Raw genomic sequence first — 72,089 nt, forward strand, 5'->3', positions numbered from 1 at the left:
ATTATTCGAAATAATTATTGTTTTATATATGTTTTAAATAACATAAATTTAAATCCTCGAATTATTATTCTGTATAATTTTATAAAATATAATTTTTATTTCTTATAATTTTTATTGCATATAATTATTAATTAATATAATGCTTATTTTACAAACTTTTAACATATTAATTTGTATGTCACGGAATTTATGTTTCGCAGAATATTGACTAATTATAAATACCTTATCCAATAATTTTCATTTCATATAATTTTGATATACTGTAACCTAATTTTTCATGGTAGTTTCCCAACCTTGTCAATAAGTGAAGATCGATAAAATAGAATTTCTTCTTTAAAAAAACCTCGCAATATTTTTTTTGCGTATACATGTTTCAATGAAAGGAATGATTTAATTGAAAAGACTTAATAATTCATGTACTGCTAATATATTTTGGGAAATTGTTCCGTTTACCATTTCTTATATTATTTACTTATTAAAAGCACACATTATTCTTATTTATGCGATCGCACTTTTCCAATTTTTATTTATTATGAGGGTAAGACTCCGTCAGAAAAAATACAATTTGCATGGGGTCTTCTGATAGAGCTGTAATTTGGTGAAATTGTAGTATTGGACAATAGAAATTAGTGTACCAAAGATTTTTTGAAAATTTTCAAAATTGTTAAAGTTACGCCATTTTGAATTTTTTGGTTATTATTTTTTTAAATTTGAATATTTCCGAAAGTTTTCGATGAAATTTAATAAAATTTGAATAGCTTATTCTTGAAATCACGTTTCTTCGGACTATCACATAAAAAAAAAATTTTTTTGCCAAAAAAAAAGTCAAAAAAAATTTTTTGAATCGTTTTTGCGAGAAGGGGACCGATTTTGAGTTTTCTGATACATTATTAAAATATTCCTTATAATTTCACCTTTCATTTAAAAAAAGAAAATCGATGGAGACTTGAATAGTTTTCGAGATATTACAATTTTAGTGAGAGCGCGACCACTTTTCAGTGTCCGGGACGCGGACGCCTCTCACTTTGGGATTTTACACTTTAATATTCAAAATTGTCTAGAGCCTACAAATTTTATCGGATTATGATGTTGTTGGTCTTAAATTAAAGGGGATAAAATTTCTAAGAGTTTCCTTGAAACCGCTGATTGATTTTTTTATTGTTTATATTTTTTTTGTTACTCAAACTTAACAATTTATGCCATACTGAATTTTCTGGTTATTATTTTTGAAGTCTTAATATTTCCGAAAGTTTTCAATGAAATTTAATAAAATTTGTATAGCTTATTCTGGAAATCATGTTTCTTCTGACTGTCACATAAAAAAAATTTCTTTTGACCAGAAAAAGTCAAAGAAAATTTTTTTGAATTTTTTTTGCGCGAGCGGACCAATTTGTTAATTTTCTGGTAAATTAATAAAATTTTCTATACAATTTCATTTTTCATTCAAGTAAAGAACAGTATGGAGACTTCAATAGTTTTCGAGATATAGCAATTTGTCTGAAACATTGCAGTATTTTTGCGCCTGTGCCGTATAGTGTCACGCGCACGGAACGTTTCACTATAGCTCATTACAGCTGATCTCGTGTTAACTTATTTACGGATATCTCTTGATGCTCAAAGCATAAACAAAAAATATCAATCGGCCCTTTTCAGGGCCACCAAATGCCATTTGTATGAAATATCCATGGACTTTCCGACTTTTTTGTCATTAAGAAAACCTACAATAGTTCTGGTCCAAAAACATAATTTTGAAATAAATTTGAAATATAATTGTTAATAACAATGATAATTATTAACTTTAAAATTATTTTTTAACAAAATAGACATAAATTACATAAATAAACATAAATTTGTCTGCAAAAAGAAACAATTTTCTTTAAGAAGGACCAAAATTATCTATTTGTTAATTAACATTGTTTTTCAACTCTTTAAATGAATTATATTATGCATTATTATTTGTCGGGTGATCATACTAGACTAATTTAACCCCTTCGCAGTCGAGACCAAAATCTCATAAGTGGGCTCAAAATGTCGACAACTTTTTAGAAAACTGAAATTTGCGCAAATCAGTGAACTATAGTATTAGAGGTCGCTGATTACGAATCCGAATTCAGATTTTGAAAATTCAAAATGTCGGATCCAATATGGCGGGCGACATTTTCAAAAATTCATCGAATTCACTTGAAACTCGTTACTCGGGGGTTTTCGGGGTCGCTGATTACGAATCCGAACACAGATTTAGAAAATTCAAAATGGCGGATCCAAAATGGCGGACGACATTTTTAAAAATTCATCGAATTCACTTGAAACTCGATAATCAGGGGTTTTCGGGGTCGCTGATTACGAATCTAAACTCAGATTTCAAAAATTCAAAATGGCAGATCCAATATGGCGGATGACATTTTCAAAATTTTCAAAATTCATCGGATTCACTTGAAACTCGATACTCGGGTGTATCAATTTGGCAGTTCCAATATGGCGGTCGCTATTTTAAAAAATTTATCATATTCACTGAAAATTTGTGACTTGGAGTTTATTGATGTCTTAGATTAACCCCTTCGCAGTCCAGTTAAAAATCGATTGTGGGCCAAAAACGGTCCAAGAAAAAAAGTTTCTCAAAAAATTTGATTCCATCATATATAAGGTTTTTTGGGTCGCTGAATTCGAATTTGACGTCAGTTTTTTAAAATTTAAAATGGCGGATCCAAAATGGCGGACTCAAAATGTCAAATACCGGAATTTAAAAATTTATTAGATTTGTTTGAAACTTGTTTCTGGGGGGTCAGAATAAACCCAGAACGTCAGGTTTCGGAGATATTCTAACCTAAAAGTGCAAAAAACCCTTTTTTTTACATATTTCAAGTCATGTAACATCACGAGATAATTTTTTCTCGAAAAAGTGAATATTGCATCTAAAAGTGCTACTTTCCCCCTTCCAAATACATTTAAAAAATTTTAAAAATCTTTATTTGTCTCTGAGTAATCGTTCATTCAATTTTCTGAGTTTGTCGAATTCTTCAAAAAACAAATTTTTAGCAAATACAACCATTTTTAAGAAAATCTTCCGCCATATTGGGTCCACCATTTTGAATTTTGAAAATCTGACATCGAATTCATGGTCAACGACTCTAAAAACCCCCGAGTAACAAATTTTATGAAAATACAATCAATTTAAAAAAAAGTCGTCCGCCATTTTGAATTTTGTAAATCTGTCATCGAATTCGTATTGAGTTATACCGAAGAGCAGCAAAACTATTTCAAATTTATATGTTTGTACTTTATCGAAGTTTTGTCTGCTTTTACTAAGTTTTTGAAGAATTCGACAAACTCAGAAAATTGAATGAACGATTACTCAGAGACAAATTAAGATTTTTAAAATTTTTTAAATGGATTTGGAAGGGGGAAAGTAGCACTTTTAGATGCAATATTGACTTTTTCGAGAAAAAATTATCTCGTGATGTTACATGACTTGAAATATGTCTAAAAAACGGGTTTTTTGCACTTTTAGGTTAGAATATCTCCGAAACCTGACGTGCTGGGTTTATTCTGAGGCCGGATTCGGATTCAGCGCCTCAAAAACCTTCCGAAAAGTATTATCTGATTCTTGGAAAGTAAAATGAATCATATTTTGTTGGCCTGTGTTATGAATCTGATGTCAGATTTTCAAAATTCAAAATGGCGGATCCAATATGTCGGTCGAGAATATAAAAAGTCCAATGAATTTGTTTAAAACTTGTTACTCGGGGGTTTTCGGGGTCGCTGATTACGAATCCGATGTCAGATTTTGGAATCAGAAAAGTTGGACCTAAAATTCGATGAAATTACATAAATCTTGAAATTGTCCGCCATATTGGATTCACAATTTTAAATTTTGTAAATCTGACATCATATTTGTAATCAGCGACCCCGAAAACCCCCGGATAACAAGTTACATGCGAATTTGATAAATTTTTAAATCTTCGTAGTAGCCATTTTAGGTCCGCCATTTTAAATTTTGAAAATTTGACTTTAAATTCGGATTCAGCGACCCCAAAAACCTTAGTATACACTTCGCTATTCAAATGAATCCGATAAATTTTTGAAAATGTCCGCCATATTAGATCAGCCATTTTGAATTTTCAAAATCTGTATTCGGATTCCTAATCGGCGACTCAGAAAACCCCCGACTAACGAGTTTCAAGTAAATTCGATGAATTTGTGAAAATGTTGTCCACCATATTGGATCCGCCATTTTTAATTTTTGAAATCTGAGCCCAGATTCGTAATCAGCGACCCCGAAAACCCCCGAGTAACGAGTTTCGAGTGAATTCGATGAATTTGTGAAAATGTCGTCCGCCATATTGGATCCGCCATTTTGAATTTTTGAAATCTGAGTTCAGATTCGTAATCATCGACCTCGAAATCCCCCGAGTAACGAGTTTCAAGTGAATTCGATAAATTTTTGAAAATGTCGTCCGCCATATTGGATCCGCCATTTTGAATTTTCAAAATCTGAGTTGGATTCGTAACCTGCGACCCCGAAAACCCCCGAGTATCAATTTGTAAACAAATATGTGTGCTTTTGTACCCAAAAATCTGCTTGCGTCTAAACACGTCATCGACAGTTTGAGCCCACTTGCACCATAACGTGTATACACGTCATCGACTGTCAAGGGGTTAAAATGATTTGGATCATGTGCAATGGAAAAATAAAAACTAATCATGATATATTATTAATTTACCTGAAAATTGAAAAAATCGGTCCGCTCGCGCAAAAAAATTCAAAAAAATTTTTTTTTGACCTTTTTTGGTCAAAAGAAATTTTTTTTATGTGACAGTCAAAAGAAGCATGATTTCAAGAATAAGCTATACAAATTTTATTAAATTTCATTGAAAACTTTCGGAAATATTAAGACTTAAAAAAATAATAACAACCAGAAAATTCAGTATGGTATAAATTGTTAAGTTTGAGTAACAAGAAAAAAATAAATGATAAAAAATTCAATCCGATAAAATTTGTAGGCTCTAGACAATTTTGAACATTAAAGTGTAAAATCCCACAGTACGAGGCGTCCGCGTCCCGGGCACTGAAACGTGGTCGCGCTCTCACTAAAATTGTAATATCTCGAAAACTATTCAAGTCTCCATCGATTTTCTTTTTTTAAATGAAAGGTGAAATTATAAGGAATATTTTAATAATGTATCAGAAAACTCAAAAATCGGTCCCCTTCTCGCAAAAACGATTCAAAAAATTTTTTTTGACTTTTTTTTTGGCAAAAAAATTTTTTTTTATGTGATAGTCCGAAGAAACGTGATTTCAAGAATAAGCTATTCAAATTTTATTAAATTTCATCGAAAACTTTCGGAAATATTCAAATTTAAAAAAATAATAACCAAAAAATTCAAAATGGCGTAACTTTAACAATTTTGAAAATTTTCAAAAAATCTTTGGTACACTAATTTCTATTGTCCAATACTACAATTTCACCAAATTACAGCTCTATCAGAAGACCCCATGCAAATTGTATTTTTTCTGACGGAGTCTTACCCTCATAATAAATAAAAATTGGAAAAGTGCGATCGCATAAATAAGAATAATGTGTGCTTTTAATAAGTAAATAATATAAGAAATGGTAAACGGAACAATTTCCCAAAATATATTAGCAGTACATGAATTATTAAGTCTTTTCAATTAAATCATTCCTTTCATTGAAACGTGTATACGCAAAAAAAATATTGCGAGGTTTTTTTAAAGAAGAAATTCTATTTTATCGATCTTCACTTATTGACAAGGTTGGGAAACTACCATGAAAAATTAGGTTACAGTATATCAAAATTATATGAAATGAAAATTATTGGATAAGGTATTTATAATTAGTCAATATTCTGCGAAACATAAATTCCGTGACATACAAATTAATATGTTAAAAGTTTGTAAAATAAGCATTATATTAATTAATAATTATATGCAATAAAAATTATAAGAAATAAAAATTATATTTTATAAAATTATACAGAATAATAATTCAAGGATTTAAATTTATGTTATTTAAAACATATATAAAACAATAATTATTTCGAATAATAATTAGATTTCTTAAAAATTATAACAACTAAATATTATATTTTTAACAATTATATTACTTTCCATTTCACAACTTAAAAATTATGTTAATTTATAATTAGATTCCATAGAAATTATAGAAAATAATTATTATACTTAAAAAATTTATTATACATGCAATTTCATAGTGTGTAATTTATAGTCATTTATATTTATCATGCCTATTAAATCTATAAAATAAGAATTCGACTAAAGTAAATTATAATAAATATCAATTCTTAATATTAGAATAATATTAATATCAAATTATAGACACCTACCTTTTAAGTAAATGATAATTATGAAGAACAAAATTTGGAAATATGACAATTATAAGTATAATAATTTGGCTGAAATCATGCGCCCCAAATACATTGTAGTCACTTTTAAAACGTTTAAAACATTTTATTATTCTAACTTCCATCTTAGAAACTAATGCATTTTAAGATGCTTTTGACAACTTTTTGGAAACAACTTAAAAGTGACTACCAAAGTATCTTAAAATAAGATGCCTTCTTTTTACAGTGCGAGGGGGTAATTACTGGTTAAAATGGTGTACACTCTAATACACTAAATTTTCCTACTATTACGCGTATTATTTAGTATTATAGGGTATTACTGATTATTACAGAATATTACCTCTATATTATGTGGTATTACACTGACGTAATAATGCTCTATTACACTCTATTACGGTGACTATTACGGGAGGAGCGTACACGCTAATACACAAGTAAATACCCCCTCGGGGAGGTGTGTAACTCCGTTACACACCCAGTGAGGAATTCCCTTCCCGGTTTCAATATTTTTTAAACAACTTTTGTTTTACTTAATGCAAAATAAAATCAGTTTCTTTACCTTTCGACGGTTCCCTTCTCAACACATTTCTATAAAAACATTAAGTTTAAACACCATTATTCTTTAATTTGATACCGGTCACTGTGTAGAGGGTAGTGACGGGCTCAAAGGCGAGGCGAAGTAGTTCGCTGAGAAAGTAAAGTATACAGAGGGAAAGCGTTTATCCGGCGAGAAGGCCTCGGGGGAGACGCCGACGGGGATGAAAAGGTTGTCAGGCGAGTACTGGTTTGGTGCCGGGGCAGTTGCCAGACGTGAAGGGGTCGACAACGGGGCTCGACCATTATTCGGGTTGAGGCCGAAAAGTTCTTTGAAACGTTTCTCTTGTTCCTTGCTGGTCAGCGGTACCGGTGCTACGTCCCAGGGTAAGACGAGAGGTGGCCTGGAGAGAGGCTCGGAGGAGTTCGGACGCGGTCCACTAGCAGGACGAGCAACGGCAGCGGTGGTAGACGGGGCCGGCGTGTATTTCGGCGTCGGTAGCGTCAGTGCGCCACGAAGTTCTTCCCGTTCTAGTCTACAGCGGGGATCCCTTGTCAGAGGATGCCCACAGACCAACTCCACAAAGTGACAGGACGATGGTACTAGTGGCTCGGGGCGATCGGGGTCGTACGCCAGGTACGCGTGGAGGGCGGCGTTGTGTTCACGGGCGGCCCGTCGTTGGGTTCGCGCTCGGGCGGCCTTTCCGGGGCGGCGTCGCTTGACGCACGTTAATGTCACCGGCATAAGCGGCAGCAGTAGACAGAGCCGATCGGTGACAACGACCTCGAACCTAAGCAGGGTTCTGAGGATCGAATACCCGTTCAACCCCAGGTGTCGAGTATTCGAACCTAAACAAGGTTCAGAGCGCTGTCCCCTGGAGCCGGTTGTCACTGTTGAACCAAAATATTTCTTACGAGAGTTAACTAATCCTTAAAAGGACAAGTTAACTCGTTGTATTTACTCTTACGTAACTTTGCCCTGAAAAGGGTAGGTTTTGTATAGATTTTGTCCTGAGAAGGACAGGTGGTGGAAGTACTCTTGCACAAGGCGAGAGAGTGATGAGACTATATTTACTAAAGAAATTATTTATTAGCCCGATAGAGGACCTGGTCCTTTGATTGTTCCAGTGGCAGGCGGCGATGGCGAGGTAAGTAGAGAGAGAGAGAGCTTCTCGGCAGCGTGGTCCGTCCTGGTTCCAAAGAGAGCTCTCGATGTCGTCTTCCTTCGGGAGTCGGTGGGCGAGTGGGCTTGCTCCAGCAAACCCGTACAGCGGTGGATGGCGAAGCGACTTGGTTTCCTTGGAGTAGCGGCGTGACAGTGGAGACGACCTGTCTCCTTCAAGTTTCATCGAGTTCTCTCTGAGTCATTTTTTTTTTTTTTGTTGCATTTGAAGAAATATTTATTGTTCATAAAATTTACAGATTTTTGCTTTACAAAGAAAGTTTTTATAAGTTTTATAAGATACTTTTGAATACACAGTTCGCTTGGAACTTTAACTTCATTAGATATATACTCTTATTTCTTGTAGTTGTTTTATTTTTTGGATCAGTGATGATCATTAGATATAAAATTTGTTTAAGTAAAAAATTGTAATTAAAAAACTTATTAGAAGTTTAGCCTTAACCTAGAACTTAGCATAATAAAGATATGTTCCTAGCACTAAATAACACTCAAAACTATAACAACAGTATTTATCTACATTCCAGCAGTATTTGATACGGCAACAACAGTATTTATCTACATTCCAGCAGTATTTGATACGGCATTCGATGCTTGTTTTTAAATGGCATATCGTCGGATGACTTATACACTATAAATTCCTCGATTAACTCACTTAGAGCATCGCAATTTTCTATTTGAGTGGTATAAAATTTTTTCGTAGCATTATAAATATACTCTTTAATGGGTTCAACATTACAAATAGTATGAATTTGACTATTCTTATCTTTAGGTGTAGCTTTACATATCATTCTTAAGCATTTATTTTGTATTATTTGTAGTGTGTTTATGTTTGTATCACAGGTACTAGACCAAATGGCCAGAGCATATAACATTACAGGCCTAACTATCATTTTATATAGTATGACTTTACTCTGAAAGCTAAGTGAACTACGTTTGCCAATTAGGCAGTTTATCACATTTATTATGCCATAGGCTTTCTTTTTAATACTGTCAATTTGCTCTCTGTAAAGGAGCTTTTTGTCCAGGATAACACCCAGAAATTTCGCCCGAGTCCCCGGAATAATTATATGCTCGTCGAATACAAATTCTGGTATACTTTCTTTCCTGTTTTTATGACTAAAGAAAACCAATTCTGTCTTGTTTATATTTACTTTTAGCTTCCATTTATCAAAGAACTCGAGCAAAACCCCTGCGTATTTCTGGAGTTTCGTCACAGCCAAACTTAATTTAAATGAGGAGACATACGCCGCTGTATCGTCGGCGAATAATGACAATTTCACTTCCTCACTTCGAGGTATATCATTCATATAAATTATGTAAAGCACCGGGCCTAAAATTGAGCCTTGTGGGACTCCTGCTTCAATGTGTTTTTCATTTGAATCTACTTTATTCGCAGTTACAACAAAAGATCTGTTTTTTAAATAATTTTGTATTGTTTTAATAATATAAAGAGGAAAATTGTATTGATGTAATTTAAATATTAATCCTTTATGCCACACTGTATCGAACGCTTTTTCAATGTCAAGTAGCATTAGTGCTGTTGATTTGTTAATATTAAAATTTTTACTAATATGATTTGTTACCCTAAAGAGCTGCTGCACAGTATTCCTTTTGTCACGGAAACCAAATTGTTGTGGAATTAGTATTTTATTTGCAAATTCGAAATTTTTTATTCTATTAAGTATTAATATTTCAAATATCTTACTCAAAGTAGGTAAAAGACTAATTGGCCTATAACTCTGAGGGAAAAGTTTATCTTTTCCCGGCTTGTGAAAAGGCAAGATTCTTGCCTTTTTCCAAGCAGATGAAAAATATGAGTTCGTCATACATGCATTAAATATGTAGGTAAGCTGTACAACAGCTCTCTTTGGCAAGTGTTTAAGAATTATGTTCTGAATGCTATCGAGACCCGGTGCTTTTTTAGGTTTGGTTTTAGTTATGGCTTTTTTAATTTCCCTAGGGGAAGTTAACAATATATCATGTTTACCTATTTGTTTAACTCTAATTTCGTAGTATTTTCTGTTGATGAGTTTTTCGGTGGCAAAATCGCTCATGTCTTCAGTCAGTCTATGCACATTCTCAAAATTTTTAGCTAATGCTTCTACCCTCTCTTCATTGCTCATAGCTAAACCGTTAGTGCCATGAAGAATAGGTATTAAATTTTCAGTTTTCTTTGTGAGGCATTTTGCCATTTGCCACAGAGAATTATCTTTAACGTCTAATGATTTTAGTTTTTCATTCCATTTTTCATTATTATAGATATTAAGTTTTCTTTTGATAATATTAGTTAATTTATTTTTAATTTTCTTTACTTCGGTGTTTCTTGTTAATTGATAAATTTTTCTGAGTTTATTTCTATTTGCGATTAATAATTTAATTTCATCAGAAATAAAAGTGATTTTATGTTTAGTTTTTATTTTGTGAATAGACGTTGACATTGCGTTCTGTATAATACCTACAAACTCATCAACAGCGTCGTCAATAGTTACATTACTGTGTAGTGTGTTTTTGAGTTTCAAGTTAATGTTTACACTTTTTTGGAATTTTTTCCAGTTTGCTTTCTTATAGTTTAAAAATGTTTGTTCTTCGTTTGATATATTATTACATTTATCAAGAATGATAAGAACAGGCAGGTGGTCTGAGTCCAGTTCGTCTAACGTGTTTGGTGTAATGTTAAAGTTACAGTTTTTACTAATTCCTATATCCACAGTGCTTGGCGCTGCATCGTTATAGGGATAGAGTGTAAAATTCTCTGGGAAATGAATATTGTAAAGTTTTTTACTAACGAAATCAAACAGAATTTTTCCATTACTATTATTTCTGCGACAGTTCCAAAGAGTATTTTTGGCATTAAAATCGCCATAAAGGAGTACTTTATTACCCTTATTAAAAATTATCTCTAAGTCTTTAACATCAATTTTACCCTTTGGTGTTTTATAACCAGAGACGATTACACTGCCATCACCGAGCTTAATACCGATTACTTCAATGGTTTGAGTTTGAATATTAATTTCATGAAAAGTTACAGTGTTTTTGACAAAAATCATTATTCCCCCACCTGTTCCCAAATCATTCCTATCTTTTCTTATACATGTATAACCAGGGATTTTAACTTTATGTTTAATGTTTATTTTAGTTTCATTTAAAAGCATGATATCTATACTATGTGCAAAGATGAAATCTTTCAATTCTAAAATTTTATTATTTAATCCATTAATATTAAAATGACATAATTTAAGTATATCTATATTTTTATTAGCCATTGCAAATGTCCATAAAAACTTGTAATCTGGAGAGATCATTTTTGCAATCTACTAATCTTTTGTTAAGCTCTTTTACTAATCGTAACATTCTACTTACATCACAGAGTTTATTTAGTTTGCTGATTTCTGACATGAGAGATTAATAGTCATCGAAGATGTTTTCCTCGTTGGTCTTCTGCTTCGTTGGTATTGTCCACGCTGATTTATGTTGTTGAATTTGGTCTGGATCATTTTGGTGTCCAGTCCTCAATGGTGGGAATTCTCGATGATTCAGCACTTGTTGATACTGCCGTTTGTTGTTCATTCGACTTATGAGTTGTGGCTGGAGATTGTTATTTCTTTTTGTTTTAATTTTTTCAAGGTGCTTTAGATACACTGGGCATTTGGAGTAGTTCGCTGGATGTTGACCCCCACAGTTGGTACACTTTGGTGGTTGTTCAATTTTTTTATCACAATCTTTTGTTAAATGTGTTTTGTCGCATTAGACACATCTTGCCCCGTTTTTACAGAACTTAGTTCCATGTCCGAAGTTTTGGCAATTGTGGCACTGCGTCACTTTTCTTGAATTTTTATATTTTTCCCACTTCACTTTAACTCGGCAGACATATTTGATGGCCCACACTGTTTTTACATCCACTTCTTTTTTAAAGGTAATCATATAAATTGGATTATTGTCTGGTTCAGGATCTGTTTTCCTTTTTATTAGGATAGATATTTTTTCACACGGAACTCCTTTATCCAGTAGATCCTCCATGATTTCCGTAGTTGGTAGGAGTGGAAGTCTCTTTGCCACGACATGTTTGGGGCGACTATGTTTTGGGGCATACGTAAAAAAGGGCATTTTTTCCTCTCGTAGTAGTTTGGCTAATTCTCCAAAATCGTCTAAGGAGGTTGTAAAAACTCGGAGTTCCTTTGGATTGTAGTCAATTCTAGTTGTTTTGTCCTTGCACGCATTTAGTATGGTTTTAATACACTTACTATAATCATTTATTTTACCAGTTATAACTATTGGAGGAAGTCTCTTTGGTTTAGGTGCTTCCGTTTTATCGTCTGTGCAGTTCTCCTCATCTAAACTGCTATTCATATCTTCCATTTCAAGAACGCCAAATCTATTTGAAGTGGAGATCTCATCTGTCAATTTCCGTTTCTTTGTAGTTACTTCGTCAATTTTCGGGCTAAGCCCCATTTTTACACCTAGCGCGCGCCACACGCCTTCGCCTTCGCGCGCTTGCGCAGTATGGTGGAGCGAGAGTTAGTCGAACGGGAGCAGCGGAATGTATAAGACGTGCCGAGTTTCCCTTTCTCTACATTTTTCCATGCCATGAGAACAACTTTGCACCATTGCCCGATACATAGCTAATTTAATTACTAAGAAAATAATAATAATACTAAGATTATTATTAATAATAATAATAATAGAAATAGTAATAGTAAAAAACAATATTATAATATAATTAGTAACATTATATTAACAATAATAAAATAATATTAATATTAATTGATAATAATATTATTATTACTAATAAAAGCAATAATAATATTAAGAACAAATACCAATAATAATCTTACTCGTGATATTAAGAATAGTAAAAGTCACTTCATTAATCCTTTGAAGACCAAATATTTTCTTAAAAAATCGCGATTTTTCATTTTTAAGCAAACTTTTCAGGGAAAGTTATTGAAGTTTTTTACTTAAAGACCAGTGTTTGTGATACGAAATTTTCCAGACTATGTGAAAATTATTGTTTCAATATTCAGTTTCGAAAATTAAGAAATTTATGCCCGAGTTAATAAAAAAATGTTCATGTTGCCTGAAAGCAACACTGGTCCTTAAAGGGTTAATTAATAACATTTAAATTAATACTATAAAGGATAATAAAAATACTAAGAATAATACAATAATAAAAAAAACTAGTTGATCAAACAAAACAAATTAAAAAGAAATCGAAGATGAAAGTAAAATGTTGCTAGGTAAAAACTAAAATTGAACGCTTCGCGTTGGTCTTGCAGGCAACGCGGAAACCGGCTGACGTCACGGGTTTTTCTACACCGTGCGCCAGACGCTCTTGTGTTTTTCCCAAGGCGTTGTCGCCGCTCGGGACAATAGGAGCTTAGACCTCTCTAAATGTTTCATTCTTTAGTTTGGGACTGTTTGTTTTGATCACTTTACCTTTACAGGTAATGTTTGCAAACACAAACATCCCAAACTTAAAGAAGGTGAACGTAACAAATTGCTTTAAAACTAAAAAAATTTGAAAAAGTGAGGAAATTTTAAGTAAAAGAAATCAAATTATCAACACTGTTAACTAAAAAGGATCAAATTGCAACGAGTTGATGTCAAAAATCCACTTTTTGATCCACTCAAATCAGAATTTGTTCTCAATTTTTGGATCATTTTGATCCAATTAGGGATCATTTTGACATTTTTAGGAAAAGAGTTAAAACATTTTTTGTTCCACTAGTAGGTTATTGACAAAATTAGATAAACGTAATTAAAATGAATTATTTAATGACTTTTTTACTTATTTGTTAATGTTACATTATTTTTACATATAAAGTGTAATTCCTTCAAAGGTGTGCATCCGTGTAATTATTTTTTATTTATAAGACTGAAAATTAATTTTATGATTTGAAATAATTTACTACATATTTGTAAGTTTGCGTCAATACTAAATTTTTGTTGATTCCTTTGTTTTTGTTGTAATGCTGCATATTCTATTTTCTAATTTATTTAAAAATTGTATGTATTGCTTCCTCGTGCAGCATGCTTTGTAGTCCTTTAATTTAAAATTTTTTTAAAAATGATTAAAACAAATTTTCTTCTATATAGGATGTGGTATATAAGACAAATGTCCGGATGTTAACACGATAAGTCGAAGAAGTTTTAACGAATTCGGGTAAAAATAACAGAAAGATTTTTAAAAATTCTCAGAAATTTTTTTTTACTTTTACCAAAAAATTTTTTATTTTCAATATTGAAGTTACTATATAGGTAATAAAATCTTATTCTTTGCATCAAATTTTCTTCTATATAGGATGTGGTATATAAGACAAATGTCCGGATGTTAACACGATAAATCGAAGAAGTTTTAACGAATTCGGGTAAAAATAACAGAAAGATTTTTAAAAACCTCAGAATTTTTTTTTTTACTTTTACCAACTAAAATTAAATTTTTTGTTCTTATATGAATTGGTAGTTCATTAAGCATAAGGAAAATAGGCCAAATAGAATACGAAGAACTAGCAAATAAAGGTGCTCCGTCGGTATTGAAAGTAACAGTAGCATAACTACGTTTGTCAGTTTCACGTAAATTACTAACAAAACCGCGATATAATTTTCCATCATAGATATCGCGTATATAACCTTTTTCATATAGTCGGTCGTTCATAACATAACTGTAATAACTACTGTTACATTCAATCAATTTAAAAATATGAGAAGAAGCATTTATTGTAACGAAAAAGTCTTTGTTCTTATAGTCTTTTCTGTTTATCTTTCTTTTGCATATTTTACACTTAACAAATTTTGTTTTTCGTTGAAATTTACCGATATATGAATTACAATTTATGCACGTTGCATGGAGTTCCGCACGATTTTTTGGATAGAATAATTTGTCTATCAAATATTTTGTATTTGGCAAGATGTTACAGGAAAACATGCAGTTTATTAATTTAAATAAGTTGGTAATTTGTATTAAAGATAAGGCGTGTACTATTTAATATTTTAGAAGCATTAATATTATTTCACCGGGAGTAATTTGTAGTGGTACATTTATGGAAGTTTTCATTTCGTCATTGTCCACCATATCTTCAATGGATTTAAATCAATTTTTAAATGAAAATTCTTTATTTTCAGAAGCTTCTAAGTCTTCATCGTTATCTGTTGATTCCACAAAAAAATTGTCTTCTATTTCATCCTAAAATATAATAAAGTTTTATAATAAAGTTATATTTTTATAGGAAAATGTAAAATAAATAAGGAGACTCAACTTTACAAGGAAAATGATTCCACATTAATATTTTTAATATAACTTAAAATAGTGATCACATAGCACAACATATTGCTATAGTTAGGTTTACATTTAATATATATACTAAAGTGGCTTCACAGTGTAATTTCTTTTACAATTGACTGTTTAAAACTGTCTACATTAGGTATGTTCTCGTTGCCTGCACTTCTTACACTTTAACACCTAACCTGCACTATGCTGTTCTCTTTACCGGATGTGACGTAATTTTAACATACATTTCGCTACACTTTCTGAACCTACTCTTGAGGTGGTGTAAAAGTTACACTTAGTGCAGGCAACGAAAACGTACCTAGTGCAAGTAACGAAAACATACCTATTAAGGCCTTTTTCCAATAGGTTCCCAAAACTCTGCGTTGCGCCGGTTGCTATGGCAACATATGCTAAAATCAACGCAACGCAGTCATTCGCAGACAAACGCAGAGTTTTGGGAACCTATTGGAGAAAGGCCTTTAATAGTCGATACGTTCATACGATTAAGTAACATCGAAACATCGTTTTCCCCTGTTTGAAATGATCATATTACCCCTATATCATATATGCCTTACTTCCGGTTTGGACAACTTTTTGAAAAGTGGTGTGTCTTCTATAAGAATTTTTTAAGTCTATGGCGTATCTCAATCATCATACGCCATAGATTTAAAACATTCTTATAGAAGGCACACCACTTTTAGAGACGCATGCATATCCCCTAATCGCCAAGTCGTCGAATGATCAAATAGTCGAATGCCAAGTAATCGAATGGACAAAAAGTCGAATGCTAAAAACATCGAATGGACAAAACGTCGAATGCTAAAAATATCGAATTGTCAATACGTCGAATGTTCAAAACGTCGAATGTTTAAAACGTCGAATGCTAAAAACGTCGAATCGTCAATACGACGAATGTTCAAAACGTCGAATTATCAATTCGTCGAATGTTAAAAACATCGAATTGTCAATACGTCGAATGTTCAAAACGTCGAATGATAAAAACGTCGAATGCTAAAAACATCCAATCGTCATGTAGTCGAATGCTAAAAATATCGAATCTTCAGTTAATCGAATGCTAAAAACATCGAATTCTCAATTCGTCGAATGTTCAAAACGTCGAATGTTTAAAACTTCGAATGCTAAAAACGTCGAATGTTCAAAACGTCGAATGCTCAAAACGTCGAATCGTCATTTAGTCGAATTATAAAACCATCGAATAGTCCATTCGTCGAATGCTCAAATAGTCGAAACGCCATCTGTTCGAATTATCAAGTAGTAGAATGGTAAAGTTGTCGAATGTTCAAAACGTCGAATCGTCATTTAGTCGAATGCTAAAAACATCGAATCTTCATTTAATCGAATGGTAAAAACATCGAATTCTCAATTCGTCGAATGTTCAAAACGTCGAATTATCAATTCATCGAATGTTAAAAACATCGAAACGTCAACATGTCGAATGTTCAAAACGTCGAATTATCAATTTGTCGAATGCTCAAAAAATCGAATTGTCAATACGTCGAATGCTTAAATCATCGAATTTTCCATTCGTCGAATGTTCAAAACGTCGAATGATCAAAACGTCGAATGCTAAAAACATCGAATTCTCAAATCGTCGAATGCTCAAATAGTCGAAACGCCATCTGTTCGAAATGTCAAGTAGTAGAATGGTAAAGTAGTCGAATGGTAAAGTAGTCGAAATGCCATCTGTTCGAATTGCCAAGTAGTAGAATGGTAAAGTAGTCGAATGTTCAAAACGTCGAATGCTCAGAACATCGAACTGTTAATTTGTCGAATGATAAAAACGTCGAATGCTAAAATCATCGAATCGTCAAAAGTTCGAAAAAGTTCTTTGTTTTAAGTTAATGTCTACTGAAGACAAAGAACTTTTTCGAACTTTTGACGATTCGATGATTTTAGCATTCGACGTTTTTATCATTCGACGTTTTGAGCATTCGACGAATTAACACTTCGATGTTCTGAGCATTCGACGTTTTTATCATTCGACGTTTTGATAATTCGACTACTTTACCATTCTACTACTTGCTAATTGGAACAGATGGCGTTTCGACTACTTTACCATTCGACTACTTTACCATTCTACTACTTGACATTTCGAACAGATGGCGTTTCGACTATTTGAGCATTCGACGATTTGAGAATTCGATGTTTTTAGCATTCGACGTTTTGATCATTCGACGTTTTGAATATTCGACGAATGGAAAATTCGATGATTTAAGCATTCGACGTATTGACAATTCGATTTTTTGAGCATTCGACGTATTGACAATTCGATTTTTTGAGCATTCGACAAATTGATAATTCGACGTTTTAAACATTCGACATGTTGACGATTCGATGTTTTTAACATTCGATGAATTGATAATTCGACGTTTTGAACATTCGACGAATTGAGAATTCGATGTTTTTAGCATTCGATTAAATGAAGATTCGATGTTTTTAGCATTCGACTAAATGACGATTCGACGTTTTGAACATTCCACAACTTTACCATTCTACTACTTGATAATTCGAACAGATGGCGTTTCGACTATTTGAGCATTCGACGAATGGACTATTTGATGGTTTTACCATTCGACTACATGACGATTCGACGTTTTGAGCATTCGACGTTTTGAACATTCGACGTTTTTAGTATTCGACGTTTTAAACATTCGACGTTTTGAACATTCGACGAATTGAGAATTCGATGTTTTTAGCATTCGATTATCTGAAGATTCGATATTTTTAGCATTCGACTACATGACGATTCGATGTTTTTAGCATTCGACGTTTTTATCATTCGACGTTTTGAACATTCGACGTATTGACAATTCGATGTTTTTAACATTCGACGAATTGATAATTCGACGTTTTGAACATTCGTCGTATTGACGATTCGATGTTTTTAACATTCGACGAATTGATAATTCGACGTTTTGAACATTCGACGTATTGACAATTCGATGTTTTTAGCATTCGACTAAATGCCGATTCGATGTTTTTAGCATTCGACTTTTTGTCCATTCGATTACTTGGCATTCGACTGTTTAATCATTCGACGACTTGGCGATTAGGGGATATGCATGCGTCTCCACTTTTAAAAAAGTTCTCCAAACCGGAAGGAAGGCATATATGATATTGGGTGTACATTTTGAAACACAAAGTTTTTCAGTGTAAACCTACACAAGTGTTACCCGGTAAAAAATGTATTCAGAATAGAGAAAAAGTATTGGTGGTGAAGTGCGGTGAATACATTTTGCTTACCGTGAATACATTTCTCTTAAAACTTAAAACTTTCAATTTTAAGATTTTTAAGCAAAGTTGAGAATGTTTATCAAGAGCGTGAGAGATGAGAAGTGCAAAAATGACGATTGCGAGAAGAAAATACGAAATTTTGAAAAAAAAAGGAAAAATTAAATGTAATTTACTTCAAAAAGTTTTAAACACAATGTATTTTTTGGGGAGGGGGGTAAAATACGTATTTTACCTATGTAAAATACCAAGTATTTTACGTCAAAAACCTCAAGTTACGCGTAACTTTATATCCCTGGTTGTAGGCACAGAAAAGCATATATGATAATTGATCAATACTTTAGAATTTGCTTGTCAAATTTAATTTCTCATTTTTTCTCAAAATTTCGTATTTCCTTATCGCATAAATATTCTCAACTTTGCTTAGAAATCTTAAAATCGAAAGTTTTAAAATAAATGTATTCACGGTAAGCAAAATGTATTCACCGTAACCCACCAATACGGTTTTGACGCGAAAACGCATTCAACGTACGCCACCATACCAATAATTTTTCTCTATTCTGAATACTTTTTTTACTGGGTAGTGACCGACATGGCTGAAACTTGGCACATGGTTAGAATTTTGTAAATTTGACCTCAAATTCATACAGGGTTGCCACAAAATATCGACTTTAAAATTCCATGACTTTTCCAGGTTTTCCAGACCATTTTTTAAAAAATTCCAGACCCAAAAATAAAATTGTTTTGGTATGTATTTAGCTAATTACGACAAAAAATATAAAATCCTTCAAGTAAATTGTTAATAAAATAAGTTATTAATTTTTAATTTTATTAATAACAAAAATTTAAGTTAAAATTTGTGAGATTATTTAAGATACGCTCCGAAGAAAGGTGAGGAGCAAATCTTAGGAGCAAATCTCTTTAAATTTAAAAATTTAGTTTAGTTCATAATTTTTCACAATTAAACAAGTATTTTAAACATTTTAATAACATTTTATGAAACTGAAGTTCTTTGCATCAAGAATTAATTAATGAATAGTTCTTTCAATTTTAATGCTTCCTCCACGAGGAAGACATTTTTTTGCTGACCGTAAAGAGGAAGCAAAATGAACATCTGGATTTACAACTTGTTATTATTAGGTATTAATTATTGTTATTAGGTATATTCTTTATGTATTGTTTATTACATTTTTTTCATGTAATTATTATATATGCGTAACAATTCAAATTGTTTTTGTCCATTATTACTATATTAATAGTAAATTTTTGCTCTTTCATTGATAAAGATATTAAGAAAAATTCCAAAAAATATATTGCAATATTTAAAAGAAAAACATTTTAATTAAAAAAAAATTCCGACTAAAGAATTTCTTAAAATTTTTATTTAATGAAGTATTTCAATCAATTAAACTGAATGTTTCATGTTCTAAAGAAGGAAAGATACCGACTAACAAGTCTATATCTAGAAATAACTGTCTGTTGGTAATATTGTTAAATTTATCTACTGTCTTTGGAACTGATATTTTACTGAAAATTTTACCGTCTTCCGATAATTAACAAACTTTGATGTAAAAAATTGAGTAGGTATTAACAAAAATTAGTTATATTATAGGTTAAATTATTTTAAAAAATATTTTTTTGATACTTTTTTAATAATTATTCTCATGTTTTGAAATTGAACATTGCACAAAGGATTAAAAAAAATTTTACTTTTATAAATTTTAAATTAGGGTCAAAATTTTTTTTTGTATAAGTCATATTATACTATCATAGCCCTGGCGATTTTGTTGAACGCTAGTGGTACGTTATAACGTACCACTAGCGTACTGTTATGCGTACCATGACTTTTTTCTCAAAATTAGGAATAAAACAATCAAAAATATAGAAATAAATGAATAAATTTAATAGAATGACAATCAATGAATTAATTTACAGTGTTTAATTGAGATAGAAGCGGTGATTATTATTAAAAAAAATTGATTAAGCCAAAGTACTTTTCTGTGCATTTATAGTGTCTTTTAAATAGCATATTTAGTGAATAATGAAAAGAAAAAATTAGGAAAACTTACATAATTTGACAAAAGTAATCATTACAGCATTTATTTATTACATATTTACGGCAAATTAATGTTTACTTATTGAATAATTAATGTTTAAAGTTTTAGATGTCATGTCAATTCTACCGTGAGATGTATGCGTGTGTGTGTGTAAAGCGATGATAATATACTACTTGATATATCGCCGCGCATTTGTCACGACAGATGGCGGGACTGACATTCGTCCTCCCTGTTTTATCACATAATCACATTCAAAATAAGAAATAGGAAAACCAACTTTTCAAGATGAATTTTAGTTACATAAATCAATTTTAGAAGTTGTATTATTGTATTGAACTTAATTAAGTACATAAAAAAGCAGAAAATTAACAGAAATTTGGCCAATACTTATTCAAGATATTCTTAAAAAAGCGTCATTTTTTAATGTTTTACAAAAATTTAAATAACTTCTGAAATAATAAATTATGTTTTATTTCTTATATTAATTTTTTCTCCATTTTTTGTTTAACTGAACCAACAAATAGAAAATTTGATTGTAAAAATAGGAGGAGTTTGTTTATTATTTTTATTAGTCTAAATCATCCATTTTTTCTTTGGGGGTTGGAATTGTATGTTTTATTTTTCAAAAATTATTTATTTCCTCCATTTTGTTTAAGTGAACCAACGAACAAAAAAATTTCTGTCTTTTAAATAGGAAGAGTTTGAATCATATTTTTTATTGGCTAATAGCAGTCTATTTTTGTGTGAGGGGTTGAGGCTAAATTTTATATTTTTAAAGCGTAATATTTTCTTCATTTGGTTCTATTGAACCGGCGAATAAAAAATAATTTATAGCAACAATTCAATTATTTTAATAAATAATAAAATTCTTCCCACGAATTCAATTATTTTAGAAAATTTGAATAAAATTCTTTGCAACTATTCATTTACACAAGTAATAAAATTCATAGTATTATTTCAATTATTTTCAATACAATTTTACAAGAATTACTCAAAAAAATTTAATTATTCTTAAAAACTAAATTTCAATTCCTCGAAAAGATCAATTACATTGAAAAATTTTTTTTTTTTAATTCTTTGAAAGAATTCAATTACATATTTTAAAAATATTAGAATTTTTCACAGGAATTCAAAAATTCAATTGTTTTCAGGCATTTTAATAAAATTCTTTGAAAAATTCAATTATTTTTATATAATTAACAACATTCATCACAAGAATGCAATTACTTTTAAAAGTAATACATTTTTTCTTGGAAATTCTATTATATAAAAATTTTTTAATAAAATTAATCGCGAGAATTTAATTATTTCATTCATTTATTTATTTGGATATATAAACTGGTGATAATTTTCATAAATAATAAAATAATAATAGACTGACGTTTAATTATATAATTGGCAGTATTTAATTGAGATGAAAGCAATGATTATTATTAAAAAATGAAATCATAAACAAGTTAATGCAATCTTTTCTAAACTCGATAATAAGAGTTACATAAAGTTATATAAAGTTCTTTATATATATTAATATATTATAATCAATTTTTATTGTGGATATTGGGAGAACATTGAGGTATAATGGGAAAGAGATTTTTTTACAAAAACAGGGTGTCTATTACAAAATTCCCGGGTTTTTCCCGGCTTTGTCATAATTTTTCCTGATTTTTTTTTCTCATTAACTTCAAATCTATTTAATTACGAACATAAATTAAATTTTATGAATACAGGGTGGCCGCAAAATTTTATTTTCAAAATTCCCTGACTTTTCCCTGATTTTTCCCTGACTAATTTTTGATTTTCCTTGACTAACAAATTTTTGAATTATTTAATATTCTACATTAAAATGTCCGTAAGAAGGTTCAAACATATAAAAAATTTGACGGCACCATTATAATGAGCTATTTATATTTATAATTATAAAAACGTCTAAATAAAAAACTGAATTGACATTTAAGAATCAAAGTTTTTTAATTTGTGGTTTTTTTCGATCGAAATTCCCTGACTTTTAAAGAATTTTTAAAAATTCCCTGACTTTTCCCTGATTTTTCCCTGACTAACAAAATTCCCTGACTTTTCCCTGACTTTTCCCTGATTTCCAGTTTTTCCCTGACTTGCGGCCACCCTGGAATAACTAAATTCTTTGGACGAGTTTCTTTAAATTTTATGAGAATAATGTCTATTTAATAATTTTAATTGAAAATTTGGAAAATAATTGAATTAAACAAAGAATTTTTTAATTTTTAAAAAAATAATCTTGTCTGTTTATAATTATAATCGAAAATATGATTTTTTAATTTTATTAAAATTATATTGATAATAATTAAAATTTTGAAAATAATTTTACTATTTATAAAAATAATTGAATCCTATCAAAGAATGCTGTTATTTATGAAAATAATTTAATTCTTGCGAAGAAATTTAAAAAAAAATTTACAATAATAAAGCAGTAGTAATTAATTATTTATTTAATAAGTTATAAAAATTTAATTTGCTCAAGAAATAAATAATATCATTTATTTGAACATTCAAAACATTTAAAATTGTAAAAATTTAAGAGAAGTTTAATAATTATAATTATTGAAGAATAATATAATAATATAATTTTTAGAAGAAAAAATTAATTTAAAACTTTAAGAGGGACTTTATAATTTAAAAATAAAATTATTTACAAAATTTTCAATTATTTGTCTATAAAAATTCAATAATCTTGAAACAATAGAAGTGAAAAATTCCAAAAATCTTATTTTCAGAACTTTCAAAAAAACTTTGCAAAAATTCAATTTTATTAAAAAAATTTAAATGTGTATCTTTTTTTAAATTACCTAATAAAAATTTTAATTATTAATCTTCGCCGAAAAAAACAGGAATACATTAGAATGTGACTCTTTATATAAAATTCAATTATTTATCAATTATTAAATTAAAATACTTTGAAAATTCTATTTGCTTAAAAGTTTCTAATGAAAGTCTTTAACAAATTTAATTATTTTCAGTTGAATTTCACAAAATTTCTATTACCTACACTATCGGTCAAAATTGAGAGACCACCCATTTTCAGGCGAATGAAAAACGTTTTAAAACATAAAATTTATTGAAACAAAAATTTTTTTCTGTTCCTTTTTTGAAAGATGATAAAATTTTGAAAAAAACAAAATATTTCAAAAGTAGTTTGGCCAATAATTTGAATAACTTTTAAAATAATGAACGCTCTTTTTAATGGTCTTAGGCCGTCAAACTTAGACCAAAAACAATCAAAAAATTTGAAACATTCTTATTAACAGAAAAATAATTTTTAAAATTCAAACGTATTTTTTTTTAATTAAATTTTCTTAAAAAATCTACACCATATGGTTTTTTTACATATTTTCTAGAATATTTTTTAAATAAAAAGCGTTTTTTAAAAAAGAAATTAAAATAAATAAAACTTTTTTTAATTTGGTGAAAAAATTCCCGGTTTGACATAAAATTCCTGGTTTATTCCTAGTTTTTCCCGGTCAAATAAAATTTCCGGCTGGTAGACACCCTGAAAAAACATAATGAAATTTGTAAAATGAAGAACTTAAAAATATTAAAGACATCTTATGACAGGTTAACGGTTTGGTGAATATTAAATAAAAATTTATATTATTTTAATCTTTAACATCTAAATAATATTACTCTAGTTGTAATTTTAAAGGTACAATATCATGTGTGCAAAACATTAAAATCAGCCTGCTAATTTAGCAATTCTGTTATTCAGAATCCTGCTTCTGGTGTGAATAAATAAAGTTATCGACACTTCAAAACAATGTAGTTTTCATTTTTTAACCAACTAAATCGTTTAAAAGTTTTACTATCAAAAGAAACAATATATACAACACTAATAATATAAAGGGAAATAATTATTAACATAAAAGAGTTTTTATACATTTTAATAATGTTAATTATAGATATTACTTTTGATGTTTTATCTCACCTGAAGCATTGCTCGTTTTAATCTGTTTCCCAAGAATTTGATAAGCAAACAGCAACATTTCCTTTATCAGTTTCTATTATGAATCCTGGCATTAAAACATTTTGATATGGAGAAAATACCTTCTGATTAGTGGGTGTTACATTGCGCATATAATGCAAGGAATATGCTTCTCCTCTATCTCTAAACTGATTTCCAATAAATCCTGCAATAATTTGATTTTGAAATCTGTACATCAAAATTTTCTCAATTATTATAAAATCGACATTATGACAGTAAGCGATATAATTGCAAGTTTGTTTCACTCGAGCAGTTCCTAATTCATATTCTACTCCATGTACAATTGCTTTCTTGTAGAAAATTAATTCGGTATTTTCCTCCACTGGCATATTTGCATCGTTCAAAAGCTGAATTTCTTCTTCTTCTGGGTGGCGCATTTCAGAATTACCTTTTCCTAGAAAATAATGACCATCTGGCATATCTGGATTTATTTCTCTTGTCTTTGTATCCAAAAGAGTTTCTAATTCTTCTCTTGCAACAGGACTAATTTCATATTCTTCAGCTGCTGATAAAACAAATTTCCTCATAAAAAATCTGGTTATTATTTGTTCTGCTCTATGGTACGGGCTAGTAATGCAATCAACAAATTTTTTATTCATAGATTCGAAATGAAAAGTTGAAAATGACCAGGCAGGCCCATAATTGTTGACACACCTCGGAAGATGCCTTAGAAGATGAATATTGTACCTCATGTTAACTATTCCATAAAATCTTTCAAAATCAATAATAAATGTCGACAATAAACGCGCTGCCAAATTTAAATCATCATCCGTGATTGAAGCACTATTTAAAATAAAAATGGCTTTGGCAAGAAGAGCTAGATGTTTAAAATACTGTTGTGGTAAAATTCCTTCTAAACATGGTACTCCCAAGTACAATAAAAAATTTCGCCACTCTGAGGCTTTCCAATTCTTATAAGTCGATAATTCTCGTGGTGTTCTGGCGAGTCTTGAAGGTGTCCTTATTGCTTCCATTCGGCTATCAATTAATGCTTTATTATCATTCTTACCAATATACCATGGTTTCCCAACGTCGTTCATAAATAGTATAAACATATGCCTGATAACTCCAAGATAGGTATTATGAACGATATCAACAACTGTACCTTCTACAAGGTCGAATTCAGGAATGTTGGCTAAAGCTGACCAGCCTTTAACTCCGTTTACAACTTGTTTAGTTTCAACAGCAGTTATTGCTGCTTCAATTATTGACTGATGTGTTCGCAATTCAGCAGGTTCAGCCGTAAAAACCATACGTCCTAAAACAGATTGTCCTCGAATAATGCAAAATATATAACCAAAATAGCCGTTGTACTGCTTCATTTCTAATACATCAGCACGTGCAACTGAGTCCGCCGTGAATATTATGACACGAAATCTGCTTGTAATTTCATTTCCGTCAGGAGAAGTCCATGTTATTCCATCGTCGAATAATTGTTGTATTTCTCTAATAATTGATTGCAGTAAAATTGGCGTAACCGGCTTCTCTTTTCCAATCTACAAGCCTGCAAGGAGTGTATTTTTTTTCTAGCGTGTGGCGAGAACTCGTGAAGTTGCAGAAGAACTGGGTACATTTGAGCATTAGATGATTTGGCTACTTTTGCCCCATCAATCCACAATGTAAGGGTAAAATTATTAGGATCTGATAAAAAGTTACCAGCTTCACACATTTCTTCATATTTGATTCCATTAAAAATATCCTCAATTGCATTATGGTTAATTTTTCTTCTTATTTCCTTATAACGTAATGCGTTGAGTAGTTTTGGAGAATTAAAAATTTCTTTTAACTGGGGAGTCAGAAGTACTTGTACAAAAGTTGCAACATGAGTATCATGAACATTAGGACCGCAAGCACCGCAAGAACATGCTCTTTGAACTTTTTTCCCGTTCCCAATTAATTCGTTGCATTTTTCACAATACAATTGGAAAATCAAGTTTGAATCATTCCGCCCAAGGATTTTCCAAAGTGCTTTTTTTGTGGTTGGTATATTTATATGCATATATGATTTTTTAAACAACTTTAATAGTGACAAAAGTTGTTTGTAAGTACCTTTATATCGGACTGATTGTGCTAAGGCTATTAATAAAAGATCTATTGACATAAAATGTCTGGAAGAACGTAATGGAACTCGCATACCTAGCAAATTACCAAACCCTTGAAACATTGGGCGATCTGGTCTTGCATTTTCTTCATCTGCATCTTCTCCTGGAATTTCCTCCTCTCCTTCTGACGACTCATCTTCTGACGACTCCTCATCTCGAATATATTCGTCATTATCTAATTCTTGCTGTATAAGGTCATTTAGACGCTGCTCTTCTGCTTCTACATTATGGTAATTTATATCCTGATGAATTATTTCTTCGTTACCTATTCCTTGCTGAATTATTTCTTCATTGTTTATTTCCTGCTGAATTATTTCTTCATTGTCGATTTCCTGCTGAATTATTTCTTCATTGTCTATTTCCTGCTGAATTATTTCTTCATTGTCTATTTCTTGTTGTAAAAATACGTTTTCTTGAACTTCTTGAACTTCCATGCCCTCTTCGTTGTTATCCTCTTCAACCGCATCATTTTCCAGTTCTTCTACAACATCTCTTCTTTCTAAATCACCTTCATCCGCTTCCAAGTCACTACTTTCATTTTCATTTAAATCTCTGAGCTCATCTAAAAAACTTCTTCTTGAAATCGGTTCTTCATCCATTTTTATTGATTTGCTATTCCTAAAAATAAAAAGATATTAATTACATTAATATTAACAAAGCTAACAGTTAAGTTGAAGATAAGGACAGTTGTTGCAAAATAATGTTACATACCGCACGCTAATGTGCCAATAAATTCTTTCATATTTAAATATAAATTGTTATAAACCAAAAAAAGTTTTTAAATATTTTCAATAACTTTAAATTTATGCATTTTCTAAAAAAAAATATTTCCTCTCTAAATATTCTGCAAATATTATTGAAAAAATTGTTCGTTTACTAAAAAAAATAGTTATTTTAAATAACCTAGGATTCATTTTATTGTCTTTGCAACTTGTGAAGATAACAGGGTTGCCACAAGTCAGGGAATTCAGGGAAAAGTCAGGGGTTTTTATTAAAAGTACTGGGAAAAATTTAATTCTTTGGAATCATAAGAAAATTCGGAATTTAATTTATTTATTCAATTATCGTCGCAATGCAACGATTTTCAATATTCACTATTTTCATAAAATGTTTCAAATAATTTAATTATTGAAAAAAAATTTTGATACAATTCTACAAAAATATTCAATTATTCCATAAAAAAATTTCATTTAGTAATTTAATTATTTTCATCGCACAATTCAAAATGTTGTCAATACAAATTTTAAATAAATTCCTCAAAAAATGCAATTACTCTAAAAAAATGTATTAAAACTTGACAATAGAATTCAATTTTAAGAAACTTTCAATTATTCAATAAAATAATGGAATTCGTTACAATAATTCAATTATAGTTTCATAAATGACTTTTAATTGAATAAACTATTTATTCTTGTATTTAAATATGAATTTCGGGTTAAATTTCAGATAATAATTTTAAATTAAAAGCATTATTGCATTATTTTTCAATTTTTTGAAAAACATTTCGTATTTATATAAAGGTTACCAAAATGTTTCTCAAAAAATAGGGAGTAAAAACAGTTTAATTTTTGACTTAAAGGGCAATAATTTTAAGCTTAAAAAAATTATAACCGGTTCTTTAATTGGGACCCTCAATTAAATAAATTTATAAATTAATGTATTAAAACATTTTTCTCAGAATCTAATCATTTTTAGAGTAATAAATGAATTTTCTTTAGGGTTAGGAAAAAAGTTAAAATTCTGTCTGGAAATCAGGGAAAACAAAGTTAAATTTTTGTAGCAACCCTAGATAAGAATATACTTCTGTATATTTTTCATTGACTACCAATGATGTCGAGGAAACGTGAGAAGAACTCTGTGTTAAAAATGGCAGTGGTGTGGTTTGAGCCTGCTTCTCTTTATTCTGTATATAGTAGATATGAATAAAATGTTAAAGAATAAAAGAATATTAGATTTTTATCCAGAAATAAGATTCAATGGAATATATGACAAAAAATGAAAAAAAATTGATTTGTCAAAAGATGAAGATTGATAATAAAAAATAAAGATTTTTCTCCAAAAAATTCCTAAGTTGCGATTATCTCGAAAACTATAACCGACAGAATGGACCCTTTTTATGTGGACGTCCACATATGATAATGTTGAGAAAGGAGGTAATTGAAAATGACAACAAATAGCATGTAATTTATAATAAATTTAGTTCTTTTTCATTGAATGTTAAAAATAATACATATTGGTCTACTAACACGCTAAAAATTTAGTTATAATTAAAAGTCTGAAAAATATCTTTTAGACTATATATTATTAGAACATGAAATTTTCTAATATATCATTATTAGAATTAGACCTTTTCATTATAAAATATAAAAATGCGATTTTAACAAAAAGTAAAACTTTTAACTTTTACAACTTTAATAATAAAAACATTCATATAATACTTTAATAGAGAAAGTTAAATTTTCATTTTTAATGCAGCAGTGGCTTTTACTAAAACGGTCGCATAAATTTTGTTTGCCGTTTTACATTATAGTGATTAAGTTCTAATCAAATCATTAATAGATTCATTATTATAGAAATAACTATTAAAAAGTATCTTTCGTTTATAATTATGCTGAATATATTATTCCGATTCTTCCTCGTCTTCACTCTCAGTGTCATTCTCCTGTAAATTTAATACATAAAATTATTTAATAATGAAACATTGCAGTACTTTTATTGTAAAAATTCAGTAAAGTATATTATTCAAAATTAAGTACCTTAAGCATATTATTCAATGGTCACGTGACCACTAAATATAACATGACGTTAAAGAGTATAAATTCCGTCTCTATTTTTTGGAGATAGAGTACTCCCTTAATATCTCATTTCGAAATAGTCACAAACATTAAAGATTAAATTTTGTATACGTGTTTAAACTTAAAGACCGAACAAAAATTTTAAAGCTACAATAAATAAATAAAATAAAGTAAAACTAGTTTCTATTTATTCAAAAATTTTTTCCCTTCTAAAATATGTTTTTTGGTTATTGCATTAAATTACCTCTGATTCTGTAGAACTCATTCCAGTTCCTGATTTTGATCGATGCTTTCGGAGAATGAGAGAAATCTTTTTTTTAATGTTTTCCATGAGGAACGGATTTTCGTTTATATTTTTTAGTTTCAAATCTTTATCTGTTTGCATTTCCAACAAAATTTCTGTAAATAATTAAAAAATAAGTTAGTGTAAAGTGCGGATAGATGCCCCCTTTCTCAGATCTCCCATATAAAAGAAACTATGTTTATGTATTATTTATTTTTTTAATACCTATTAGCCATAACAATATTGCTATAAAGTTTCAGCCCTCTGGCACTCCGGGATTATTAGTTATAATAAAGTAAAATTTCAGATTGCTGGCGAGTCCAAACATTTACAAATTTTTAGTTTTAAACAATCAATCCTTAAAGCTTTTCATAGCCTCGAAATAATTTAAGAAAATGAAAAATGTTTACACACATACGTATTGACGTTTATTAAAAATGTGATTTTTAATTCATGGGGTCAAAAATATAAATTCAAAAGCTCGTATTCAAAAAATTGTTGTATATATCAATTATTAGAAAGAAAATTGCTTAAAATGTTATAAAATACTTATGTATCTCCGATATTTGGTCAGTAATTCGACTGCATAAAGTTTCATGATTGTATTTTTGATTGACTGTAATAAATATTTCATTTTAACTTCAGAATTAATAAAAATTAAACATTTCTCATAGTTTTTTCTTTTTTTTTACTCTCAAGAAAATTTTGTTTATTGTCTTTGGTTATTGTCTTTGAATGTTTAGCAACGCTACGCGCAGGAAACATTTGAATATAATATGCCTGCGTAAAACTGACCAATATATGAAATAAGAGATAATTTCATTTGGCTATTTCTCAGAAAATTTAATATAATATAATTATAATAATATAATTGAAAAATTTAGAAGTACAAAGAATATTGTCAAAAATCTTTTGTTGTATTGTTTTAGTATGACCAGTTATATGTAAATGTTGAAGCATGTAAAATCTGATTAAAAAATAAATATCTATATAATAATTTTTCTTATCTACAAAAGAGAACAGACCGGATACTAACTTGCAATATTTTTATCATCTGAATGTTTTATTTTTTGATATTTTTCTCTTTTTATTCTCGTTGAACATTTATATCCTACAAAGTTCAGCTTCTCCTGTGGCCAATATCCATAAACTATATTTTTTAAACGTTTATAGAACGTAGTCGAATTTTGTGCACCATTTAAGGAGTCTGCATTTATAAGAACGTCTGCGTATGTCGTCTGAAATGTTTTTTGTATCATTTAGTTTCTTTCATCTTAATAATATAGTATGTAAGTGTCTACATACACTATTTATATTTCTTTAAATTCAAATTAAAGACTTTTGTTTTATAATATTACGATAATCTACATTACAAAAATTAAAATTTATGACAATTTGTAATACTTCATTAAAATCAATTAACAAGTGCACACTTCTCAATTTTACTTGAAGATTTAAAAAGTAAAAGTATACATATAAATAAAAATGAAATTTTCCTTGAAATATTATGGTAACTTAAAACCCTAAAGAAAAATTGAATATCGTTACACTGGCTGTTTTGGTCAATGAAATTATTAATTTATTCTTGAAATAAATCAGTTTCGATAATCGCGCAGAATTTTCTAAATTTATTTCCTTTATTGTCATTTTTACTTTCAATTATTAAAAAATAAATCGCAGTAGAAAAAATTTGAATGTTTCATTAAAATTGAATTTATGTAAATTTACAAATATTTCAAATGTTTTTACCATAGCAGATTCAGAGTCTTCAAAACTGTGTATTGCCGGACGTGCAGCAACCATATTTTTTATATCCTCAATGTCATTTTGAACCTTATTAAACATTTCTTGCTGAGAATCATATTTTTCTTTTAAAAGGCAATTTTCTGCAGTGAGTTTTCTACATTGCAAGCACCCATAATTATCCTGAAATTCGAGATGAAACCAAAATATTAGGCACTGATTAAAGTTTTTATTTCAGTTTAGTAGAAAAAAAGACAATGAAATTTATTTATTATTTATCAAATTTACGTTTGCTAAAGATTCAATTTAAAGTTTTTTTACCTCATGCACATTTTTTGAAGTTCCCGCTTCCTGATTAATTGCTTTGGTTTGTAATAAGTACCCCATTGGTTTTTTTATCTAAAATGGAAAAAAAATTAGACTCTATATATATTAAACCCCAGATCTAAGTTAATGGAAAATCACTGATTTTTAAATCATTATAAAGTTAATAGAGTAGTGAATATGTACAAGGTGTAAACTTGAACAATATATACATATTTCCCATATTTTTTTGAAGAAAACAAAATGATTAAACAATGGTAAAATTAAACAAAACAAAAAAATATTTACTATTTTTAAATTGTCATCACACAGAAAAATGCTACTTAAAATTAAATCATTATTAACATTGATAATAATCGTAGTTGGAAATATACTGAAAAATAAAACTACTAATATTAAGTAAAATTGTATTGTAAATAATAATAGACAGAATAAATTTATTTTCCCTAAAAGTATCAACGCTATGAAGATTCAGTATTTCCATAAAAAATACCTAATTTCTTAAAATAAATGTTTTTCTATTGAAAGAAGATGCACGAGTCATGGAATCGTGTAAGTTATATAATTTTGATAAAAGTTGTTTTCAAAGTTTTGTATATAATTTTTGTTAGTTTGCAATTTACAGTATATATTAAGTACCTGATTTGAACTCCCACAAGTTATTTGCTTCGAGACACTTGTTGATAAAGTCGAAGCAGCTAGTTTCTCTTTCTAAAAATTAAATATAATAATAATAATAATCTTATTATATTAAAACTTTAAATTATCAAAATTTGTAACACTTTAAGTTGACTTAGCAATGATTAGAAGTTTTTGAAAATATATTTAGAAAATTAATGCATTATTAATAAAACTTACTCTCCTCAAGCAATCATCCATCATGGCCTTCTGTAAGTCTTTATGAACTTTAAGTTTAGTAGCAGCAGCTTCCTAAACAGAGGAAATTTAGTTTAAAGTAATATCTATGTGATTCAAAAATTGATTATCTTCTATTTTTTAAAATTCACCTTATTTGATTGGGCCTTGTTCTTTTCTGAGACTTTCTTTTTAGATTTATTTTCATCTGCAGATATTGTAGGAGTATATATTTTTTTGGCTTCCTGATGCGTTTACCTTTTCGTACATCTGAAGAACAGAATAATAATAAAGCATATTAATCAGAAGCTTAAAATTCAGGATAAAACTTAAATTTCATTTACTTTCTACATTGTGTTTTCATAATGATATTACAGTAATTAATTTGATTCACGAGATATTCTTACATATAATGGAAAAAGAGAGACGATAATAAAATAACAAAAATTTCTTTTTAAGTTTAAAGATATTTGTTACTACCATGAATTAATAATGATTATTAAAAAGTGAAGAAACCAAATCCATAATCTTATGATCGCTTGAACAAATAAAAAATGTGAAAATAACGAGATTTTATAGAAACAAATTACAATTAAACTTGTTTTCTCACAAAATATTTAAAGAATTTTAAATAAAACAAAAAAAGTAAAATGAAACTCAAATTGAATCTAGATATTTCGAATTAAGTAACAATTGAATATACCATTCTCCATAACTTGTTTGCTGTTTGTCGGAGTCTCCGTCATTGAACTCATATTCTTCTGGAAGAAAATTAAAATGGAATACTTTCTATGAATAAAAATGCATTTAAAAAAATATTTTTATTTAAATTGATTAAAAAATCAAATATGGTTTTGATTTAAAAGGCTGCTTGTTAATACTTTTATTTCTAATATCATTTCTTAAATTTTTTATCCTTAGTAATTTTCAATTTTGATATAATTTTAAATGCATTATGAAATGGTTTCAAATGTAGAAAAATATTTTTATGTGCACAAAAAAATAAACAATGCTTATCGAATTAAGGTGAAAATAAAATAGAAAAAAATAATTTAAGTGAGAAACATAAAATATAAAATTTTTCTTAATTCACTATAAAATGGAAAATAAACAATTTTATGAAACAGATAGACTAATTAAAAAAGAGACTAATAGAAATGAAATATTCAAATCAGGGACAATCTACAAAAAATTTCCACATTCATAACAATCAGAAAGTTTTTTTTGTAAATTTATACGTAAATCAACTAGATCTCTTAGTTCAAGTGTCTTTTTTGGAACTTTATTAATTTTTAATTTATCGTGTAAAAAACCTTTTAATATGTATGAAAAAAGGGCTTTTTCATGAATAAAATTTGTTCTCACTTCATCACAAATGGTTTTGTATATATATATATACATAGAAATCTTCTTAAAATTAGAGAAAAATAAAACAAAAGTGATTGAATCGGAGAATTATTAAAGAAAGTAGAAAAAGCACTCAAGAATAAAATACGAGGAAATGGCAAAAAATATATCATAAACTTACGTGTGTACTGCTGATATCATATAACTAACTGATACACTCAATAATTTTCACCAAATTTGAATAAGAATAAGAATATTGAATAAGAATATTGTTATATTCTTATTCAAAACATAAAATAGTACGAGTTCAGATTCAGTTCAGATTCGAACGCGGAAAATTGTAAAGACGTTACTGGACGTACGGCGTTACCGGCGAAGAGGTTAGCGATATCAATGGGTTAGCGCAAGAGATGCGAAAAGGCAATGTTACACGGAGAACCGTAATGAGAACATTATTAAAGGAAAATATAAAGGCCAACGCACAATAAATTTGCGAAAGTCGTTCTCGAATGAGATGCATGAGATAGAAAAGGACACAAAGATATCTCTGTCCTTGTCTAACTTATGCTTCGCGTTCGTGAAGCGGTTTTGCTTAGGCCTTAACCGGACTAAAATTCACCAGGAGAATTTAAGATAACTTTTTGTCTTTCATACCAAATTCAGTTTTTAGATTGGTTATTTTAATATTTTAAAAGATAAAAAGCATAATTATTTAGTAATAATTTATTTAAAAATGTTTTGAATTATCAGATATATTAATTTTTATTTACAATTTTCTTATAACGAACAATACAAAACACTATAAGATACAAACAACTTCGAAAAAATTAACTTGATGACTCTCATCTTAAAAATATTATTTGTTTTATTCAAATTCAGACTTCGCACTCGATAATTAAATTTAAGAAAGTAGCAAAAAGTATCTTTCAAACTAAAAAAAGTAGTAAAAAAGTATCTGTAGAAAAATTAAACTTGACCACCAAAAAAACTCGTTTAATCACTTCACAAAACTGACAAAAACTCCATTTTTATTTTCCTGACTTTTTCCTAATTTTCATAAAAAATATTTACTTCTTTCTTATCCTGCTAATAAATTATATTCCTGCAACGAATTTTATGATTCTTGAAAGAATTTAAATATTTATAAAAAATAATTTAATTCTTGTCAAGAATTTTTAAATAATTCATTTCTTTCGACTAATTTTATGCAAAATCTAATTTAAATAATTGATTTACTAAGAATTTTTTATTTTTCATGAAAAGAATTGAATTCTTTCGAAGATTTTTACAAAAAAAATTTTTAAATAATTGAATTCTGTTTGGAAATTTTCTAAAAAAGTTAAATATTGCAAATCATTGAATTGCGAATAGTTTTTAAAAATAATTAAATTTTACAAAGAATTCTATTAAAATTTTTGACAATAATTGAATGTCTGTGCGGTATTTTATTATAGTTTTTATGAAAATAATTGAATTCCTAGAAAACATTTTATTATTTATGAAAATAATTGAATTTTGCAAAGAATTTGATTAAAATGCCTCAAACTAATTAAATTTTCGGGAATGATTTTGTTATTTATTGACATAATTGAATTCTTTGGAAGAATTATTTACGTAAATAATGGGATTCTTGGGAAGAATTTTATTTAAAAAAAATAACTGAATTATTTCAATAAGAAATTATTTAATAAATTGTATTTAAAATAATTGATTTCTTGCGCATAATTTTATTAAAATAAATGAAAATACATAATTGAATTCCTGTTAAAAATTCTAATATTTTTGTAAATAATTGAATTCTTCCAAAGTAATTTTAAAAAATATTTTTTTAAATAATTGATATTTTCAAGGAATTTAAATTAAATTTTTAAGAATAATTACATTTTTGAACAATTCCTGTAAAATTGTATTAAAAATTATTAAAATCCTGTGATGAATTTTTCTATTATTTATGAAAATAATTGAATAGATGATAAGAATTTTATTAAAATTTTTAAAAATAATTGAATTCCTGAGAAGAATTTTATTATTAATGAAAAAATAATTTAATTTCTGAGAAAATTTTTGTTATTTTTAAAAATAATTTAATTCTTGGCAAGATTTTTATTAAAATTCTTTAAAATAATTGAGTTTTTTAAAGAAATTATTTCAATTTACTTGAAAATAAAGGAATTTTTGAAAAACAGTTTTTAGTGAAAGTTTTAAAAGTAAATGGATTTTAAACCAAGTTTAAGTCCACAACGTTGACCAACGAAGAAAAATTGTTCAATTAGTAAATTAATTAAAAATGATGCAGCAATATTTACACAAAAATTTTTAGAAAAAAAAGATTGATGTTTATATTTTAATAATAATTATTTAACAAATAAATATTGAATTAAAAATAATAGTTGAATGCATTAAATAAATTTTTTTCGTTGATAAACGTGGACTTCAACTTCGTAATTTTAAGAAGAATTTCTATTAGGTTTTTAAAATAATCGCGTGTTTATTATTAATTGTAATTAACGTTTTTCCTATTTAATTATATTAAAACTATTCATAAAAAATTAAAGTCGTTTAAACAATTTTATTAAAGTTTTTGTAAATTCACTTATTTTCAATAAAATTTTAATTAATTTCTTCGAAAATTTAAATTATTTTTAAAAATCTTGTAAAAATTCTCCCAGAAGATTCAATTATTTTTAAAAAATAATTGAACTTTTTGCACGAGTTTAAAAAGTTTAAAAAACTTTTAATAAAATCCAATTCAAGAATTCAGTTATTTTTAAACATTCTTTTGAAATTCTTCTAAAGAATGAAATAATATTAATAAATAGTAAATTTTTCACAGGAATTCAATTACTTTAAATACAATTTTTTAAATTCTTCTCAAAAATTCACATATTTTTTTTAAATTCTGCAAAAATTCAATTATTTGTAGAAATAATACACTTTCTCAGCATGGATTCAATAATTATTTTAAAAAGTTTTAACAAAATTCTATTTAAGAAATCAATATTATTTATAGAAATAATAAAATTGTCGATTTATTGAAAATCATATTTAATTCTTGTAAAGTATTTATAAAAAAAATTTGAAAATAATTAAATTATTTAAATTCTTTTCAAGAATTTTATCAACATTTTTTACAATAATCGAATTCTTTCGAGAAAATGTAATTAAAATTGTATTGAAAATAATTTAATTTTTGGCAAGATTTTTATTAAAATTCTTTAAAATAATTAAAATGTTTTAAAGAGTTTATTTCAATTTTCTTGGAAATAAAGGAATTTTTTTTGAAAAATTTTTATTGAGAAATTTTGAAAATAATTGAATTTTAAGAAGTAATTCTTTTCAGTTTTTAAAATAATCGTGTTTATTATTAATTGTAATTAACGATTTTATTAATTATTTTAAATTTAATTTAATTTTAAATTATATTTAAATTATTCATAGAAAATTAAAGTCTTTTAAACAATTTTATTAAAGTTTTTGTAAATAATTCCTTTCTTTCTTAACGAATTTCATTAAATTTCGTAATAATAATGTAATTTTTTAAAGTAATTTTAATTGAAAATTTTGAAAATAATTGAAATTTACAAACAGAATTTTATTTAAAACTTATGAGAACAATTGAATTATTCAGAAAAATTTTATTACAATTTTTAAAAATAATTAAACCTGTTATTTTTAATAAAAATAATTTAATTTCTCAGAAGAATTTTATTATTTACAAAAATAGTTAAATTCTGGCCAGGAATTTTACAAATTTATAAATAATAAATGAATTGTTTCGAAGAATTTTTTATCAGAATTGTTGAAAATAATTGAATTTTTAATAAAACTCTTGAAAATAATTGAATTTAAATAATACTTTTTTAAAATAATTGTATTCTTTTGAGAAAATTGTTTAAAACTGTATTGAAAATAATTGAATTCCTCTGAAACATTTTTTTATTATTTATGAAAATAATTGAATTCTTGAGGAGGATTGTGTTGCGACGAACTTTTTTATTTATGAAAATAATTAAAGTGTTTCGAAGATTTTTATTTGAATTTTTTAAATTAATTGTATTTATATAAAATATAGAAATAGTGCGTTAAAAATAATTCAAATTCTTTGATAAAATTTATTATTTATGATAGTAGGTTTTAGTAGATGAGTGCGAAGCCTGCAAATTGTTTATTAATACGTAATTATTGAATTAATATTAATGTTAATTATTTTATTAATTGTCGATTTTTATTTAAACAATTTTAAGTAAGGATTATTTTTAAAAGATTTTTTTATTTAAAAAAGTAGGAATAATAAAATTAAAAGTATTAAATGTAGAAATAATATCTCATTTTTAAATAAAAAGATTTCAAAATTTTATTATAAATTAATAAATATACTGAAGTATAAAATAAGTATAATATAATCTCTGCGTACGTGAATGTTTCCAATAAAATATACTCATATCAATGAGCCTAAATATTTTCAACTTATTATTAACTGCGAGTTTTTCAAAATAAACCAAATCAAAACAATAAAGACATTTTAATATCAAAACAATCAACTGTTATTTACAGTTAGAAACAAAATTTAATATTTGAGAAATATTTAAATTAATAAAATTTTGATATATGACAATAAAAATTTAAAGAAAAATCCTAATTATTTGTAAATATTTAGAAAGGATAAAATTTTAAATGACATTTATTAAAATAATCAATTAAGAAAATTAAACATTTTTATATACAATTATATATTTAACAATTTCAGCAAAGTGATTTTTGTTATTAAAATTTTATGAAAAAATTGTTATTGATACAAGATCGTGCTTAATTTTTTTTAATTTTATAGAAAAATCAATTAATAATAGGTCTAAAATAAATTTTTTAAAAGAGGTTAGATTATAAACTATTTTTTTATTTTTAAATTGTGTAAATAATGAAACCTTAATTTTTATATGTACCACGCGTAGTGAATTTTTATTAAATCTTAAAATTTAATAATGATATTAATGTATAAATAAATAAATAAAATAAAATGATAAATATAAATAAAACTGCAAAATTTATTGGTTTATTTTGTATTAAATTTAAATTAAAAAAATTTTTTTTTGATCAACTTGTTATTTAATATTTTTCTTTTTTTGTAAAAACAAAATAATAGTTTATAATCCTACAATATTTCCGACACTCTATCTGTTAATATTTAAATTTGTTTAAAATTAATTGTACTAAAAAAAAGCTTACCCTCATGTAGATTTTATCCAGCATTTGTGCAATCCAATTTATCCAGCAAGTAAATTCTCCAAAAATAATTACTTCTAAAACTAAATCACAAATGAACGATTCTATTTGAATAAAATTTTGGCAGAACTATTAACGTTTTCTTTCACATAGTGGCGCACTATTATTTAATTACCGTCTGATTTATGTAGCCTAGAAACAAATTTTCTTTAACTAACTGGTGTATTCCACTTCAGTTCAACACAAAAAATTTTATTAGGTTTTGGGATTCGGTTGAAATTGGGTAGATTATATCCTCTAATAGTAATAAATAAAATCCCCAAGCGATTTTAAAAAATTTCAAAAATTGGCGGACATATTGGATTTTTAATTTCTTTGTACTTTTTTTTGAAAAATATATATCTCTGCTTCTTCTTAACGGATTTTAGTTTATAACCTCTTAAATTGTTCGTATTGAAATATGCTTTTATTTAAAAAATTAAAATTAAAAAAATTATTTAAATTTTTTGTTTAAAAAATTAATTTAATTTTTTGAAAAGCCATAGAAAAAATATGCTACCTTCAATTTTGATCATTTTTTTACCATTTGTAGCCATAAATGTGTTGAACTTGTCCTGAAATTTTCATCGTGGGACAGCCAGTAGTTTTTGAGAAAAAAAATAAAACGTAAATCCTCGCATAGCGCTGTAGCGCTCAGTTTTAATGCCGCACGATTGTAAATGGAATTTTAATGAAAGTACGAGTTTTTATTAAGCCTAGAACTAAAATATGATTTTTTTATAGACTAACGAAAAACTGGGGTGGTTTGGTACCCCAGATTTGAAACAATTGTAAAAGGTTACCTTTTTTGTAATTTTTTTAATTTGTCAACAATGTGGCTAATTTGAAAAAATTAAACGGATTTTAAAAGGTAAATAGAGACAATTTTATTTTGATTAAGGCAACTTGAAAATTTAAATATTATTTACAATATATACAAATGTTAAATGATTTTAAAATAGAATAAAAATCATTTATTACAAAGGAGGTTTCTATTTTTTACGGGGGAGTTTCCGAGGTCTTACAGTTTTTTTTATTTACCTTTTAAAATCCGTTTAATTTTTTCAAATTAGCCACATTGTTGACAAATTAAAAAAATTACAAAAAAGGTAACCTTTTACAATTGTTTCAAATCTGGGGTACCAAACCACCCCAGTTTTTCGTTAGTCTATAAAAAAATCATATTTTAGTTCTAGGGTTAATAAAAACTCGTACTTTCATTAAAATTCCATTTACAATCGTGCGGCATTAAAACTGAGCGCTACAGCGCTATGCGAGGATTTACGTTTTATTTTTTTTTCTCAAAAACTACTGGCTGTCCCACGATGAAAATTTCAGGACAAGTTCAACACATTTATGGCTACAAATGGTAAAAAAATGATGAAAATTGAAGGTAGCATATTTTTTCTATGGCTTTTCAAACAATTAAATTAATTTTTTAAACAAAAAATTTAAATAATTTTTTTAATTTTAATTTTTTAAATAAAATCATATTTCAATACGAACAATTTAAGAGGTCATAAACTAAAATCCGTTAAGAAGAAGCAGAGATATATATTTTTCAAAAAAAAGTACAAAAAAATTAAAAATCCAATATGTCCGCCAATTTTTGAAATTTTTTAAAATCGCTTGGGGATTTTATTTATTACCACCAGAGGATATAATCTACCCAATTTCAACCGAATCCCAAAACCTAATAAAATTTTTTGTGTTTAACTGTCGTGGAATACACCAACTGTAGTCGATAACATGGAAATCACACGGTTTATGATATGCTTAAAAATTTAAGCTAATATATATTATTATTATTATTATTCATTTATCATTAAACGTCACTCTATTAAATTTATTCATTTATTTTTATATTTTTTATTGTTTTATTTCTAATTTTAATTCTCTTGGAGTTTTTTTAAATAGCTTCTGAAATTAATAATATTAAACCATAAAAGAAAAAAATTGCTTCCAAGTCAAGGAAACAATAGTTTTGTTTAGATTGCCTAATTTTTGGAAAATCTCTGAGAAAAAATAAGAACTTTTATTTTAATTGGTCTAAAGCATATCCATTTTTCCTTTTGGGGGTTTGAATTTAAATTAATTAAAATTAAATTTAATTTTTAAATATTAATTTTTTCTACATTTTGTTGAACTCAACCAACAAATAAAAAAAATGGTAGGTAATTTGAAAATAGGAGGAGTTTATTTTTATTGGACAGAAGTCTTTTTTTCTTAATAGGTTAAGACTATAAATGTAACTTTTTAAAAATAAAATACTCACTCCCTTTTTTTACTTGTTGAACCATCGAATAAAAAATTTCTTTATTTAAGTAGGAGAAGTTAGAATCTCATTTTAATTTGTCTAAAAAGTAAATTTTCTAAAAATTTTAGAAAACCGGGAAAAAATGATCTATTTTATCTTTCTTAGTATAATTGATTTGTAGCATTATTTCTATTTATTTTCTGCTATTTTTATTTTTTATATTCTATTAAATTGATTAAATTGATTTATGTAACTAAAATTCATCTTGAAAAGTTGGTTTTCCTATTTCTTATTTTGAATGTGATTATGTGATAAAACAGGGAGGACGAATGTCAGTCCCGCCATCTGTCGTGACAAATGCGCGGCGATATATCAAGTAGTATATTATCATCGCTTTACACACACACACGCATACATCTCACGGTAGAATTGACATGACATCTAAAACTTTAAACATTAATTATTCAATAAGTAAACATTAATTTGCCGTAAATATGTAATAAATAAATGCTGTAATGATTACTTTTGTCAAATTATGTAAGTTTTCCTAATTTTTTCTTTTCATTATTCACTAAATATGCTATTTAAAAGACACTATAAATGCACAGAAAAGTACTTTGGCTTAATCAATTTTTTTTAATAATAATCACCGCTTCTATCTCAATTAAACACTGTAAATTAATTCATTGATTGTCATTCTATTAAATTTATTCATTTATTTCTATATTTTTGATTGTTTTATTCCTAATTTTGAGAAAAAAGTCATGGTACGCAAACAGTACGCTAGTGGTACGTTATAACGTACCACCAGCGTTCAACAAAATCGCCAGGGAGTATAAGTCATACTGTACTATCATAGTATAAGTATAATAGTATAAGTCATATTATGTTATCATTAGTATAAGTCATTAACACCTTTTTTTAATTTTTTTCTTAAATTCGAACCTTTTTACGTATAAATATATTAAATCGTTTTAGATATTTTCATTATTTTTAATGTAAAAAAAATGTTCAAAAAAATTTCAATTCCGGGAGATGAGATGAAATTGTTCGGAATAGTTGAAAATCAGTCTTGTTTCATTATTCTAATTATACTTTATGATCAGAAATTGACAAATAAAAATTAAATACCATAAAATGAACTGCTTTTTGAACTTTTTTTGTAGATATCTTAACAAAAAGTCTGCTCCGACAAACTAAAAAGAAACACTTACATTGAAAATTGCGCTAAAAAACTTTAGGGTCTCCCATTGCTCGGAATTATAAATTATGAAGTTGTAACGAAACGGCTCTCTCTCATTACATTTACAATACATAAAATTTAGAAATAAGAATAAATCAAAATTAAATTGAATTATTCTATTAAACACAATAAAATTTTAAAGAACAATATTAAGATGTAAGAAATATAGGACACAATTCACCAAATAATAAAATCAAAAGACGAAATAAACTATTCATAAAATTATTTAAGATTATTTTTTAAAACTTTCAAAAATTATTTGATTTATAATTAATTAGTATCAATGATCGACTTCAATAATTAACATACCCTGTAAAAAAAAAAGTATTGGGAGGTACGGGATTCCGTATTGCAAGTGCCAACCTGCCAATGCGGTATTCGCGAATTACCGCATTGGGTGTCGTGGTGAATACGGAAATCAAGGGGTCCCAATGCGGTGCCAGTTTTAAGCTTTAAAAAAACGAAAATACGTGACAGGAGGAAATAATTAGTGTCAGTGGAGAAATATGCGAGTTAAAGGAATGAGAAAAAAATGAAATTTTAAGAAAAAAAGGTAAGTTGAACTGTCAAATATGGGCCCAATGCGGCATAGGCTGATTTCAATGCGCCACAGCAAAAGCAACTTTGACTGGTTTAAATGGTGTGAAATAGGTAAACAAACATTTTTTAACACATTTGTCTCCGTACACAGACACTTTTCACTAAATCTGCCAACGTACAATTGGTAAGCATCTTCTAAATTACAATAATCGAAAATATTGTTTAGATTCATGCAGAAACGTGGTTATAAAATAAAAAATTGGAAAGTAATGTAATGCAAATCATATGTCAGCTGGGCCACTGTGTTCGCTCGATTCGCTCTGCTTGCTTCTGCCCTCTACTGGCGACTTGCACTATGTACCGATTGTGTACCGCATTGAAAGCAGCCTACGCCGCATTGGACTCATATTTGACAGTTCAACTTACCTTTTTTTCTTAAAGTTTCATTTTTACACTCACTATTATTATTTTCTCATTCCTTTAACTCGCATATTTCTGCACTGACACTAATTATTTCCTCCTGTCACGTATTTTCGTTTTTTTAAAGCTTAAAACTGGCACCGCATTGGGACCCCTTGATTTCCGTATTCACCACGACACCCAATGCGGTATTTCGCGAATACCGCATTGGCAGGTTGGCACTTGCAATACGGAATCCCGTACCTCCCAATACTTTTTTTTTTACAGGGTATATCTTATAGTTTAAATATAATACACACAAAACAAAAGGTTGAGCTCATCACCGAAAATACACACACTTATTTTCATTCAATATTACTCTCGAGAATTAAAAATTAAACAATGATTATAAATTGCAAAATACGATGGCGACAAGAAAACGATAAATATATATTCATATAAAAAATTAAAATCAGAGACAGTTTCTCATTATAAAAGACATTTTAGACTTTTTACTTTAAATTTCAATGATATGATTTGAGACAACAAAATATCAATAAAGAAAATTAAACTTTTCGATATTCAATGAATAAAAAGATCACAAACAAATAGACGATGATTTTTTGCCACTTTAAAGACTGATACCTTTTACATACATCATATGCGGAGGGGATTATCTGAATAGCGAGTATATCCAACAATGATGATGATGCTCACATTCATAGGGTACACATGGTGATGTAGAAGGATGATTCCTCTTATTTTCGCAAGGTTCCAAATCGTCTAGTGTACATAAGTTGCGTCTCATCAGGTAGCACAAATCATCAGCAATAATGTTTCTCTTTTTATAACATATTTAACGACCCGCTACACATATCAAAAGAAACAAAAAAAAAACATTTATAACAAACGCAATGGACACACGCGTAAAAAACAATATATCCATAAATTAATTATTAGAAATGCAAATTGAAATAACGTTACAATAAAGTGACGCTCACCTCTTACAACGGGTCGAGAATTTTCGTGAACACAAATATATGTTAATCGTCTGTCTTTACATGAGAAAATGCTCCCTACTCAGAGAGTCCAGCAATTATATTAATTACCCATCGCTTCCCCACTCTTCATCACATACTCATTCTCCAATTTCATTTTTCAATTCACACCATAAGATATACGTTACACGTTACAAAGTATAAATTTGTTTATAATTTTGAAAGTGGCAAGAGTACATTTTATATTTTCTTTGGGCACTGCTCGGACTTTTTCTACCAGATTTATTTTGTCATCGTAAAGATAAGTAGTATTTCTATTTTATCTATATAATGTTAAAAATAAAAATAAGGACGAAATTTATTTAGAAAATTTGTTTATTAAATTTACATCTACTGTAATGCATATTGTAATCTCATACATGACTTTATTTAAGCTGTTTATAAGAATATAAGGTATTTTACGTTTGCCTATATGTTAAATATAAATATAACTTGTATTTGACTTTTTATTCTCTATAATAATAAAATTTTCATTTGGTTCCTTTTTTGCTGTTATAAAAAAATATTGTATTGTTACATAACAAAATTAAATTAAAAGTATATGCTTCAATGAATATGAAAAAAAAATTTTAATTGTCTATATTTTAAAACTATATAACCCAATTTCGTTATTCGTATCAATTACAATTTATATAGCAGAGAACTATATAAAAACTCATTGAATGGTCAATGCTTTACAATATCTCGTTTATTAGTTTTAGCGAGAGAATGCGCGGTATATCGATATCAGATTTTTCAGAGCAAATGGTCTGTCCTCAATCCACTTTTCCATGGAACAATGCGCAGATTTTTCTGGAGCAAATAAAATTTTGTTATCCTGACTGAATTATAGTGATTACCTATTGGATTCTCAATCAAGACATTTTTTAGTCAATTTTCAGAATACAGTCTTCAAAATAATTCTCTAACTACACTAAAAAAACCGCTGCCAAGTTGTACATTTTTATAATTTTGGTGTTCATTTCATGAACACTTTGCTTCCTCATAGAAATAATAATAATTGAAATATAAGAATTAATTTTTATAAAAGAGTTAAAAATCATTAAATCTTGGTTTCAAAAATATGTTTTTATATGTGGAAGTCCACATGAAAAGGGCCCATATTGTCGGTTCTAGTTTTCGAGATAATCGCAATTTACTATTTTTGGAGCAAAATCTTAATTCTTTTTTATTTTTTATTATCAATCTACATGTTTTGACAAGTCAATCTATGCGGTTTTTATTAATTTATCGATAATTTAACTGTTTGATTTCATTGGTTCTTTAGAAAAATGAAAAGGGCCCATTTTGTCGGTCATTTGCAAAAGTAATCCGTATTTTAAAAATGCCCGTGCAGAAATTTTGACCGGGGCCATGGCACTTTGCCCGATCTGGCCGCCCTGTCGGGACCCGGTCGGGGCCATGGGATTTCCCCCGATCTTTTCGCTACCCAGGTAGAATTCCAATACTGACTGCATTTTATTATATTAAAGCTTGTTATTTGATTATTAAAGAATGGGGAGTATTTACTTCAATATTAATGATTATTATTAATATTTTTGTAGTAAATAAACTTTTATGAGTGTCATTAAAAATGTAAATAGTTATTAGAATTGCTTTTATTGGACTAAGTTTTTAAAAAAAATATTTTTCTTATTTTCTTTCATTAATTTAGACAGACTATCTTATTTAAATTAATAATTATTTATAATTATTATTATTGTTAATAATTATTTAAACCTATACTTTATGTAACATTATTAAGAATTATACACAAAACACTTAAAACTAAGACGGAAAAATATCGCACGCACGGGGGACCGAACCCTAGACCTCGAGGACGCAAGTCGAATACACATACCGCATAGCCACGCAAGCTTGGAAGCGACCTCGCTTAAACTTCCTTTTGAATCATGGGACCGTTATATACAGTGTTATCATAATAAATTGACTGTATCATATTTATTTATAGAAAAATTATTAAAAATGTATGTTATATATATATATATATATATATATATATATATATATAAATTAATATGTTTATCATAATAATATGGTAAAAATTGTTAATTTAATTATTTATTCTATATTATTTATAATTTAACTATTTTTTAAAATAATAAAAATTTTTTCATTATTAATAATTCACAATAATACTAAAAATTATTAATTAATAATAATTTATTTTTTTGCCTTAAACATGGAATTTCAATTTAAGTGTGAAAAACAATTAAGAGTTTTTAAGAGTTATAAATGTCAAAAATAATATGTTAATATTATAACCACAAAAAAATTTAACATTTTAGGCAATATTTTTGGTTATCACCATGATAACATCGACAAATGGTTCACCTTCGACAATTGGTGCGTTTGTCCTATTGTTTTAAATTAAAGGAGAATAAATTCTTAAGACATCCCTCGAGGACAATTTTTGAGTTTTTAATTGTTTATAATTTTTATTTTCAAATTTCAATCAAAGTTAACAAATTAACACAATTTTTTAAAAACGGACGTTTATTTTCTTATTCCGTTACTGCACATGCTCTAAATCAGTTCAAATTAATCCAATATTACCAGCAGACAATTAAAAACCCATAAAGTAATATATTTCAATTGTCATAAACAACATTAATTAACAAATAGTTAACTTATGATCCTGTCCAACAGAAAATTTTTGTTGCAAATTTTCTTTTTTACTTAGGTTCTTTTAAAGAATATATGTCTTTTTTGCTTATAATATAACTTATTTAAATATTTAATATTATATATCCGTGGTCTTTTAACATTATCTAAATAAAAAAGTAAACGTGAAAAAAAAATTTTTGGTGGAAAGGAACAAAAATTAACTATTTGTTAATTAATATTATTTGTAACCATTTAAATAAGTTATTTTTTAAACAAAAAGGACACATATTTTTAAAATGAACTTAAATTAAAAAGTAGACGTGAAAAAAAATTTTTTTGGTGGACAGGAGCATAAGTTACATAACTATTTGTTATTTAATATATTGTTTATAACAATTTAAATAAGTTATTTTTTAATCAAAAAGGACAAATATTCTTTAAATAGACTTAAATTAAAAAGAAAATGTGAAAAAAAAATTTTTAGTGGAATAGGAATCAATGTTAACTATTTGTTAATTAATATTGTTTATAACAATTTAAATAAGTTATTTTATAATCAAAAAGGGCAAATATTCTTTAAATGAACTTAAATTAAAAAGAAAAGGTAAAAAAAACATTTTTTAGTGGAAAGAAATCAAAGTTAACTATTTGTTAATTAATATTGTTTATAACAATTGATATAAATTACTTTCTGTTTTATTAATTATATGGTGGTCATATTGTATTAATTTGAACTGATTCAGATCATATGCAGCAACGGAATAAGAAAATAAGCCTCCTTTTTTGAAAAATTGTATTAATTTGTTAACTTTGATTGAAAATAAAAATTATAAACAATTAAGAACTAAAAAATTGACCTTAAGGGATGTCTTAAGAATTTATTCGCCTTTAATTTAAAATAAAGAATACTGAAACCGGTTAAGAATTGTAGGCTGTAGACAGTTTTGAACAGTAAATTGTAAAAAAAATCCCATTGTGCGCTGTTTGTAGATCCTTGGGCAAACCCGGTCTGGTCCTGGTCGGGGCCACGAAGTCGGGGCCAGATCATGAAATCCCGACCGGGGCCAGGGCGGTAATCGGGAACAAAAGTGGCGATTTCTGCACGGGTGGAAGTGTGGAAAAATTTAAAACCTCTTGATTTTTCATCTCTAAGATGTCCTGGACTGTAAACAATTCTTATCTAAATAACTTCCCAAAAGAACCAGAGATATTGTTGTTAGAGTCTTTTTTCGTAATTGTCTAAATGAAAATTTGGATATTGCATCATTTTTTTCATAATAGAGACTGTCAAAATTTTTTTAATAAGTTTAATATATACACGGAGAAACTTTTTCTTATATAATATTAAATATATTTGGTTATGTTTATTCTAAAAGTACGTTAGAATGTGAGGATTTTTCGTGCGTTGTGCTAATAATTTCAACATTAATACGAAAATATGATAAGTTCGTTATATATTAAGCAACCTTCGGTGTACAAAAATTACTATCTGCATTAGAAATAGTCTTATTTTTCTTTAGAAAAGAATAAGATGCCATTTTTTGTTTGTGAAATAATACGGTAATTCTAACCTTTTTTACACATATAGATAGAATATATAAGAGACATTCTAACGTAACATACCAATTTTGGAAGGTCTGCGGGCGGACTTAACCGATTTCACCCGAGCATCACCGAGTCCATCACCTGACGTCGCGAACTAACCCTAATGTTTTCGAAGTTGAAATTCTAAAGAAGAAGAAGTTGAAATTCACACGTGTATGAAAGAAAAAACCTTTTATTAATAAACGTGAATGTCTCCTCATGCCAAATTAAATTCAAGAACTGTTCCTCAATATAACATAATTTTTTTCACGACTTTTACTTATTTACATAATTTGATTAGAAAGTTATTTAAAAAAATGCTCTCTCTCGAAGGTACATATTTTTCCACTCGTTTAATATATAAGGACGATTCAGCTGTGTACTTCTAACGAATCGTGCGATCTTTCGGTTTCCGTGACCAATCGTCGTGTCTTTACTTGCGTGTGCGTGTGTGCGTTAATAATATAGGTTAGGTTCTTACGTCGTGTTAAATATATTTACCTACAGTTACAGTGACATTCACTAATGCCATCTGCCATCAGATCCAAGTATCACTATCGTCTCTATGAGTATCTATAGACAATTAATTTGTTGTGTTTCTTTTTAATTCATGGCTTTCCCAACTTTGCAAAAATTATTATTTTCTTTCTAAAACAACATACTAATTTTCGTTAGTTTCCTTATGAAGAACTGTAAAATATATACTGAATGAGTGTTTTTGATAGTCTCAATAGCAATTTCTATAACCTATGTCGTTTTTCCCTTGAATCTAACCTAACATACTAAAATGTCTCACCAGTTTTAAGAATTAGTGGTATTAAAAGTTTCTCCGTGTATTCTTTTTCTTCAAATTACACAATAAAATTGTACCTAATCATTAATCTTGTATAAAAATGGCTTTTTAATAGAAAAATTCTCCTTTTTAGAAAAGGGCCCATATTGTCGATATTTAGTACTTAAGTACGAAATTTTTCAAAAATTGGTATCGCAATCTTTAATTCCGTTTTTCTCGAAATGAGGTTTGTGGCGTTCTAAACTTTGAAATTTCGTAACTCAGCGAATTTTTAACCAAAAAAGTTCTAAGACCACTCAAAATTTTCCCACAAAACACAGTATTTTTCTGGAAGTTTGCTGCAAGTTTTCTATGCAAAGTTCGCAAGTTTGCGTCCAAGTTTGCAGCAAACTTGCCTACAAATAAAAATGTCACCCTCTTGGCAAGTTTGCAATAAAAACTTGAGGAAAATTTGCAGCAAACTTTCTAAAATACCTAAAAAATTAAAAATTTTGTTTTTAAATAGCATATAATTTGATGAACTGTAGAGAAGGTGACTAAAATATAGTGCGAAGCTCTAGATGTCATAGTAAACTACTGCGCATACATATAATTTTTTGCTATTTGGCGCAAGTTTGCTGCAAACTTTCAATGCAAACTTGCGAAATTTGCATGGAAAACTTGCAGCAAACTTGCAGAATATGTCTGTGCTTTGTGGGTTCCAAATTTTGCCAGGAATACGCCCATATAGATAACTCTAATAGTGCCAAAGTGGGCCCTTTTCATGTGGACGTCCACATATATTCTATAAGATGGTTATAATAGTTTAATAATTACACATAAGTTAATAAACGAGAATGTTGAAAATAACAAGATTTTTGGCCAAAAATGCATAAAAAGTGACCATTCCCCCCCCTTAACTTCTAAACTATTCGACATGGAGAGCTGAAATTTTGTATGCTGGTGTATTTTTACTCAAATATTACAGGAAAAATATAGAGAACTTGATATGTAATGATGGCCATAGCGTTGTCAAGGAAAAACTAAAAAAATTTAAAAAAAAATTTTTTTTCTCCAACTTTTACATTATTTGATCTAATGAGCTGAAAATTAGTATCCTAGTGTATTATTACAGTCTGACGACAAAAAATTTATTTAAGAAACTTTTTGAAAAAAAAATAAAAAAAAATTGTTTTTAAATTTAAAAAAAAAAAAAATTTTTTTTAAAATTTTTTTTAGTTTAAACACGTGGCATTAAATATTTTAAGGAAGAGAGTGAAATTTTAAGAGAATAAATGAGAGATTGTTTTCTGACTTTAATTTCTTAACTAAAAAAAAAAAATTGGACAAGTGCGAGTTGTACTCGCACTGCAATGGCGGGTTCCGTACACAAATATTAAAACAATACTTGCAACATTTATCGGTAATTGATAGAATTAAAATAAACAATTAAAAAAATATATTAAAATCATTTGATAAAAAAAATAACTAAAAAAAATTAAACTATTGTATATCTAATATTCACAGTAAAAACAAAGTCTTAAATTTAATGGTGGCTAGTTTCAATTTTTGACTCATCTTAAGCTATCAACTTATTTAATCATAAAAACTAACTGAAAATTAAAGTTAGTTGTACTCTTACTTAAATAAAACTCAGTTTGTAATTTATTTGTAATACACCGGACTTAATTTCAGATCCAATGGTATTAATAAAAAGTTGGATGAAATTAACTTCTAATAAGGTACGCTAACAGCTGACTGTAAGTCTGGCGAGGCTGAAAAAGTTGATTGTGACGTCACAAGGGACGCAATTTGCAAACGTGAAAAGTCTGAATAGCGCGTCGCGTCGCCGGTTTACTTTTGACTCGTGTTTTATTAATAATATATAAGTCCATAAATTATATTTATAATTGGTGAATCTTAGACAGAAAGTTTAGTTTTATTAGTATGTTAATATTTTAATTCGATTATAAACAAGTTTATAAACAGTTTATAATCTTAATTTCACCTAATATATATGTGCATTAGCATTTAATTCTTTATCTTAAAGAGAGAAATTTCCACTGATAGTTTTAATAATTGTTGTTTGTTATAAGAAATTAAATGTGACATATGTTTATTTTAATAAAATTCAAGAATATGAACATACACTGTAAAAACAAAGTCTTTCTTTAAGACGGTGTCAAAGTCGATTGGATTTTTGCATTGAGCTTCAATGGAAAAATCGCATCGACTTTGACACCGCCTTTAAGCTCGAAATTTGTCTTTTTTCAAGGTGTAAACGGAAGACTCCCCAATTGATACAAGTAAGGTGTTAAATAAACTGAAATTCAACTGTAAGCTTGTAAGAAGGCTGAAATTTGGCTAGATGGTTTGGCTGAATTTTAGCCTTCTTACTAGCTTACAGTTGAATTTCAGTTCATTTAACACCTCACTTGTATCAATTGGGGAGTATTCTTTTTAAACTTCTAATCATTACTGACATTCAGCCAATATGGTCTACTTCCGTTTACACCTTGAAAAAAGACAAATTTCTAGGAAGACTTTGTCTTTACAGTGTTGTAAACAATAATAAGCAGAGGAACTATAATTTTGAAAATTTTGTTCCTCTGCTTATTACTGTTTACAATATTAGATATATACAATACTTTAATTTTTTTAGTTATTTTTTTTATCAAATGATTTTAATATATTTTTTTAATTGTTTATTTTAATTTTATCAATTACCTATAAATGTTGCAATTGTTTTAATATTTGTGTACGGAACCCGCCATTGCAGTGCGAGTACAACTCGCACTTGTCAAATTTTTTTTTATTTTTCAAATACCAATAATTTGACAATTTTTGACTGAATCAGGTTCAAAAATAGGTCAATCGAAGCCTTTTTTAATGCTCTACAAGTTGGTAATGATACTATTAAAGTTACATACTTTATATTTTTCAACAAAATTTTCGAAAAGTGTTATTTTTGAAAAATATAGATTTTTAAAACTTTAATATCTCTGGCTAATATAGACGAAAAATGTTCAATGAAGGCTCAAAAGATGCGTCTGAAAAAACTCTACAAAACTAAAGAAAAACATTTATAGGTGTGCTAACATTTTCTTAATGTTATGGTCAAAAAACGTTTTTTTGTAAAATTAAAAATGCAAAAAAAAATTAGTTAAACTTCATGAATCGGGCTGAAAATACCTACTCTCATTTTATGTCCCCCGAGGAGACCTACAATTTAAAAAAAATTAAAGCCTTTAGCTCTTTCTGGTTATGAGATATTGAGGCAAATGTAATGTTAGTACACACACACACATCCTTAAAATTTTTTTAAATACGTTTTTTGTACTTCTGAGCTCAAATTACATAGAAATTTTTATTTATTTTTTTTAAAACATTTATACGGGGAGTTCTTGTGCATATATAAAGTACTTAAGTATTATTGGTATAATGAAAAAAAAGTTTATAAATATGTCAAAAAATCACAATCGAAAATTTTGCTAATACAATCCTTCCTCTATGAGGAAGCAATATGTTGAAAAACCGCTGCCAAGTTGTACGATTTTTTTCGTAAATCTCGTTGTGTTCATTTCATGAACACTTTGCTTCCTCATAGAGATAATAATAATAATATAAATAAATAATATAAAATGTTTTATATTTTCGTTAATTGGTATTCAGCCAATTTCATTAAAAGTTAATTATTTTTTTAATTGTTATTTTATAATTGTTTATATTTCTTTTGTTGTAAGTAATATGGATTAAAAACAAATAATTTGTTAAGTAATAGTTAAAGAAAAACTCTTAAATAAAAAAATTTTTTAAATATTATTTTCGACAATTTTTTTTTTATTTTTAAAATATAGTACTAATAATTTCGTAATTTCTGACCGAATCAGGTTAAAAAATAGGTCAATCGAAGCGTTTTTTAATGCACTATAAGTTGGAAATGATACTTTAAAAGTTACTTTTACATTTTTCAACAAAATTTTTAAAAAAGTCTTATTTTCCAAAAATTTAGATTTTTAAAAGTTTAATATCTGTTTAAATGAATACTTATATTATTTATTTATAACACAGGCACACAAAAAACAAGTCAAAACCCAGAGGTCACACCCCACTATCCCCATGTTTTTGGGGTCGCTGAAACCGAATATGACCATTAAAAATTTTTTTCACAACGCCCCTAACGAAAACTACACTTTCTACACCTCTATAGAGAGTCGAAAGTAGCCAATTGCAGACGAGATCGCATTTGTCCACTTTCCTCCCGCTATGTTGAGAAGATTCTTCCCTAGGGAGGAAAGTTGATGACGTAGCGGGAGGAAAGTAAATAGAGACGTTCTGATTGGTTAAATGAATTCCAACCTATGTGTCCTCTGTAGTAGACAGATTTTACTAAAAACTAACCTCTGTTTTCACCGGCCGGCGTGTTTTGTAGTGAATATTTTTATTTTACAAAGTGCACAATGTCTCAATGTACACCTCCTGAATTATCTGAAGCAGCGCAAAATGCTGTCTCAGAATTATTACCGGGAAAATCCAAAGGCCGATATATGACAGCATACAATGCTTTCAACGAATGGAAATTGAAAAATAAGGCTCAAACAATTTCTGAAAATGTCGCTAATTACGAATCTGACATCAGTTTTTCAAAATTCAAAATAGCGGATCCAAGAAGGCGGAAATTTTTTCAAAATTCGTCGGATTTACTTGAAACTTGTTACACGGGGGTTTTAAGGATCGTTGATTACGAATCTAACATTAGTTTTCCAAAATTCAAAATGGCGGATCCAATATGGCGGACAACGAAATAAAAAATTGATCAGATTGGCTTGAAACTGAATACTCGGGGAATCTGTCATTAGTTTTTCAGGGTATTTATCGAAATTTGATTTCACCAAAAATTATCATACTGATGTCAGCACAGGTCTCCTCAGAGGTGGGCAGGTTATTCTAAAATGTAACGCTACAAACTTGGTGGGGAGTTGTTCCAAATGACTTCCAGATTCCAAATTTTCAAACCGATAAATCGTACCTGATCGTCTTTTCGGGTATCCGGTTATTTTTCCGAATTGAATTTTCCGAATGCCTCTGTCCCGAATGACCAATTCCCAGAATGACCATTTTCCCGAATACTATTTTCCCGAATGCTATTTTCCTGAATGGCTATGTACCCGAAAATAAAATAAGATTTTTTTAATAGTTATAAAGAATTTAATGCATATATAAGTAACATTATTATACATAATAAACCGGGAATCAAACAAACCAATTATAGAACAATATTATAAGAGATTGCACTTAAAAAGTCCAACAGTTTATTCTTCCTTTTATAATCCTCATAGGAGGCTGTAATTGCTTGGAGTCTACTTTGAAGAAGGTATCACTTTTTCTTAGGAGCAGCTTTTACTGATCTGCCTAAACTGAGCTCCACAATAGCACATTCAGTATCGGCTTGCTCCTTTTGTACCTCTGTCAGTAGAGAGTACAAATCGGGATGATGTTTTCCCACTAGTATCGCAAAACGGTATTCATTTGAACAAGGTGTTTATCAAATATTTAAAACTCTGGAAAACAGGTATTCGGAAAAACAGGCTTTCGGGAAAATGGGCATTCGGGAAAATAGTATTCGGGAAAATGGTCATTCGGGGAATTGGTCATTCGGTACAGAGGCATTCGGGAAATTCTATTCGGAAAAATGACAGGGAATCGTCTTTTCGAATTATCTCTTTTACATATAGTCGGAAACTTAAAAACTGTATTATCTTAATGTGAAAGCTTTGATTCAGTAGACTGCTGATTTTTCGTTATTAAAAATTTTTTAGACAAAGATTTTATAGATACTTATGTTCAGGATTTTGAGAAAAGTTGGGGAGGGGGAGAGTGGGGCAAGACGGGGTGCTTAAGGTTTAAAGCGCAAAAAAACGAAAATTATCGAATATATATTTTATTATTTTATTTAATAACCATCTTTGGGAATCAGTCTTTCGTAATAAAGGCGTAGAAAGACAATCTGTTCCTTAAAAAAGCATAAAGTTAATAATATGGAAAAAATTGCAAATCTCCCCATCTTGCCCCAGCGGCGGGCAAGATGAGGTACCCTAAGGAGTAAGATTGGGTACTAAAAAAGCAACCTATTTCTGTCGACAAATTTTACAAGTAAAGGTTGCATCTTCATCTTCGTCATCGACACTGGCACAACTGCACTTTACCATCGCTAATTAATAATTTAACCTGACAAACCCATCTTGCCGGCACCTACGCAATTGAATAAAATGATTAATTACGACAATGTACGATTCAACAAAGAAAAAAACATATGCTTCCCTTCTTCTGTAACCCTTGCCAGTTATAAAAAATTTTATATAGTTCATTAACTGTTATTATTAAATAATAAACACTTCCTAAAAAAGTGAAAAAATCACAAGAAAATCTTCGAAAACCGTTTTTTTTAATAAAACAGATAAAAGATTTGTTCTCATGGCTTTTAGGTTTTGTAAACAAGAAACTATCGTCTCGGTGCAGTATTATGTAAAATATAATCGCGATTGGTTAATTCGTTTGTTAAATAGGGCCGGTACCTCGTCTTGCCCCACTCTCCCTTATAAGTCCCAAAAATCACTTTTTAGCAGTTTTTGAAAATTTCTATCGGGTAAATCCGACGTGCTACAGACTTGATATAGGTAAAGTGACCATACGTCCCGGATTGTGCGGGACTGTCCCGGATTTTTCCCCTTCGTCCCGCAAAGGCTAGCGTCCCGCAAAACGTCCCGCATTTGACATAAAATGTCCTGCATATCCCGGAAAATAGTTAAGAATATCCTGCATCTACAGGTTAGCACAGTAGCGTATATAAGTGTGAGAGAGATAGACTTCGTGATATTTTAACCCTCAGGGTACTGACTGGGTTAGCGTAACCCAGGCGAATTTTGAAAGTTGCGCCATTTCTAAACAAATCGATGGAGGCGGCTCGGACCAGGGGGGGGAAAAACTTTGAGATTAGAACCGAAAGTAGCTGATTTGGCAGAGCCGGTCGGCACTTGCTGTTCAAGCTGCGAATTATTTAAATTTGTATTCGGGTGAATTATACCCAGTCAGTACGCTATGTTATAAAATCCATGTTTTTGTGAATTGTAAAATCTCATTAAATTAATCGAAAATTATTCATAAATTACATTTAAAAGTTCATAAAGTGTAAAGCGGAAGGATTTTGTAAATTTGGTGAATTTGGGTTTGTAAATTTTCGCGATATTTTTAATGAATTTATCGTTTGACTTTTTTTAACATGTCAAAAATAGAGCATTTTCAAATCTAAAAAAAATATACTTTTTAAGATTAATTAAAAAACGGCTAACGCTATCTTAAAGATCAACTTTTCACCTTTCCAAAACACCAATATAAAATGATTTTATCTTTTTTTTCATAAAAATACGAGCTTTTGAAAAAAATATTTTTTTTCATGAAAATTTTTTGAAAACCATTTGTATTTTTGACAATAACTTTTATAAATAAAAAAATATCACTAATCCGACAAATCCGGCATATTCCTGTGGAAATTGTAAACAGATTACAAAAAAAAAATTTAAATTCATCAATTACAGCCCAAGATACAGGCGATCAAAGTTGCTGGGTTACGCTAACCCATGTCAGTACGGAACGTTACATTTTTATAGTCAGTACCCTGAGGGTGAAAAATTCAATCGTCAGAACATATGTGATTCAATGTTACAAAATAAGCATAATATAAATATGTAAATGTCATAAGACGAGCCTTTGTTTCAATTCCGCTCAAATTGACGCCTACAAATTCCCTGATTCTTTTTTCTTGTCACAAATGACCTTTTTTTTTGTTTACTAAATCATATAAATAAGCGGGTGTCCCGCATTGACACTATTTTCATATGGTCCCTTTAATATGATATAGGAGTCAAATTGAAGCTTGAGCCCCCTGAAGATATTGCGATATTGCCAACGAAATAATTAGCTATCAAAAGTGATTTTTTTAACAGTTGGCAAGCATAAAAATGGACTCACACTCCGTAAATACAACTGTTATAAAAAATGATTAGATTGGTTTAGAATTTGTTACTCAGGGGTTTCAGGGTCGCTGATTACGAATATGATGTCAAAATAAAAAAATCTGTGGACAGATTCCTAATCAGCGACCCCGAAACCCCTCGAGTAACGAGGACAACTATTGAAAAATCAATTTTGACAGTTAATTTAGTTTGTTGTTGGCAATATCGCTATATCTTCGTAAAGTAGAGGGTTCAAGCTTTAATTTAACTCATATGACAAGTCTCTGCACGTCGGATTTACCCAGTAGAAATTTTCAAAAACTACTAAAAAGTAATTTTTGGGTATTTTACCCCCAATTTTCTCAAAATCCTGACGTGATGGGAGATTTTTTTTAATTGTTAATTCGGATTTAGCGCACCAAAAACTACGGTAAATGACTTCTTGATCTCAGACAACGGAAATTTTTATTTTTTTGCAGGCGTAATATATATATTCATATATAGCACTTTAACATATGACAGACGTGTCTAAATTCAAAAAATCAAAAAGTTTCTTGAAGAAGAGACAATTCGGAACCATAATTATCTATAAAATCTTTGTCTAAAAAATTTTAGTAACGAAAAATCAGCAGTCTTTTGAATCAAAGCTTCCACATTAAGATAATAACTCTTTCAAGTTTCCGACTATCTGTATAAGAGATAATTCGAAAGGAGAATCAGGTACGATTTATCAGTTTGAAAATTTGGAATCTGGAAGTCATTTGGAACAACTCCCCACCAAGTTTGTAGCGTTACATTTTACAATAACCTGTCTACTTCTGAGGAGACCTGTGTCAGATTAACCAGTTTCAAACAAATTCAATAAATTTTAAAAAATTTCCGCCATATTGAACCAGATATTTTGAATTTTGAAAAACTGATTTCAGATTCGTAATCAGTGACCCTGAAAATCCCCAAGTATTCAGATTCAAGCCAATTTGATCAATTTTTTATTTCGTTGTCCCCCATATTGGATCCGACATTTTGAATTTTGGAAAACTAATGTTAGATTCGTAATCAGCGACCCTTAAAACCCCCAAGTAACAAGTTTTAATCAAATTCGACGAATTTTGGAAAAATTTCCGCCATCTTGGATCCGACATTTTGAATTTTGAAAAACTGGTGTCAGATTCGTAATCAGCGACCCCAGAAACCGTAGGGTACCAAGATTCATAAAAATCCATTAAAAAAATTTTCAACACACTTTTGGCCCAAACAGTGGAAATCTCGTTGACAGCCAAGGAGTTAATGAGGAATTTATTAGGCCATGGGGCCTACTTCTGACCTGTATGTAAAAATAGTCTAAAATTGGTATAAATATATACTAGAGTGGTCGTTAATTTGCGAAATATTACTCGGGTGTTTTCGGGGTCGCCGACTACGATATCAATGATAGTTTTTTAAAATTTAAAATGTCGGATCTAATATGGCGGCTGTCGCTGATAACAAAATTGATGTTTGTATTTGAAAATTAATCATGACAGCTGTCAAAATCAGAATTTCATTGGACTCGCTTGAAACTTGTTACTCGGGTTTTTTGGGGTCGCTGATTACGAAATTGATATTTGTATTTAAAAATTAATCATGACAGCTGTCAAAATCAGAATTTCATTAAACTCGCTTGAAACTTGTTACTCGGGGTTTTTGGGGTCGCTGATAACGAAATTGATGTTTGTGTTTGAAAATTAATCATGAAAGCTGTCAAAATTAGAATTTCATTTGATTCGCTTGAAACTTGCTACTCGGGGTTTTTGGGGTCGCTGATTACGAAATTGATGTTTGTACTTAAAAATTAATCATGACAGCTATCAAAATCAGAATTTCATTGGATTCGCTTGAAACTTGTTACTCGGGGTTTTGGGGTCGCTGATAACAAAATTGATGTTTGTATTTGAAAATTAATCATGAAAGCTGTCAAAATTAGAATTTCATTTGATTCGCTTGAAACTTGCTACTCGGTGTTTTTGGGGTCGCTGATTACGAAATTGATGTTTGTATTTGAAAATTAATCATGACAGCTATCAAAATCAGAATTTCATTGGACTTGGTGGAAACTTGTTACTCGGGGTTTTTTGGGGTCGCTGATTACGAAATTGATGTTTGTATTTGAAAATTAATCATGTCAAAATCAGAATTTCATTTGATTCGCTTGAAACTTGTTACTCGACCGGTCACATTTAATTACCCATTAATACCTTCCATATGAGCAAATTTATTGAATTTGGCTAATAACCCAACTTAAAATACTAGATTCTTCTTTTAATATTTCCTTTTATCGTTTATTGTAACTTATTATGATGCATTCATATTAATAAAATGTTATTAGAAATTTATAAAAATTAAAATAAGATAGAGTTGATTCAGAAAGTTCTAAGGGACCCCTGTAGTATATTTAAGGTAAGTCCAGGTCAAAATATAGGTAAATTTTAACCTAGTTTTTAACCTACAGGTCAAAAAGAATACCTATCTGAAAAGGGTCGTTAAACTAGGTCAAAATTTAGGTCAAATCTGACCTTATTATTAACCTATACGTCGAAAAAGCGACCCTATTAGAGCCCTTTTAAAGGTCGTTCCCATACGTCAAAATTAATGTCAAATTTGAGCTAGGGTTATTACATTTTACAGAGGCCTTTATAGGGTTGTAGGGTTAAAATATGTCAAATTTGATCTGAATTTTGACCTAAGGAAATTCAATGTTACACACTTTGTTGGACGTTATGTAACGTCAAAATGTAGGCCAATTTTGACCTATTGTTTAAATACAATCCAAAAAGATGCACAATAAATAAAACCCCCCAAATGGTAAAATTTGACGTATTTTAAACCTACAGGTCGAAAAATTGTTCAGATTTGACCTAAATTTTTATGTAAGAGAACGACGCGTTTAAGGGATCTAATGGGGTCGATTTTTTGACTTGTAAGGGAAAGGCTTGCAGGTTGCAAAAAAATAAATAATTATTTATATGCACAAATCATCGGAAAGAGGACCTAAAAAGCCACACATTTGACCCATAGATAATTTAAATTGTAAAAAAAAAATTTACATCAATTTTTAATAAGGATGTAAAATCAACGTTTCGAAATTTCGTCGGTTGGGTGCAGAAAGGTGCCAATTCAGACTAGTCGTGAGAAACCTGCCATTTGAGCTAAGATTTGGAAAACATGCCAACTCAGAATTGACGTTCATTTTTTTATTTTAGATACAAGAAAGAAGTTATCCATCAAATAATAAATAATCAACAAATTAATTCAATAAATAACTAAAAATATTCCGCTTTCAAAGAAAAATAACAATTATGCAAAATACAACTAGAAAAATCATTTTTCTATAATTTTATAACTTTTGCTTCAAATTTTTCTGTACTGCTAAGTGTCAACCTAAAATAAAAAAAGAACTTCAATTCTGAGTTGGCATGTTTTTCAAATCTTAGCTCAAATAACAGGTTTCTCAAATGTTTTTTGAAACGGTACGTTTTTCACGACTAGCCTGAATTGGCACCTTTCTGCACCCAACCGACGATTTAGGCTTGCAGGTTGACCCACCTTGAAAAATTGATAATAATATGGAACAACTTCAATAAATTTATTAAATTTCACTTACATTTAATGTTTCTGAACATAACAATTTTAATTAAAATTTTTTAAACAATTTATTAATAAATAAAAATTTTTTTAATAACAAATATTTTTGAAGAATAAATTTTTTTTCAATAATTGAAAATCAAACGAAAAGCAAGATATATAAAAAAATGAAATTTCGTAAATCATGTTTTACTTGCGGATTCGTATTTCGGACCTTTCCTCAAGGTTAAAAATAGGACAGATTTGACCTAATTTTGACCTAGAGTAACGACCATTTACAGAGGCCTATAAGTATATATACACATGATAACTCTAGGTCAAAATATAGGTCAATTTTAGTGTATTTGTTTAACTACAGGTAAAAAAGCAAAATTTATTAAGTCATTTCTTTACGTTATAGTCCCACGTTATAATTTAATATAATAACTAGCGACATATACCTCACTCGCCAACGCTTGTTCGGTTGTATTTAAACTTATTTGTTTTCACTTATTTATTTTAACTAAGTACCCGGTAAGAAGCGAAGAATTCAAAAGAATTCAAAAGTATTTTGAAAGTAATGAGATGGTTGTACCTCATAGGGGAGGGAAAGGCAGGGGTCTTCTTTTTTCGAACATTTAAATACATTTTTTGTTAAGTTAGTAAATATTTAAAATATATTAAATGTGCAAATTAACATTTGTTTCCTTATTCAATAATAACTCCAATTTTTGGCGCTTCTTTACACCTGGCGCACAGCTCTCCGCTGGGCGGAGCGCTTTCATTGTAATCTTTAGGAATTTTTTTTTTTAAAACAAAAAATAACGCCAAGCTAAAAATTTCAGGAAAGTTTTATTATATTATCAACATTATTAATGATTTTTTTCAGACCTGGGAAACAGGGAGAAAGGGTTTAAATATTAAAAACAAATTTTATTGTTTAAACGAAAAATGACGAACAATAGAGGGGCTGATAGTAAAAATGGTTTATAATAATAATAATGGAAACAAAAGTAGAATAAGTGACTTGAGAGCAAAAACGGGTGAAAATGATTATGTAATTTCTTGATAAATTAATTATATTAATGCTTAAAAAATATTGTCAATAATAAAAAAACTTATTTTATTTGAATTAATATTTTGTAATTATTATAATTAATTTATCAAGAAATTACACAATCATTTTAATCTGTTTTTGCTTCTAAGTCACTTATTCTACTTTTGCTCCCGTTATTATTTTAAACCATTTTTACTATCAACCCCTCAATACATAAATTTTATTTACCATTATAAGTTATAACTTTATTTTATTTCTCTCTAAATTTGAATTAGTAGAATTTTTACTATTTAAATTAGTAGTTTAATATTTTACTAATGAAATAGTAGTTTTATGAACTATGACTAATGAATTAGTAGAATGTCGACGCAAAAATATAACTAATTCAAATTAGTAAGAATTTTTACTTTTTTAATTAGTAGTTTTTACTATTTGAATTAGTAAAAGTCAGGTGACGCGAAGGAGCGCTCTTAGCGTTCACTTTCGGTAACACTAAACGGCCATTTGCTTCCTGTTGTGTAGTGTCAAAGGTTTTTCCTAAGCAAGCTGCAATCTTTTTCCAAGATTTTAAAATTCAACAAATATTTATACAAACAACAAGTGCGTGAAGTGATATTGAAACCATCGTTCATCACTTTTTTAGAACTGGGAAAGTGTGTATACACATTCTCTTTATTTTCTTTTTTTGTTTGTATATATATATCTTTAGACGCCGGTATTTTCATCATTGCATGCTGGAATGATAAAAACGTGCATACAAAAAATGTCTATTAACTACATTTTTATGGTGTAAATTATTTATTGTATTATATATACTGTCGATAAAATAGTTAACATATAATATTCAATTTTCTTTTTTAATAATTAAAAAATAGTATATAAACTCATAACCTCAAACATTCTTTCCCTTTTTCAATTATAATTATAATCTGAATAAAAGTTTAAATCAATCAATATAATTAAATAGTTTTACAATTCTTTAGATGGCATGTTTTTATAAAATCAAAGAAGCGAGTAAAAAAGACGCACGCGGGAGCATGCGCATTGACATTCTACATTCTACTAATTCAATTAGTAGCAAAAAATAACTTTTTCAATTAGTAGTTTTCTACTAATACTTAGTGGAAGACTTTTCCCCTATTCAATTAGTAGAATTTGACTAAGAATTAGTAGAATTCTACTAATTCAAATTTAGAGAGTTGCGATTATTATGTTCTGCATGAAATTTTTATTAAATTAAATGTTAACTTTACAAAAAGAATAATTAAAATTGCTTTCAATTTGCATTAAATATATGTGTTAATACAAAATAAAAGCTTTATTTGCAAATTATTGTATTATTTTTATTTTATTTGCATAATTAAACTTGTAGATAGTGCTCTCTCTCGCGGAAAGTTAACCAAAGTTCGAGAAAAATATGTACGAAAAACGTCACTATGTACATAGGTCTCTACTTTTGTGACTTTTGAGACCAGTTTACTGACTAACATATGTACATAGTGCCCGTGAATCAGGATTTTAGGGGTGAAGTGGGTTGAAAATCCTGAAAATTTTGTAGATAGGTCGTCTCCTTCTGCAGATAGTGACACTTTAAAAAATATTTCTCAAAAATCTCTGTAGATAGTTTAATTGACCGCTAATTATCTTCTAATCTAATTCAAATTTTCAATTACGAATACGACTATTAGATTCGTCTTTTCATTACGAATCCAACGGTATAAAAAACTCATTTTTCATAAAATATGTAGATAGTGCCTTTTTTAAACTGGACGGCAGAACAGTATAACGTTGGTGTAATACTTCTAAACGACCTTTAATTACTGTAGAATTAATATTGTTTTTGCCAATTTTTTAAAAATTAGTTTCAGTTCTAAGTATGTGTTGATAAATTGTATCAATTTCTATCATCATTGGATCCATTTTCATTTAAAAATTTTGACGATTAAGAGAAAAAAATAAATAAATAAGTAGGTAAAATAAAATAAGAAAATGGATAAATCAACAATAAAATTCTAGAAAACTTCAAATAACAACAGTAAAACAAATAAATAAATAAACAATTCCACAAAACAATTTAAAATTTTAATCTCCAATCCTTTTAAAATAAACCTTAAATAGAATTAAACTTATCTTCAATCCATTGATAATAATTGTCTCGCTGACATATGTAAGAAGTGTAGAGTATGTTGAATTTCGTGATATAATGACAACAATAACAGTGTGGCCATGAGACGAAGGTTCTGCTGCAGTCGCCTTGAAATTTTCCTCTTGTTATTTAACAGACTGTAGAATCCCCTCTTGAAGTATGAAATCTTAGCAACCAGACGACGATTATTTAAATTTAAAATTGATCATTTATTTCATTAGGTTAAATCGGTTGATCAATAATTAAAATACATAAATAAGGATAAAAAGTATGTGAGACATATTAATTTAGAAAGAATAATTGACTGGAATTCTTTCTCGTTCAACTTAAAAAAAAAAATGTCAATATAAATAAAGTTCATTACCAAATTCCGGTTGAAAATAAAACTTTGATAAGGATACCAATTAACTGTATAATCGAAGACAAACAGTAATAATAATAATCCTTTTGATTCTACTCCAATCCAGATATTCTTTTAGAAAGAAAATCGACTTTTGCACTGAGCAAAAAGACTAAATACAGGAGAACCAACTCGCCTGCTTGTTCATAGAGAGCAGTGGTCTCGATTTTAACGTACGACTGGGTGTACTACCCCGAGGCGCACTAGTCTTCTGCACATCCCAACACATGCATAACTGTATAAACTCTATCTGTGTATCTTTAGATAATGTGTGTTTGTTTTGTTTACAATTATCTTGGTTATGTGCAAGTTCTGTGACAGTTGATTTTGAAAATATGTAGAGTTTGTATCTTCAGAAATATTTGTGCTTGATTTCATCTTCATTAGTTTTTATAATTTATAAATCCCTTTTAAAATTTAAGTTAAGTTAGTTTAGTTGGAAAAATTCCTCTTTTGGAGGTTCTGGTTAACCTCAAATACAATACTATAACAGAAATAAATATAATTGCACCAATAATAAATATATAATAAATTATATATTATAATAGGAGCGATAATAATTTATAATATAACATGCCCTTTTTTATTGTAAGATAAAAAATGGTTGGTGTATTCCACGTCAGTTCAACACAAAAAATTTTATTAGGTTTTGGGATTCGGTTGAAATTGGGTAGATTATATCCTCTGGTGGTAATAAATAAAATCCCCAAGCGATTTTAAAAAATTTCAAAAATTGGCGGACATATTGGATTTTTAATTTTTTTGTACTTTTTTTTGAAAAATATATATCTCTGCTTCTTCTTAACGGATTTTAGTTTATGACCTCTTAAATTGTTCGTATTGAAATATACTTTTATTTAAAAAATTAAAATTAAAAAAATTATTTAAATTTTTTGTTTAAAAGATTAATTTAATTTTTTGAAAAGCCATAGAAAAAATATGCTACCTTCAATTTTGATCATTTTTTTACCATTTGTAGCCATAAATGTGTTGAACTTGTCCTGAAATTTTCATCGTGGGACAGCCAGTAGTTTTTGAGAAAAAAAATAAAACGTAAATCCTCGCATAGCGCTGTAGCGCTCAGTTTTAATGCCGCACGATTGCAGGGTGTCTAGCGAATTATGATTTTCAAATTCCCGGAAAAATCCCGGATTTCCCGGACCTAAAACTAAATTATTCCCGGATTTATTTTTAAGACATTAATGACTATACTATTAAAATTTCATAATTTTTTAAATACAGTGGAAACTGAATTATACGAACTAATTCAGGCAGGATCTGGTTCAGATAATCAAAAGTTCAAATAATAGAAATTGCAATTATTTTTTTTATATTTGTGGATAAATGATTATTTCTGAATTATTTTGCAATACCCAATGGCATTTATGTCTTCTTTTAGATATTTACATTAAAAGTCACTGAGGTTCAACTGCAATAAGTTAAAAATATTAGGATTTATAATTAAACTTTTAATTGAAGACTTTAAAATGTTAAAAATGTATGCAACAATTATATAAATAATAATAATATACGGTCAATTCTACGTCACAAGTACATGGAGTGTATAACTCCTTTTTCATTTTAAGCTAAGTATAATAAAGTAAAGAAAAGTAAAAATTTTCTTCTTCTTCTTTACTTTATATTTTATTTATTGCTTTTAGAAAAAAGGTATACGTATCCTTTATTTTTCTATTCTATAGGGGGACCAAAATATTTTTTGCAAACTATCCTTATTACTTGTAAGTATGTATTAGATAAGTTTTCTAAATTCAATAGTTTTAGAGTTATAGATTTTAGAGTCTACTTTTAAAAATCCAAAAATTTGGTTACCTATAAAAAATGAAAAAAAAAATTTACAATAATATATTTTCATCCTAATTGAAAATGTGGACTGAAATTTAACGTGAAATTGCCTATATACTTATAATATATCTTTTTTCATTTTTGAAAAATATAAGACTGAAGGTAGTTCTCTGGCTTCTACTCTTGTAAAAATTTATTTTCTTCAAATTTTCAGGAAATGTTTCTTTTGGTGCCCTTTAAATGTGGTAAAAATTTCAAAACCCTTTGCGATGCTAAATTTTGACTTATTCAAGTTCAAACTTTCACTTTTCCATGCGTTTATGTTAAAAATAAAAAATGTCAACCACAATATCTCGTTTTTTGACATGGCAAAAGGTTTTGAAGTTTCTATCACATTGAAAAGGCATCCAAAGAAATATTTCCTCAAAATTTGAAGAAAATCTATCGAAAATCAATTTTTAAAAGAGTAACAGCCGGAGAACTACCTTAAATTGAAATTTTTTTTATATATTTTAATGAATTAGAGAAAATTTCCAAAAATTCCCGGATATTTTTTTCAATACCCGGCAATTTCCCGGGTTTTTCCCGGTCGAACTAAATTCCCGGCAAATTCCCGGTTTTCCCGTTTTTCCCGGACGCTAGACACCCTGCTGATTGTAAATGGAATTTTAATGAAAGTACGAGTTTTTATTAACCCTAGAACTAAAATATGATTTTTTATAGACTAACGAAAAACTGGGGTGGTTTGGTACCCCAGATTTGAAACAATTGTAAAAGGTTACCTTTTTTGTAATTTTTTAATTTGTCAACAATGTGGCTAATTTGAAAAAATTAAACGGATTTTAAAAGGTAAATAGAGACAATTTCATTTTGATTAAGGCAACTTGAAAATTTAAATATTATTTACAATATATACAAATGTTAAATGATTTTAAAATAGAATAAAAATCATTTATTACAAAAGAGGTTTCTATTTTTTACGGGGGAGTTTCCGAGGTGGAGTCCAGTGCGGGCTGATTTTGGAAAGATTTTGGAATTATTAATATAATTAATAATTCTAGAATCTTGTTATTTCTATAACCGGCCGGTTGCATAGATATTGCCCGCGTCCGTCTCAAATATCGGTGGCCCACGAGCGCGATCAAAACTAATTATCAAATTATCGGTTGCATAGATATTGCCCGGACTAATTTGGTAAAAAGTAGATCCGCAGTGAGTTTTACATTGTTGTGTGAGACGGCCGGTTGCATAGATATTGCCCGCGTCCACTCGCCTACAAGTGCAATCTCACAAATAAAAGAAAATTGCGCGAATCTGACGTCGCGATTTTCCGTAAAAACAAAAGCAAAGGATAATTTTCGCCCGACGGAGGTTTCTGTGAATCGAAAGAGGAACAGCTCTGACGGTAGTTTGTAAGTAAATAAGTATCGTTTCAATTTACATTTTCTAACACACACATTTTCTGATTGTAACACTCCACAACCATTTTTGTATTCAAAAGGTAATATTCTATAATTAAATAAATCATGTATACACAGAAATCAATTTCTTTACTTGCTTAACTAAACTAATATCCAAATCATTATAACAATAGTGCATTTAACGAATCAGTAGGTTTCTTTTAAAAGTAGGATAACGGTCCCGCAAATTAAACAAGGTCCTTCAGATCTTGGCAGCTTGGAGCCTACCTAAATAAGAATTTAGAGCCATCTCAAAAGCTCAATATTTGAACAATAAATTCTGGTTTGTAACAGCGACGTTAAAAACCCTCGATTCAAGATTTTCAAGCAAATCCGATGATTTTTAAAAAAAAATTTCGAAACTTATGAACAAAAACTTTAAATACGTTTTTCTCAAAATGTCTTTTTTGATCTGGTAAGAGTGATATCTCGAGTCCTTCTGAAGCGATTTTAAAAAATCAAACGGCTTTTGATTTAGCTTCATCATGCCTATAAGTGGAACCTCAAAAACTGGAAAATTTCCAACTCCCCTTCTTTTTATAAGGGAAATTCTGAATAAAAACACCTTTTTTTGCTTATTTTTGGGAAAAAGTACTCTAAAAAAAGGGGGGGAAGAAAATTCCACTTTTTTGAGGTTCCACACCTAAAGAATTATCTAACGAAGAGAATGTCACTTCGTTTTTGGTTTTATCTGTTTTAAAAAGTTTGGAATCGATCTTACCACCAAAAATAGGCATTTTCGAAAATGGCGTATATCGCCGCCATTTTAAAATAAAAATGAAAAAAATTTTTTTTACAAATTCTTAAATAAATTATTTATTACATGTAAAAGAAATTTTTTAAATAAATGTCATAGTTATTTTAATAATATATACTAAAAAAAGCCTTCTTTTTGCCTGTTTTGAACTGGAATGTCCCCTTAAATGTTCCTGAAACCGGTTACTCGGGTGTTTTCGAGATCGCTGATTACGAATATGACATTCGTTTTCCAAAATTCAAAATGGCAGATCCAATATGGCGGACAACAAAATAAAAAATTGATAAGATTGACTTGAAACGTAGTACTCGGGGGTTTCTGGGGTCGCTGATTACGAATCTGACATCAGTTTTTTGAAATTTAAAATGGCGGATCCAAGATGGCGGAAATTTTTTCAAAATTCGTCGAATTTGCTTGAAACTTGTTACTCTGGGGTTTTAAGGGTCGCTGATTACGAATCTAACATTAGTTTTCCAAAATTCAAAATGGCGGATCCAATATGGCGGACGACAAAATAAAAAATTATTTATAATGGCTTGAAACTGAATACTCGGGGGTTTTTAGGGTCGCTGATTGCGAATCTGTCATTATTCTTTCAGGGTATTTATCGAAATCTGATTTCACCAAAAATTATCATACTAATGTCAGATTAACCAGTTTCAAACAAATTCAATGAATTTTAAAAAAATTTCCGCCATATTGAACCAGATATTTTGAATTTTAAAAAACTGATTTTAGATTCGTAATTAGCGACCCTGAAAATCCCCAAGTATTCAGTTTCAAGCGAATCTGATCAAATTTTAATTTCGTTGTCCGACATATTCGATCCGCCATTTTGAATTTTGGAAAATTAATGTTAGATTCGTAATCAGCGACCCTTAAAACCCCCCAAGTAACAAGTTTCAAGCAAATTCGACGAATTTTGACAAAATTTTCGTCATCTTGGATCCGCCATTTTGAATTTCGAAAAACTGATGTCAGATTCGTAATCAGCGACCCCAGAAACCTTAGGGTACCAAGTTTCATAAAAATCCATTAAAAAATTTTTCAACACACATTTGGCCCAAACAGTGGAAATCTCGTTGACAGACAAGGGGTTAAAATATATATTGTATAAAAAATCATGAGAATGGGCAAGGTGAGAAATGGATGAATCAATTAAAATGAGAACAAATATTAAGGTAAATTAAATATAAAGAGGGTGGGAACGAGTTTAAAATAAATTTTAAACTCAAAAGTTTAAAGTTCGAGTCCTCACAGATGCACAGTGCAGTCATTCACGCTGCTTATTTTTTCAGATCAAAAATTAAATTCAAAAAATAATTATTTACCGACAACCATATCGGAATAATTATCCTAAGAAAAACACCTGACTCTAAATCAAAGAGTTCAATTGATATCTAATAGATGTCACTAATTGCTGATATAGTCGAAATCTTCCTTAATTAAAAATTCTTAATCAGCATATAATTTCCTATATTAATAAATTTTAAAGTTTGGCGAAGCCAAATGGAACGGAAAACGGAAGCCCGGCACTGGCAAATAATTAGAAAATAAGATTTTTGTATTATGTTAAGTTAATTTAAGAGATTGTACATTAGGTTAAGAATTTTTTGTATTATGGTTCCTCGAACCCTGCATTATTAAGCAGGGAGAGTAAATAAAGTATATTTATGAAAATAATTTAAATTTGCTTAAGAATTTTATTTAAATTTTCATAAAATAATTGAATTTCGGAGAAGAATTTTATTAAAATTTTTATAAGATAATTGAACTTCGGAGAAGAATTTTATTATTTATAAAGTTACTTGGAATTTTAACAAGAATTTTTTTTTTAATTTTTGAACATAATTGGATTTCTGCGAAGAATTTTATTACATTTTGAAAATAACTTAATTCTTCCAACGAATTTTATTCAAATTTATAAAAATAACTGTATTTCTGTGAAGAATTTTATTATTTATATAAATAATTGAATTCTTACAACGAATTTTATTCAAGTTTATAAAAGTAATTGAATTTCGGTTAAGAATTCTATTATTTATAAAAATAATTGAATTCTTGAAAAAAATTTATAAAAATCTTTTTATATAATAGACATTTTTCGAAAAATTTTATGAAATTTTGTATGTTAAATAATTGAATTCCTGTGAAAAATTTTATTACTTATGAAAATAATTAAATTATTTCGAAGAAATTTATTAAAAATTGAATAATTAAATTCCTCTGGAATTTTATCAAGAATTTTATTAAAACTTTTAAAAATAATTGAATTTCGATAAAGTATTTTATTATTTATAAAGATAATTGTAATTTTGACGAGAATTTTTTTTAAATTTTTCAACATAATTGAAATTCTGCGAAGATTTTTTGTAACTTTTGAAAATAATTGAATTTCTGTAATCATTTGTAACTTTTCCAAAATCCAATTTTTTAAAAAGTATTTTTAACAAAAATTCTTCTATCAATCTAGTATTTATTGCGCTTGCGTCCGTCGAACCCGTGTTCGATCCCCGGTACCCCCAAATTTATTTTCAAACATATTTTCGTATTTGTTAGGTTCTTGAAAAATGTTGAGGTTAAATATGAGATTCGAAACTGAAGAAATAAATTTTTTCATATTTTTTAAATATAAATATAAACTATGTTAGTTAACATTTATTTTAGGGAAAATTTCCTTATAATTCTTTAGGGTTCTTTACGAATATAAGTTTAGAGAAAACTACAAAATAATTTTTTTGTACACTACTTACACGTTAAAATTGTATAAATTTTCCCTTGTAATTTCTCAGGAAATTTACGGGGAGAATGTCAAGGAATTTAACACCGGAAAATAACAATCAGAGGACATTTAGAGGTTCTGGGCAGTTAACGGGAAGTTAACCGCGTTAAGTTTCGAATTTAACATGGTTAACATCCCGTTAACTTCCTGCAAAATACAGTGCTATCTGGGTACTGTGATGCTAAATTTTAAAAATAAAAGTATCAGTACTGAATTTAAAA

General features: G+C 28.5%; 2 protein-coding genes across 2 annotated transcripts; both read right to left on the reverse strand.

The window, feature by feature from the left end:
* Positions 1–26,097: 26,097 nt before the first annotated feature.
* On the reverse strand, positions 26,098–39,928 carry LOC122498294. The gene is made up of 3 exons (XM_043605976.1): positions 39,912–39,928; positions 39,356–39,544; positions 26,098–27,403 (listed from the first exon to the last, which is right to left on the reverse strand). Exon 3 carries the CDS (start codon positions 27,382–27,384, stop codon positions 26,098–26,100), a length of 1,287 nt encoding a protein of 428 aa, XP_043461911.1. The 5' UTR covers positions 27,385–27,403; positions 39,356–39,544; positions 39,912–39,928.
* LOC122498295 lies at positions 29,406–34,489 on the reverse strand. The gene is made up of 10 exons (XM_043605977.1): positions 34,314–34,489; positions 33,489–33,546; positions 32,938–33,055; positions 32,789–32,860; positions 32,570–32,641; positions 31,928–32,005; positions 31,613–31,789; positions 30,900–31,101; positions 29,825–29,979; positions 29,406–29,447 (listed from the first exon to the last, which is right to left on the reverse strand). Exons 4-10 carry the CDS (start codon positions 32,810–32,812, stop codon positions 29,406–29,408), a joined length of 750 nt encoding a protein of 249 aa, XP_043461912.1. The 5' UTR covers positions 32,813–32,860; positions 32,938–33,055; positions 33,489–33,546; positions 34,314–34,489.
* Positions 39,929–72,089: the final 32,161 nt, after the last annotated feature.

The sequence above is a fragment of the Leptopilina heterotoma genome, unplaced genomic scaffold (genome assembly GCF_015476425.1).
Source record: "Leptopilina heterotoma isolate Lh14 unplaced genomic scaffold, ASM1547642v1 Lhet_145, whole genome shotgun sequence".
Classification (NCBI taxonomy): domain Eukaryota; kingdom Metazoa; phylum Arthropoda; class Insecta; order Hymenoptera; family Figitidae; genus Leptopilina; species Leptopilina heterotoma.

What these genes read in the sequence shown, in the direction of transcription:
- LOC122498295 (XM_043605977.1), bottom strand. Translation starts at nt 32,812, where the DNA reads ATGATGGATGATTGCTTGAGGAGA. An exon ending in CTTGTGGGAGTTCAAATCAG is followed by an intron (nt 32,006 to 32,569) that starts GTACTTAATATA and finishes TTTCCATTTTAG; the next exon opens with ATAAAAAAACCAATGGGGTA. An exon ending in AGATGATAAAAATATTGCAA is followed by an intron (nt 29,980 to 30,899) that starts GTTAGTATCCGG and finishes AATTATTTACAG; the next exon opens with AAATTTTGTTGGAAATGCAA.
- LOC122498294 (XM_043605976.1), bottom strand. Translation starts at nt 27,384, where the DNA reads ATGGATGAAGAACCGATTTCAAGAAGAAGTTTTTTAGATGAGCTCAGA.